We start from the raw sequence: 70,898 nt of genomic DNA, 5'->3' as shown, positions 1-70,898 counted from the left end.
CTAGGATTCATCAGACTCTGGCGACGAGGAGGAGGATGTTGCTGCTCCTGTTGCTACTACAGAGCCGCCACATATGTCTACAGATGAGAGGATTACTCACCTAGAGGAGATGGTTCGTCAGGAGTTTTAGGGGTTTGGTCAAGAGATTCAGGGCCTTCGTCAAGATTGGGCCAATTCTTAGCAGTGTCAAATCGCCATGTACTAGATGATGCAATGTTGGAGTTTGACATACCAAGCTCCTCCCCCTCCTCCTAGTGATGATGTTTAGGCATGTTGCTTGGCTCTTAGTTGATGTCGAGAGACTTTTGGCTTAGACATGTTCACTCTCTATTCATCTCGAACACCATAGACGCTATTGTAGCACTTTGTATTTCATGTTTATGTCTCTTTATGACTTTGCATAGGCTTTGTAGTGGGATCGATGGCCGACTTGAAGGGGGTTTGGATAGCTAGGTCACCCCCAAATCGATTTCTTCTCTACAAGAAAGTTAGTACGCAGCGGAATACACTAAACAAAACAATGAAAGCAATCAAGGAAAAATACAAACGCTAACAAGCTCGATGTAACGTGGTTCGGAGATTGCTTGCTCCTACTCCACGACATGTCCTTGAGGTGGATGAGCCCTTAATCCTTCGGTGGATCAGTCCCTGGCAATCTCCGGCTAGAGCTTCTCCTTCTCGGTAGAGCAAACCTCTCACAAAGAATCTCTCCCTCTTTACAAGATGAAGTTTAGGTTTAGGAGGAAGGGAGTAAACTTTGGAAGCTTTGGGCAGAGACTAAAAGTTATTCAATGTGCATGAGTAACCTTCTTCATGCCCCAAAGCTCCCCTTAAATAAGAGGAGAGAGTTGATCACTAATCAACTCAAACCTGATACCAGTCGACTGGTCCACACACCAGTCGACTGATGTGCTGTTGGGCACACCCAACGGCTCTCTGCAAAAAGTCAATTTCTGCCAACAACCATATACCAGTCGACTGGTCCCATGACCAGTCGACCGGTCCTCGTAGTCGACAAGCACAGAATCATTCTGTGCATTCTGTGAAATAGGATCAGTTGACTGGTCTAATGACCAGTCGACTGGTCCCAGTACATTCTCACACACTCATCCTCGGAGTCGCCTTTGAAGTCCTCTTCCTCGGCTTTCATCCCTCAGATGCACCCGAGCTCGCGGCTCCTCTCCATGACATCCTTCACGTTGCCTTGAAGTCCACTTCCCTCAGCTCCACTCCATTGCTCCTCGTTCGACGGTCCCTCGGATGTTTTCCACACTATCCTTCACCGACTCAAGGATCCAAACCCTTGGATGAGCTTTCCATACTTGATCGCACTAAGTTCCTCATGTGTTTCTCCAAGTCCTGCACGACTTAAACACATATCAAATACATATGAAAATCTAACTTAAACTCTTTGACACACACATCAAAACCTAGGTTGATTGCACCAACAGGCTTATGCTTATGTATGACTTTTATGTCTATTAGTGTTTGTGTATGACTTTTATGTTTAGGTCAATTTCACAGTGTGTGAAATGTCTAAAAGTCATAAGTTTGTGTATTTGATTAGTGCGCTCATGTGTGCTTGCATCTCTAAAATGCAACTCACATCTGGTACCAGTCAACTAGCACAGGTATCAGTCACTGGTACACTATTTTCAACCCTAAAATTAGACTCCTCTGAATTTTCACCTCGAATCTTTCTAACTTGGATATAGTTTATTGTGGCATATTATTTTATCCCCTCACACTTAGAGAGTATTTTGGATTAAGGGGGAGCCTGGATTTTTAAATTTTCTCAAAATTTTTACATTTGCTTTGAGAGAGAGTTTTGGATTATGCTCCCTCTACCTTTTTGATGCGTATCAAAAGAGGAGATATGGATAGGTTAAGTTAGAACTTTCACTTTACAAAGTTGAGCTATATGATCATGATTTTCATATACATTCATTATGCTTATGCTTTTATAATTATTGCATATTTAAAGACCCAACTTAAACAAATTGTCAAATATCAAAAAGAGAAAAAATGTTAGTGTAATCTTGCTCCAAGCATTATTTACTTTTGATGTTTAGTTAAATAAGTTTAAGTTAGACAATGTTGGTGATCTAACATAAATGTTGAGTAAGTATGTACAAAGGAATGTCCAAGTATGAAGATTTGGCAAGAAAAGACCAAGAAAATAGTCTTAGTGAATGAAGTCCCGAAGCATGGCTCTTAGCGGTGAAGTCCCGAAGGTGCAGCCTCTTGGCAAAAGCAGACTTAGCATGACGAAGTCAAAGGAAGCACTTGAAGGCAAGCACAAGGATGAAGAGTCGTGGACTTGGAAGCATCCTAAGGGCGTGAGGTTGATGAAAGATACTTGAAGGTATAAGCCTAGGCTAAGGGTATGGTTTAAGTATGAAAGGATCATGCTTAAATTGCTATACTCTCTTATTAAGAAGTATCAGTCGACTGTTGTTTATACCAGTCAACTAATGCCCGATCCTAAAATAAACAGAGAGTTGCGGTCGACTATTAATCGACTAGTATCGAGCATCAGTCGACTGGTAAGTAACTGTCACATGCTGACGGTAGCAAATCCCATAAAATATTAAGTGTCGTTGAAGCCCATCAGTCGACTGATATGGACATCAGTCGACTGATGTTGAGAAAAAAATTTAAAAGTTATCCTTGGAGCTTGGAGGCAACACACTTGTCATTCTAACCTTCAAAGCTCTCCAAGTGATATCCAAACTACAAATTCTCAATCTTTTTTCCCCAAATTCATTCTTTTATCTTGTAAGAGAAAGAGATTACTTTGTAAGGATTTCTCCACCTTCGTGTTTGATTTGAAAGGGAGAAGAGCATAGTGAAGCTTGATCATGTGTGAGTGAGCCCTTGGATTAGTTATTTCAAGGAGGTGGAGACCAAATAAATCACAAGGAGTTAGCATTGAATTATTATTTTCATTTTTGTCTTTTCTTTGCTTTAGTTCCGCTAACAAATTATAGGCAAGAAATCGAAGAAACACTATCCTCCTTAACTAGACGCAAAGGTCCCAACAAAAAAATCCTCGCGAAAGTAAACTCAGACCTCTTTTACACTTCCTCGATGGACTCGACTAACTCAGAATTAGTCCGGTTCATCTTTAATTTCTGAATCTGCCTTTGAATATTACTGTAAAAAATCAATTGTAAACCCCTAAGATTATCTGAATAGTCATAAAGAGGAAAAAATAAATTTGATCTAATACAATGAATACAATCAATCCGTTCATTGTAAGATTTCATGAGTTCAAAATAATCATATTTTTTTAGATCGAATATATTTTTATTTTAATATTATTATAGCTATAGTGTAATTGCTACTTGTAGCAGTTAGGTACAGCTACTATAAATAATATGTAGCGGCTTGACGTAATTAATACGATCTACTAATACTGGGTCCAAAAATAGATAAATGTAAATTGGTTAAAAAATTTATATGACATTTCTTTTATATTTATTTATTTTATTAATTTAATCAAAATGATTCAAACATGATAAAAAAAAATCATTTCAATATTATTAAATTCATCGTTAAGTATTGCAATAATAGTTAATTAGTTATTATAATATTATAATAGTCATTAATTGAATGCTATAAATATTTTATGATGGATTTTATTATGTTAAACCATTTTGACTAATTTTTTAATATAAAAATACTTTATACATATTTTTTTTAAAAAAAAAATAGACTAGGATTCAAACTATAATTGCTGAGATAGAAACCTTAAAGTGGATGTATAAATATAAAAGATTGAATAAATAAAAAATAAAAATATTAGAGAAAAAATTAATATTATATGTATTTAAGGAAAATTTTGAAAGATGTATTTAAGATGATACAAATATATATTTAGTTGACATTTAAATTAGACGATAATTCATGTTAATAATAAAATAAAATAAAATTTATTTAAATATAAATTATAATATATAGAAGATAAAAGTTAATGGTATAGGTGACTTTTTTAATTGATTTAATTTAGTGGGATAAAATTCTATCAAATCAAATTAATTTTTTACACATTGTAGTTATGTCAGAATTACTATAATAATATTGAATAAGAAGATATATTTGATATGAAAAATATAATGGGATTTGCAGGAGCACCTGCTAATTTTTGCCCCCTATAAAAATTAAAATGATTTTGATGTGAATTGTTGAAACCAAAATATACCAATTTGTTTTTAGTTCTTTCCCCAAACCATTAACTTCAACTGTAGTAGTAAAAGATAAAACCTAAATCATAGGAAACTTATTCAATTTTAGCTAAGTGGCCATCCTAAAGGGGTAGTCCGGTGCACGAAGCTCCGTCATATGGGGTCTCGGAGAAGGATCCATTATACACAACCTTATCTTATTTTTTGCAAAAGACTGTTTACCGTTGCACTAACTAAAGAAAATGAGATAATTCCAAATAGTATTTATACTTGTCGTAAATCTAACCATGCCTCTTTAATAGCAAATCCTATCTGAATTTCAACTCGACTACACCCAATAGCAACAAGTAACTTCAATATAGCCATGTTTAATATTTTTAATTGCACATTAAATTACATCAAATAATCATAAAAAAATATTTTACATAGTAACTCTTAAAAATAATATAACTTCTAATTAATATATTTTAAAATCTAAATTATTTTATTCTCGCCAATAAACACTTCATTTAATAAATAAATTAGTTTCTGTTAATACTAATCCGGCCATTTACCAAACCACATATTTAATTTTGCATATTATAACCCTATTCTTTTTATTATTTTTTTTCAAAACAAACTTAATCTTCGAACCCTACTCTTTCATCTCTGTTTCCTCCACTTGAAGCACTTGTTTGCTTCTTTATGCGCATTTTATATTTTTTTTTAAAAAAACATGCAACGGCAGTCTAATAATTTCCTAAATTATTAGGATATACATTACACTCACAACCATAAGAATACACATGTATAACGTTTAGCGGAAATATGATCAACTAGCAACCCTCACAAGAATTATCTCTATTCATATCCACACTGATATACCTTCAAGATGACTTCACAAAGTCACATGTTTTGTCTTCGTTTTGGTACTAGCCAAAGAAGAAAGACAATATGATCGAAGAGAGAACTCTAGCTTGATTTGATGCTCGGCGGCAAGGACAACCCAATGACACCAAATCAAGAGAGAGGACAACAGTCTTTTGCGACGAATTTTGCAACAAGAAGTTTTTCGTCTAAAATTTTTGCGACAAAAAAATTATCGTAAAGTTGCAACGAATATATTTTTGTCGTAAAATTTGTTGCAAAATTTGTGACGAAAACAAAAATTTGTAACTAATTTATCAAGGATTTTTCACTCATCGCAAATTTTCGTCGCAAATTTGTTAAATTTTGTAGCGAACAAATTTGTTGCTAAATTTATCGCAAACTCTGCATTTGTTCAGCATATTTCTGCTTCCAAAACTTAACAACCATACAAAACAATATAAATTCCACAAACAACCAAAACTTATCAAAACAATACAGAACATATCAACACCACATTAACAACATTAACCGACATACCAACAAACATACTACATTAACAACAAAACAAATGGACAACAAGAAACAAAACATAACAACAAATGAGGTCAAAATATGATCTCTGTATCATATAGTATTGATTTCATTATTTAGTCCATCTCTTTAGTGTGACAGAAATGAGTTCATTCCAAAAACAAATTGAGACCAATGAACATACAAAGCAAAAGGCATCCAAAGAAGTCTTGTCGTTCAACAATTAAGTTTTAAGAAACCCTCATAAGACTCCAGAATCTAAAAAGAAACAATTAAGTTTAAACAGCTGCAGCCTTGTGAAAGGAGAGTCCTAAAATCAATATCTTCCATGGGGAATCTGCCGACTATTTGTCAACCATCTAATACAAATTTAGGACATTACAAATCAGAAGAAGAAAAATTGAATACCTTCTCCGAAATTGTTCTTGAACCTTCGTGGTACATGACGGAGATATCTCATCCTTTTGGTACCAGTTGTCTTCCTTTTGATTGCCTTCACACTCCAATTATATGTTGCAAGAACAAACTTGCTATAAGAAACAGGAGAAATCAGGAGGAAAAAACTAATCTCATATTGAGATATCACTCAGCAACTTTTATGACTAGCTGAAGGTTGGTTTATGCTACAGTTGCCTATTTATTTTATTTTGGAAAAATCCAGACTATTTGACATGCCAAAAATTAAGAAAATGTAGTGGAGAGGGAAGAAGTAGGACAACATGAGCAAAAATTGATGTGAAGGAAAGGCAACAATGAAATTAAGGACCGCTAATGTTTCATATCAGTAGCAAAGTCAATTAGTAAAATACCAAATCACTCTATCTGTTCATGTTCCACACAAGATTGGTGATTACAAAGTTATTGTAGGGGTAGTATTTACCAAATAGTAGTGATGTGATTTCTGCATATTCCTTTTTGATTCTTTATCTTACATTTTACTGGACTCCCCAGCTAAAAGGAGCACAAAGTTCTTATTAATTGTTGAGCAATAGTTGTTAAACTCCATTGCTACCAGTATTGACGACATCATAGGTCAAACTAATGTTCCCCAACGTATTGATCATCTCACAAAACCTAATGAAGTTCATAAATTTGTAGATTTGAATTACATTCTTACAGAATGAGTTATATTTCACTAGGAAATAATAGATGAAATCGATTGAAATCTAGTACAATTGAAGGTGGAAAATGATGAAGCCAGTTTAAATTTTGTCAAATTAGGTTGAATTTAGAGATCTCCGCCAATCTAGCTCACTTTTTGTCACTTTCTCTTAATCAAACTAGTCCATTTCCATTTCTCGAAATACTTCAAAATCGAGCAAAGCAAAATAAAAATGACAGATTCAGATGTAACTTACACTTGCAGATTCAAGTAGCGGGGTAGCCGCAGGAACTACACCGACTCTTTTGGCGGTGGAAGTTCCTCCACCCTCACCGCACGCACAGCGTGTGGGTCTTGTTCCTCCTCTTCCCGAAGCTCCCCGTGCCCTTCTCCTGCTGGAACAAGTAGCAGTAGAAGAAGAAGCCCGAACGCGAGACTTAGACAAGCGAAACTGGAACAGAACGAAGGCGAGAGTTGCAAAGGGGGGTTAAAGGAACATTACCATCGCCCTAATGCGCCCTACACAGCCTCCCTTCTCTTTGCAAATTCAGAGAAATTTTGAGTTTGTCGCCAAATTGGCGATGAATTAAAATTTGTCGCAAAAAAAACCACGTTCCCCCTACTAGCGATGACCGCCTGATTGGCGATGAACTCAATTTGGCGATCCCGAACTATAAATAATTTGGCGACTAATTTCAGATTCGTCATCAATTGTATTTAATGATAAAATTATTTTTAGCGGTGAGTTTTATGATAAATATTTTTATTGTCAATTTGATAATAAATTTTTTATCACTATTTTGTTACTAATTAGCAATGATTTTTTTATTACAAATTTTATTACAAATTAACGATAAATTTTTTTCGTCGCTAAACTTCATGGTTAAATTTGTATTTTTTTTATTTAGTGTTATTTCAGTGACACAGGAGGTGGAAAGTTATTTCAGCGAGGTGGTGGAAAGTTATTTCAGCGAGGTGGAGAGGGAGAAAAAGAAAACCCTAATGTTAGATGATTAAAGGTAAAGTAAGGTTCTAAAATTCGCTAGGCGCTAGTCGGGCGGCAGACCAGCGCCTAGCACCTAAGCCGCCTAGGCGGGACTAGGCGCCGCTAGGCGGATTCCTCGGTATCCCTTGTTTCATGTGGACTGTGGACAATGTCATATACAAATCTAAATGTTGTCTTAAACAATTTCATAGTAATGAAGATCTAACTATATATGCTGAAATAAATACATACTTTCCAATACCAAAAAATGAAAAACTATAAAAGAAAACTAATAGTTTTGTGCAAAGGAAATATACTAGGCTCAGTAAATATGAGTAAAAGAAACAGTTAAACAATAGAACATGCAGTAAATTATCATAATCATATAGTAAACAGTAGAACATTGGAAAATAGTAGCAATAGTTCAATTCAAGATTACAATGCATTGTAACCACTAAGCAAAATATAATTGTTAAATAACATAAATCATGTCTTAACAAAATGAGTTCAAAATTACACAACTAATAATATCTCATAGACTCGTATTTATTCTGCTTCTTCTTCTCCATAATTTTCAATAACTTGTTTTTCATCGGACACAAACTCAATATCATTATTGTGATCCTCGTCTTCTTCTTCAAATTCAAAATCATCTTCAAGAAGTTCTCTCACTCTAGAGCTTCTTCGGGGTTGTAGATTTTCATCTGCTCCACTTGCTTCATCAACCATTTGCCAAGTGAGCCCGGAACCTAGTTCAACTTCATCATCTTCCCCACCATCCACAATCCAACCTTGTGCATTTGAAGCATCTTTTGCAAGAAGGACATCAACATTTCTTTCTTTTTCTCTTTTTTGTTTGTTCAACAATCTAGCATTAAATTGGACAAATACTAGATTGTTCAACCTGTTGGCATCCAACCTATTTCTTTTCTTTGTGTGAATCTAAAAAAAATAGAGAAAGTAAATACTATAGTTAGTACCTGAATATAGAGTATAGACGTTAAAAATTATAACTAGTTTAATTAAAGAGTAGATTGAAAGTTTAAAACTTACTCCTTCAAATGTACTCCAATTTCTTTCACACCCAGATGAACTTGTAGTTAATGAAAGTATCCTCAATGCCACCCTTAGCAAGTTAGGTATGTGAGCACCGTATGTACTCCACCATGCACATGGATCAAATGTATCATCATTTTTTTCACATGCTTTTGCTGCCAATATTTTTCCAAATAACCCAGTCTTATTTCTATATTTTGGAAATTCCTTGTTAATAATTGTATCTTGTAGATCTAACTCATTAGCATGCAAAGTTTCCATGCATTAAAAAATCCCCATCGCGACCTCCTCATAAAGAGCAATCGAACTATCTTTGTAGTAAAAATAAGGATTCAACAAAAATGCAGTGGTATGCAATGATGTATCAAGTCTATCCTTCATTTTTGACTCAATAATGACTATGATAGGTGTTGATACAGTCTGACCTGGCTGTTGTTTTGATGTTGACACTGATTTAAGTTTGTATCAGATATTGATTAAACTAAGAATGACTACTGATCGAGGTTGATCAGTTGGGAGGGAAAGTCCTGGTGAGTAAAGTCAGGCAAGGGAAATCCAGATGGGTCAAGACATCTGGTGAAGAGTCCAAGCAGGGAGCTTGGCACGGGAAAAAGTCCAAGTATGGTGACTTGGCACGGAATGGTCAGAGAGGGCTCGGTAGCTCGTTCTCTGGACCGGACGAAGTCGGAGAGGGCTCGGTAGCTCGTTCTCCGGACTATGTCAGAGAGGGCTCGGTAGCTCGTTCTCTAGACCGGACGAAGTCGGAGAGGGCTCGGTAGCTCGTTCTCCGGACTAGGTCAGAGAGGGCTCGGTAGCTCGTTCTCTGGACCGGATGAAGTCGGAGAGGGCTCGGTAGCTCGTTCTCCGGATTAAGTCAGAGAGAGACTTAAGTGGACATTCAATGGCACATTGGATCGGTCGGTAGACCGATCCAGTGACACATGAATCAGTGGATCGGTCGGCAGACCGATCCAGTGAAACTGAGTTCCATGGATCGGTCTGATGACCGATCAGATGACACTCAGTAGCACACTGAGTGCAGACTGATCCACACTCAATCTGATCGGTCTGCAAACCGATCAGAGAACACTCAGTAGCACACTGAGTGCAATCTAATCGGTCAGGGAGACCGATCAGGAGAAGAGACTACAGAAGAAAGAAAGAGGTGGATCGGTCTGTAGATCGATCCACACTCAATCTGATCGGTCACTACGACCGATCAGAATGGCCTCAGACCGATCAGACCTTTGCCTGATCGGTCCAAGGCACTGTGATCGGTCTGGTGACCGATCCACACACTCTGATTTGTTCGCTGTATCAGCGATTCCTTCACTGCTTTTGATATATCTCATTCATTTATGTGATGTAATCCTCTGTGTTGTTAGCTTTTGAGTTTGCAGGTTAACAGGTATCATTCCAAGCCTAATTTCAAATTAAGTTCATAAGAGGAATGCGACAAATGGTCTTTCTGGTTTCAGCATGGTGCATTTCTGCATCAACGGATCGCTATGATATGGTGCGATCCGCTTGACTCGGGATTGGTTCGAGCTCGAAGACGTCGGTGTTGATGTGATATCATTGGTATGAGTTCAGGGAACCGGTAAGGAGGAAGAGGATTGGGCTACCGATTTTGATTTGGACCAGATCTGTGACAGAGATCGGTTTTGAGAAGCGATAAAACAGCGAGAGGAGAACAAGAACAACAACAAGAAAGCTTGAAAGAAAAGTCTGTGCTGTTGTGCGAAGTTCTTGAGCTCTCGGGTGAACTGCGATCTCTATTTCTGCTACTGATCCTCGCGTGGTTGTAAGCATTTCTATTCTCCTTTGCCACCGAGCTTCTGTAAGTCTCGTGCTTTAACTTAGATCTTTCTTGAGACGTTGTGGGGAGGTTACTCCACCGAGAAGGAGGATTTGTAGCCGGAAGTTATCCGGGGTGCGATCTACCGAAGATCAAGGAGTCGTCCACCTTACGGACACGCCGAGGAGTAGGGGCAAGTTATCCCCGAACCTCGTAAATCCTAGTGTTAGTGTGCTTGTGTTTTTCCTTTCTTTAGTTGTCTAATTCCGCTGTGCTAACAATTATCTGTGTAGAAGTTTTGATTTAAGTTTTTCAAGGGGCTATTCACCCCCCTCTAGCCATCTAAGATCCCAACAAGTGGTATCAGAGCTAGGGGCTCTTTGATTCGGATTAACACCCAAAAGAGCAAACAAGGATGGCTATGAAGGAAGGCTTTAGCACAAATCGACCACCCTACTTCGAAGGAGCAGATTTTCAATATTGGAAGGGCCGCATGGAGTATTACCTCAAGACCGACATTGCCATGTGGTTCTCAGTCAAGGAAGGTTTCACACCACCAAAGGATGAAGAAGGTAAGGAACTCGATTCGTCAAGATGGTCTACCGAACAACTCCGCAAAGCACAAGCCGATGCCAAGGCTATGGTCACCTTGCAATGTGGAATCGCCAAGGACCAACTCGTCAAGGTAGGTCCGTTCTCGAGCGCAAGAGACCTATGGAACAAACTCATCGAGCTCCAAGAGGGAACTCGAGATTCTCGGATTGCCAAGAGGGACCTATTCTTGAATCAACTCCAAAATCTAACCATGAAGGACAATGAAACGGTAAGTGAGCTTCATGGGAGATTCAAGGAGATCATCAACGGTCTACACTCTGTGGACGAACGAGTGGAGAATCGCGATCTAGTAAGGTACGCTCTTAAATCTTTTCCTAGGAATGCCTTGTGGTCATCTATGGTAGATGCCTACAAGGTATCCAAGGATCTTTCCATTGTTAAACTAGATGAATTTTTCTGTGAGATGGAACTTCATGAGCTTGCTAACAAAGGTCAAAAAGAGAAGGGTATTGCTTTATTTGCAGGACCAAAGAGCAAGGAGGGAAGAAGGAAGAAGGAAAAGAAGAAGGAAAAGGAGATTTCCTCATCCACCTCTTCCTCCGAATCCGATGATGAAAGTGGATCATCATCAAGTGAGATGGCGAACTTCGTAAGAAGGATTATGAGAAGAAGCCGAAGATACAAAGGAAAAGGTAAAACTAATGATCAAAATTTTGATAAATCTAATGTTGTATGTTATGAGTGTAGCAAGAAAGGACACATTCGGAGCGAGTGTCCGAAATTAAAAAGGAAGGAGGAACGAGCCAAAAAGAAGGAGGAAAGAGCCAAGAAGAAGAAGGCTCTCAAGGCCACTTGGGATGAGTCCTCATCAAGCTCATCGGAGGAAGAAGAGAAGATGGAAAAGAGCACACGACAATTAGCACTCATGGCAAGGGAGGTTTCCGACTCCGAAAGTGAGGGAGATTCGAGCGACGCTTCAACCGCGGCTTCATCATCGTCGGATGATGAAGAGGTAACCTCTTCTCATATAGAAAAGTGTTATAAGACTATCACTCACCTATCTACATTGCTTAAAAAGTCAAAAACAGAAAATAAAGTGTTAAAAGAAGAAGTAAAAACCTTAAGGACCCTTAGGGAAGATGAGGTCGATAACCTACATCTAGAAGTCCTTGAGGATGAGAACAATGCGTTAAAGGGTGAGGTTGAGAAACTCAAGAAAATGCTTGAGAAATTCTCAACTAGCTCTAAGACTCTAGACATGATTCTAAATGCCCAAAGGGCAGTCTACAACAAGGCCGGGCTAGGGTACCAACTCAAGGAGTCGAGTTTCATTTCTCTAATGTCTAGAACTCAACATAGTAGATCACATGTTTCTAGGGCTCATGGAACTAGGAAAGGTATGACCAAGGCATGGGTTCCTAGGTCTTTCGTTGTAGAAGCATTAGGTCCCAAGATTTGGGTACCTAAAACCTCTATCTTCCGTGTCTTGTAGGCATTGGTCGAGGGGGAGCATCTATCAACTTGGTTTGTTGATAGTGGATGCTCCAAGCACATGACCGGGGACAGATCACTGTTTACAACCATTCAAAACAAAAGTAGAGGTAATATGTCTTTTGGTAATAATGGTAGCCTTAAGGTTGTAGGAGTTGGAGACATTCATATATCCGAATGTCTCCATATCAAGAATGTCCTTCTAGTCAAGGGGATGACTTTTAATCTCCTAAGTGTCAGTCAATTGTGTGATACGGGTTACACAATTGAATTTCATTCAAGTCAATGTTTGGTTAAACATATTGACACACTTGACACGGTACTAGTAGGCGCAAGGGTTGATAATATTTATCAAGTATCGTTTAAAAGTGCTACTAATGCTTTGATTAAGTGTTTCATGTCGAAAGAAGAAGAGTCTTGGCTATGGCATAGAAGGTTGGCACATGTAAACATGAAGAACATCCGGAAGTTGGCCAACCAAGGATTAGTGCGGGACTTACCCAGCATCAAGTACCACAAGACCAAACTATGTGATGCATGTCAAAAGGGTAAGCAAACAAAAGGTGTTCATAAAGGTAAAAGCACTGTAAGTACATCTACTGCTTTAGATTTATTGCACATGGACCTATTTAATTGCAGTAGTGTAATATCATTGAATGGAAGTAGATATTGCTTGGTAATCGTTGATGACTTTACTAGATACACATGGACTTTCTTCTTGAAACATAAGGACCAAACTATAGATATTTTTATTTCTTTTTGTAGAAGAACCGAGAATGAAAAATCGACAACAATTAAAACCATTAGAAGTGATCATGGTGGGGAATTTCAAAATCATAGGTTTTCAGAGTTTTGTCAAGAAAAGGGATATAGGCATGAGTTCTCTACTCCAAGGACCCCACAGCAAAATGGAGTTGTGGAGAGAAAGAACCGAGTCCTACAAGAGGCTGCACGAAGCATGCTCAATGAGTACTCTACTTATGGGCTGAAGCTGTGAATACAGCTTGCTATGTGCAAAATCGAGTTTTAATACATAGGTTTTTAGGAAAGATTCCCCATGAACTTTGGTTTGGGAAACCACCTACAATTAAACATCTTAGGGTGTTTGGTTGTAAGGTGTTTATTTTGAACACCAAGGACCATCTTGGGAAGTTCTCGGCGAAGGCTGATCAAGGGATACTGGTCGGGTACTCTCTTACCAGCAAAGCCTATCGAGTCTACAACAATAGGACTAAATTGATTGAAGAGTCCTCTGATGTAGCCTTTGAAGAAATCCCTAACTTAAATGATCAACCAAGGGATGTAGGAGAAATTCAATTTGAACTTAGAAATCTAAGTTTGAATGATCAAAATGAAGAACGAGTCGAAGTTGACTCTGATGTTGATGAGCAAAGGCAACAAAGAACTCAATCTGATCCTTTGCCTGATATTGAGTCCTTGCCTGTGCCGAGTGAGACCATTCATGAGGCACCACCAACACCAAGGCAGTCTAGGTTAGCCACTAGTCATCCCCAAGACCAAATTGTGGGAGACATCCAACAAGGGGTTAGGACTAGGTCATTCTTTAGAAATGAGTCTAATGAAGTCACATTGATTTCAGAGATTGAACCAAAAATAGTTGATGAGGCATTGCACGATCCTGATTGGATCTTAGCTATGCAAGATGAGTTAGGTCAATTTGAAAGGAGCCAAGTGTGGGACTTAGTTCCTAGACCTAAGAAGACCACCATTATTGGAACTAACTGGGTCTTCAAAAATAAGTTAAATCAAAAGGGAGAAGTTGTAAGAAACAAGGCAAGACTTATAGCCAAGGGCTATAGTCAAGTCGAAGGTCTCGATTATGATGAGACTTATGCTCCCGTGACCCGATTAGAGTCCATTCGTTTGATGCTAGCTTTTGCTGCACATAGAGGTTTCAAGCTCTATCAAATGGACGTTAAATCGGCTTTCTTAAACGGTCTCATCAAAGAAGAGGTCTATGTTGAGCAACCACCGGGGTTCGTGAGTACCGAAGCTCCAAACCACGTATACAAGCTCAAGAAAGCTCTTTATGGGCTTAAACAAGCACCTCGAGCATGGTACGAAAGGTTGTCAACTTACCTATTAGAAAAGGATTTTGTAAGAGGCCAAATAGACCCAACACTATTTCTACGAAGAGATGGTGAAAATATTTTTGTAGCCCAAGTATATGTCGATGACATAATTTGTGGCTCAAATAACAAGGGTTATTTGAATGAATTCATTTCTCACATGGAAAGTGAGTTTGAGATGAGTCTAGTAGGAGAATTGACATTCTTCCTTGGACTTGAAATCAAACAAACTCGAGATGGAATTTATGTCCATCAGACAAAATACACTCAAGAGATGCTTAGAAAATTCAATATGAGTGACTCCAAGGAAGTGTCCACTCCAATGGCGACAAACACTCGCCTTGACAATGATGAGAGTGGAAAACCAATTGATCTAACGCAATATAGAAGCATGATTGGTAGTCTTCTATATCTCACAGCTAGTCGACCGGACATACTCTTTGCTGTGGGCATGTGCGCTAGGTATCAAGTCTGTGCCAAGGAATCTCACTTAATTGCAGTTAAGAGAATTCTGAGATACCTTAAAGGCACAATTAGAGTAGGTCTTGGTACCCACGCATCGAGTCTTTTGACTTGATAGGTTATACCGACTCCGATTATGCTGGGTGCAAATTGGATCGGAAAAGTACTAGTGGGGGCTGCCAATTTTTAGGTTCATCTTTAGTTAGTTGGTCAAGTCGGAAGCAACATTGTGTTGCTCTCTCCACGACCAAGGCCGAATATATTGCCATGGGAGAGAGTGTATCACAGTTGTTGTGGATGATACACACCCTAGAGGATTATGGACTTTCTTATAAGGGTGTACAAGTGCTATGTGACAACATTAGCACGATCAACCTAACTAAAAATCCAGTCCATCATTTGAGGACCAAACACATTGAAGTGCGTCATCACTTCATAAGAGATCACGTAGCTAGGGGAGACATTGCACTCACATATGTTGAGTCAAAGTCAAACCTAGCTGATATTTTCACCAAACCCCTTCCGGAGAATGAATTTAGTCATTTAAGGAGGGAGTTGGGAATGTGTTTGGCTCCTTAGGTCCTTAGGACTTCATCATGATCAATAAGGACAAATTAAAATGACAAGAGAAATTGGGAATGATTTTGGGCAACTTGGGAACATCTCACACAAACTATAAGGTTTAACAAAATATTTTTGTTTGCTAGAAATGGGGTGAGATGCTAGGTACAACCAAATTATTCAAAATGTATCATGCATCCCTTGAATAATTAGGTTGAAGAGACATTAATTGAGTATGGGAACACCATTACATAATTCATGTGTAATTGGTTCCTTGATCTTACTCATATATTCCAATCAAGGAATCTTGATTGGGCCTTTGTCTAAAAAGTGTCTAACTATGGGTGATTTGTTGATTGATATTTTTGATTGATACTTAACATGCCTTGATTGAAAATTAGGACAAGTTGTTTATATTTTGACAAACTTGAAACTGATCATAGCAATCCTAAGTCTTAATTAATACCTTGTTTCACTATATGGTTTTATAAGGTTTTCTGAGATTGGAATTCTAAGATTCCAAATGTCTGAGTTTTTGGATTTAAAGGCTGAAACTTTCGGGCTCTACACAAGCTAAGACCATAAGAGCTCATTTTTTTTATATACTTGTGGGTGTTGATTCTAGGTTATGAATTTGGGAGATTCTGAATTCTTGAATTCTGAACTTTTCAAAATTCCCGATAGATAACGGCTCATATTTTCAGTTATTGAATAATATATCAGACACTGATCGGTCCAGGGACCGATCAGGATGATGCCTGATCGGTCTCCACGACCGATCAGGACATTCCTGATTCACTGATCGATCCAGGGATCGATCAGGAGTCACCGGCACAGATCGCACACCACTGATGCACATCTGATCGGTCCAGGGACCGGTCAGGAAGATCCCTGATCGGTCCCCACGACCGATCAGGACGATCGCTGACCGATCAGGACGTTCCCTGATCTGTCAGGATTTCTCTGTTCGGACAGCCGTCCGATCAGATCACACTGTGCACTATCCCTCATTAAATCCTCCCGACCTCCTCTCTTCCCGATCTTCTTCCTTCTCAAAACCCTAGCCGACCGACTCATAACCTAGCCGACGCCCCTCTTTTCCTCCCGTCTTCTCGACCCATCATCTTCTAAAAGCCGAAGCTCACAATGGCGCCCAGGTAACTCTTCTTCCTCCCGAGATTTGTTCATTCTTAGCATTTTTAGCTTCTTTTCACAGGTTCTCTATGTGTGTTGTCTCGGTTCTCTCTGTGTGGCTCCCGTGGACTCCCATTTGCCCCGACCGTGTCCAAATCTTTATCTATTTAGGAAGAAAGCAGCCGGTGAGGGTTCTTCTAAGTCCCCAGCTGAGAAATCCAAATCCAAAGCTCCTGCTCCCTCTCGACCCCAACCAGCTAGTTCCAGTAGATTCCCAATCCGCCAGTTTGAGCTAGCATTTCAACAGAGGACATTCAAGCTGCTTCCATGTCGATCTGTGGATCGAAAGTGGATGGATGAATTTTGTCCCTCTGTCTCCGAAACCCTAGCCTATTATAAACTTGATTCGGTAGTCTACCTAGAAAGGGACATCAATCTTGACCTCATATCTGAATTCTATAACAACCTTCATCAAAACCATGATGGTGTTTATAACACTCGAGTCGCTAAAAGAAGTATCGATTTCTCCATCAGAGAATTCTTTGGGTATCTAAGTTGCCGTATGTGTTCAGGAAATCCTTTTTCCTTGTATCCTGATTTACCAGAGTCACTACCTGCTCCACTTGATGTATCACCTGACGATATTTATGAGTACTTCTTCAGGCAACCTAGACCGGATGGACTAGATGAGCTAGATGTTGACTTCCCTACTTTTGCAGCCTTGAGATTATCTCCTCAAGACTACATTCTTTTTAAGATTGTCACGAACTGCCTTCTACCTATCACATCTAAACCATTATCTGAGATCCGATCATTTCATTGTCTTATGCTTTATGGTTTGCGTCGACATCTCGATTTTGAAATCATGTCGAGCATCTACTCCTCGATCATATCATATTCTAGGCCTAGCGACTCCACTATTTATATGCCTTATGGGCATATAATTACTGATTGGCTCGAGACCCTTCAGGTTGATGTCTCTAAGGGTAGAATAGTCAAAATGGTCAGGCAGGATTGCCGACTTGGGAAACGGGCATTTTCCAAGTCTGGCATCATAGGGCAAAATGGGGATGTTCGGTGGAAGGATGGGCGAGCACTGGGTGAGTTACCACGGGGACCTCCACGACAGGCTGCTCCTGTTGCTGCTCCTCCTGCTGCTGACGATGGAGAGGCCGATCCTGATCTGCGCTGGCAGATCGCCGAGCTGGAGAGCCGCTTTGATCAGCACGATGAGATGATATCTGCTGAGCTGGATGGCCTGCGTATTCGGATAGACCAGCGCTACGATGACCTGCGCGGGCATATTGACCAGCGCTTCGATGATATGCGCAGTCATCAGGTGGTGACACAGCAGTTGCTACTCGGATGGATGGCACGCTACCCGCCTCCGCAGTCCTACCCAGGCTATCCTTCCTCCAGCATGCCGCCTCAGGATTTCACCCCTCCTGCCGATGATGGTGATGTTCCTCAGTGTGAGGATGTTGATTGATACAGTTTGTTTGTTGACTGTCTGTATTTTGGATGTTATTTGTTAGTCTTTATGACTGACCTGGATGTTTGCACTTCTGATGCTACTCATGTATTTATGGTACTCAGTTTTATATTTGCTTGCTCTTTATTATATTTCATTTTCTATCCGTTATTAATATGCTGTTCACTTGCATGTCTTGTTTGTCCTTTATTTCCTTATTACTGTCTTATAATACACTTAGAGGGAATTCTCAGTGCTTTAAGAACCAGACAGTAAGGGTTAAGGGGGAGTTCTTTAAGTTATCTTACCTTATTCGCACCTTTTCGGTGTTTGACAAAGGGGGAGAAGATAACTAAGTTTAGATGAATGCAAATTTGATTTTAGAAATTTGATTTTAGAAGATCCTCACATAGTGTTGTATCCGTCTTAGGGGGAGGATCTTGATTCCCCTAAAATTATGAAAATTTGAACAATTCTGATCTAAACTTAAATCGTGTTGTCAAACAACAAAAAGGGGGAGATTGTTGATACAGTCTGACCTGGCTGTTGTTTTGATGTTGACACTGATTTAAGTTTGTATCAGATATTGATTAAACTAAGAATGACTACTGATCGAGGTTGATCAGTTGGGAGGGAAAGTCCTGGTAAGTAAAGCCAGGCAAGGGAAATCCAGATGGGTCAAGACATCTGGTGAAGAGTCCAAGCAGGGAGCTTGGCACGGGAAAAAATCCAAGTATGGTGACTTGGCACGGAATGGTCAGAGAGGGCTCGGTAGCTCGTTCTCTGGACCGGACGAAGTCGGAGAGGGCTCGGTAGCTCGTTCTCCGGACTAGGTCAGAGAGGGCTTGGTAGCTCGTTCTCTGGACCGGACGAAGTCGGAGAGGGCTCGGTAGCTCGTTCTCCGGATTAAGTCAGAGAGAGACTTAAGTGGACATTCAATGGCACATTGGATCGGTCGGTAGACCGATCCAGTGACACATGAATCAGTGGATCGGTCGGCAGACCGATCTAGTGAAACTGAGTTCCATAGATCGGTCTGATGACCGATCAGATGACACTCAGTAGCACACTGAGTGCAATCTGATCGGTCAGGGAGACCGATCAGGAGAAGAGCCTGCAGAAGAAAGAAAGAGGTGGATCGGTCTGTTGACCGATCCACACTCAATCTGATCGGTCTGCAAACCGATCAGAGAACACTCAGTAGCATACTGAGTGCAATCTGATCGGTCAGGGAGACCGATCAGGAGAAGAGACTGTAGAAGAAAGAAAGAGGTGGATCGGTCTGTAGACCGATCCACACTCAATCTGATCGGTCACTACGACCGATCAGAATGGCCTCAGACCGATCAGACTGTTGCCTGATCGGTCCAAGGCACTGTGATCGGTCTGGTGACCGATCCACACACTCTGATTTGTTCGTTGTATCAGCGATTCCTTCACTGCTTTTGATATATCTCATTCATTTATGTGATGTAATCCTCTGTGCTGTTAGCTTTTGAGTTTGCAGGTTAACAGGTATCATTCCAAGCCTAATTTCAAATTAAGTTCATAAGAGGAATGCGACAAATGGTCTTTCTGCTGGTTTCAGCGGCGCATGGTGCATTTCAGGCATCAACGGATACTGCTGTGATCTGGCTACGATCTGCTTGACTCCTGGGGATTGGTTCGAGCTCAGAAGACGCCAGTGTTGACTGTGATATCATTGGTGTGAGTTCAGAGAATCAGAGAAGGAGGAAGAGGGCGCTGATTTGCGCAGTTTGGACCAGATCTGTGACAGCAGAGATCAGGTTTTGAGAAGCAGTAAAAACAGCGAGAGGTGAACAAGAACAACAACAAGAAAGCTTGAAAGAAAAGTCTGTGCTGTTGTGCGAAGTTCTTGAGCTCTCGGGTGAACTGCGATCTCTGTTTTCTGCTACTGATCCTCGCGTGGTTGTAAGCATTTCTATTCTCCTTTGCCACCGAGCTTCTGTAAGTCTCGTGCTTTAACTTAGATCTTTCTTGAGGCGTTGTGGGGAGGTTGCTCCACCGAGAAGGAGGATTTGTAGCCGGAAGTTATCCGGGGTGCGATCTACCGAAGATCAAGGAGTCGTCCACCTTACGGACACGCCGAGTAGTAGGGGCAAGTTATCCCCGAACCTCGTAAATCCTAGTGTTAGTGTGCTTGAGTTTTTCCTTTCTTTAGTTGTCTAATTCCGCTGTGCTAACAATTATCTGTGTAGAAGTTTTGGTTTAAGTTTTTCAAGGGGCTATTCACCCCCCCTCTAGCCATCTAAGATCCCAACAATAGGCTGATAATTTGATTCCACGTTATTCAGAGCCACCTTGATATCTTCTTTAGCTTGAAGAAGCTCCCCATATAGAAACCCCATCGATGGATTTCTATCTCCATCTACCAATCGAAGAACTCTTACCCAATGAGCAAATATTTTCAAACAAAGTGTCACACCATTCCAAAAACTCATGCTCATCACTGTAGAGTAAGCCAATTTTCCTTTGTTTGTTTTTGACGATTTACATTTCTCCCACATATCACTTGTAAACATGGCCCTTAAACTAGCTTTTTTTTCAATCAAACTTTGCAATGTGAGGAAATTTGATGCAAACCTGGTAACTCCTGGTCGGACTATGTCTCTCTTCTTCGTGAAACTTCTCATCAATGATAAAGTCTTATGGTGAGCATAGATGAAAATGGTAAAAGCCTTGGACTGCTCAATCACCTTTTTATATCGTGGAAGTTTGCCAATACTTTCAAGCATGAGATTAATAGTGTGAGTTGCACATGAACTCCAAAAGATCCCGGATCATTTTTCTCTCATCAATTTAGCTGCAGCCATATTGTTGGTGGCATTGTCTGTAACAATCTGAACAATATTCTGAGCTCCTACTTATTCAACACACTTGTCAACATACTCAAAAATAAGTTCAACTGTATGCGCCTCCTCTGAAGACTCCTTAGACTCTAAAAATGTAGTACACTCCTTGCAATTAACACACAAATTTAAGATGCTTCTTCTTTTTCTATCACTCCATGCATCTATCATGATCGAGCATCCATTCTTTGCCCATTCTTCTTTATGTTTCTTCAGCAATTGTTTTGTTCTTTCAACTTCGGCTTTCAATAGTGGCTTCCTAAGTTGATATTGAGTTGGAGGCTTGAATCCTGGTCCAAATTGACCCACTGCCTCCATTAGTTGCTTGAAGCTATCATTATCAACAGCATTGAATGAGATTCCATTTTCATAAACCCATCTCCCAACATATTGTCGAACTTGTTGAGTTCTCTCTTTGAAAAGAGCCTCATTTATATTTTTTTGGCGTAGCACTTTACTTCCACTGGAGCCTGCATTTTCTAGAGCAATTGCCGATGCATATCTATCCATGGGGCCAAGTGGAAGAGGTTTTTTAACTCCATCCATCCCTTCAATTTCAAGACCTTCTTCTTCATCTACGGAAATAGCCACCTCTGCTCTACAACTTTGTTCTTCCATTATTTTGTTCTTCTTTCTGTTCATCCCTTCTAAAATAGCCTGTTTGCACTTATTTTTGTCTTCTTGAGATGCTTTTCGACAACCAGATACATTTCCAGGCATATTTCCAATGTGCTCCTTTATCCTATACACTCCTCCTGACATTGCTTTTCCACATAACTTGCATTTAATTTTATCGAGGTTCTTAGGATCAATCAATATATATCCCAAACTCCCATCCGATGTCATTTGACTTTCTTCTAAGAATCCCGGATTCGAGTTGAGCGACAGATGCTGTCGAAGATGGATTGCTTGCCATTGATAACAGTCTAACAGATAATCTGAAAAAATTATATATAACAAGACATAATATATTAACATGATAATAAAATTTAATTATACCATACAAATACAATACAAAATATTTCAATAACATTAAGTCATCAACAAGTCTGAGAATATTTTTTTATATATTTTAATCTAATTAATAAAATTTATTCGATATTTGTTTAAATAAATTAAATTTTAAATATATTTTTTATATTTTTAAATCTGTTTTATACTTTTATAAATTAATAATATTTATTGGAATTTTTTAAATTTTAATTTATTTTTCATATTTTTAAAACTGATTTATATAAATTAATAATATTTATTAGATTTTTTAAAATTTTAATTTATTTTTCATATTTTTAAAACTGATTTATATAAATTAATAATATTTATTAGAATTTTTAAAATTTTAATTTATTTTTCATATTTTTAAAACTGATTTATATAAATTAATAATATTTATTACAATTTTTAAACTGTTAATATAATTTTAATATTTATAAATCCGGTTAATATAAATTAATAATATATAAAATTTATAAATATGATTTATATAAATTAATAATATGTATTATATTTTTTAAATTTTAAATATTTTTTATATTTTTTATTTTTTAAATCTGATAAATGATAATATTTATTATAATTTTTAAATCTGTTAATATATTATAAATTAATATTTAATATTATTTATTTAAAAAAATTAAGTATATTATTTATATATTTAAATCTGATTATATAAGTTATAAAATTAATAATGGAATTTTATTTTTATATATAATTTTATATATTCAAATTTCTTTTATAAAAAATAATAAAATTTATTATAAAAAAATAAATTTAAAATATATTTAATTGAGATGGTAATTTTATTAGGTTTTACGAACTAACAATTTGAAATTATCCATGTTAGGAATTGTTTTAATTTAATAAATCTAAAAAAAAGGAAAAAAAACAAAACAAAAAACGCCGTCCCCGTCTCTCAGTCGCGACTCGCACGACTGCGCGGCCGCCACCGGCGCCTCGCGGGAGACCTCCGGCGTTGCTGGAAGCTCCGCCGAACGTGTCCGGCGCGTCCGACGAAGTCCGACGTTGCTTCCAGCGGCGCCGGAAGCGTCGCGGAAAGCTTCCAGTGCCGCTGGAAGCTTCACGAGATGCTGCCGGACGCGCCCTACGACGCTTCCGGGGGCTGCGGACGCGTCCGGCGTCGTCGGAGACTGCGCGACGATGACTCAACAGGAATAAAAAAAGTTAACAACTTAACGAAACAAGACGTAAAAACATACCGGAGCCCCGGAGCGACGAAGCCTTCGACGCAGCGACGATGAGAAGTCAGCCGTAAACAGCAAATTTGGAAGACGAAGCGGCGCACGAAGAAGACGTAAACAGCAAATTTGGAACAAAATATTAAAAGTTTAAAACCTAAATAACTCGCCCGAGGCCCGCGGAGGCCCGCCGAGTTCCGCCGAGGGCCGCCGAGAGCCGCCTAGGGCACCCGCCTGGGAGGTTTCCGGCGCGGCTTGCTGCCGCGCCGTGCCTAGGCGGCCGCCTAGCCCGAGTTTTCGAACACTGAGGTAAAGTAAAGAAAAATCTCTAATCATAATTTGAATTTTACATGTAATCTCCACTCATAAAAAATTTTGTTTTCACTCCCTCTATGTAAAATTTTATTTGCTTCAACTCCCTCATGCAAATATTATTACCTAATTGTCCCTCAGATTTTTTTAGGTAAAAAAAGTCCAAAAATTAGTATAATTCCTCTTAGAGTCAGCACTTTACACTAGAATCGAGTATATTTTCTATTAAATTGAGTATGCTTTTTTTTTTCCTATTTTAATATAATTCCTCCTAAATTCAATACTATTTAAAGAAAATCTAGTATATTTTTTTATCAAATTAAGTATCATTTAAAGAAAAATATAGTATATTTTCTATCCAATATCATTTAAAGAAAATCTAGTATATTCAAGTATATTTTCTATTACAATTATCTTTTATATTTTTTAGGTATAAATAATTTAAAAATGAGTATAATTCCTATTAAATTCAGCGCTTTAAACTAAAATCAAGTATATTTTCTATTAGATTGAGTACGATTTTTTTCCTACTTAATATAATTTCTCCTAAATTCAGCATCATTTAAAGAAAATCTAATATATTTTTCATCCAATTAAGTATCATTTAAAGAAAAAATCTATTATATATTTCATCCAATTGAGGTGGAAAAGGAATCGTGCTCAATTTGATAGAAAATATACTAGATTCTAGTTTAATGTACTGAATTTAAGAGGAATTATACTCATTTTTAGACTTTTTATATTTAAAATATCAGGGGTAATTAAGTAAGTATATTTGACTAGAGAGTGGAAATAAAAATTTATTCCAATAGGGACTGTATGTAAAATTGTGTTTATCAATAGGGACTGCATGTAAATTTTCCCTTAATAAAATTCTTCCGTTTTTTCCTTTTAAGCATCTGCAACGCTGTTAAAGCTTCATCGTTAATATCTACGTGACTGAACTGTTCACATACTATAGTATTGTGTGGTTGTACTGTTCACGCACTCTAGCATTAATGCGTTCAATGAATTGAACGCGTTAAAATGACTACCGCACTAAAAATTTATATATATATATAAAATAATATATTACCATTAACGCGTTAATGGCGTTGTAGATGCTCTTAGTGGAGAGCTAAACCCTTATTTTCTGGTCACGCCTCTAACGCTGCTGGCGTCGGGTCGGGGGTCGGGAACAAGGCGCTCGCCGGTGGCGACATGGAGGCGACTTCCTGACGGCGGCGTTCATTATCGTTCAACATGGCCGATGGCGTATATCACTCCCCGCAGTTCTCTGAGGTTAGGCTAGACTTGCAATCGCTTTTCTTTTCTCGAAGTAGAAAGCGAGACAATGGCGATAAATTCTCTCAAGAGGGTTTCCTGTCATGGCCTTGCGAGATTGTGATGCTTCATGGTTTCTTATGGCTTCATTCCATTTCTGATTTGGATTCTTTTTATCATTTTGAAAGCGGTATATAGGAAATCCAGTAATGATTTGAAGCTTCTTGCGGCCTTTCTTGAGAAGATTTTAACAACCCTATTCTGTTTCAGAATGCCGCTTGGCTCCCCGCATGGCTTCAGCCAGATTCAAACGACAGTCATGATAATGAAAAGAGCAATTCGTTGCTGCGCAGTGAGGTATGAAAGCCTTACTTTTGCTTGCCTAGTAGTGTTTTTTGGATGATTTTTCACTTAAAGGAATTGTCCAGCTGTCTCCTCCCAGCTTTTGCATAAATTATTTCCTCGAGGTTCCTACTTCATTATCTATCTGTTGCTAACATATGACAAGGAAGTGTTCATAAATCTATTGTTGCACAACTTATAAGCTTTTATAATTTGAGGATAACACTGGAAAAATACATGTCCTGTGTTGTCAGTCAAAAATTTGATTATCTGTATAGCCCACCTAAGCTCTGTAACTACTATTAGGGCAAGTAGATGGCAATAACTCACAAGTGATCTTATCCTGCCATTGGATTCTAAGCATAAGATTTTGTGATCTGTATAATGGGTGGCTACTTTACCTATTCCTACTTCCTATTTAACAAATTTGTATTTTGACATATTGTAAAGATTGATGATCAATCACACCCACTACATATTGATGAATTTATTTTATATGTAGCCACAACTTATGTTTTTTTTTTTTTAATTTGTGTTTGAAATGAACAGGATTTGGTATATCCTCAAGATGTTACAATCATTAGAAAGAACACCCAACCATTTGGGGAACATGCAAGATATGCAGATTGCCTTTTACATTTGTCTGGGGATGATGAGGCTCCTGGAGGATGTACTTCTGAAACAGTATGATTTTGTTGCTTTGCTTTAACAAAAGAAAAAAGTTTGCAACCATCGTATAATTCATATGTAATGGTGATATGCCCTCCTCCTACAATACCATGGGGCAGGCGTAGGGGGCCGCTGGGCGGCGGAACCCGCCTTTGCAGCATATGTAATGGTGATATGCGAAGGCCATTCTTCTGTATAAAAATGGTAGATACACATAATTATATGTTAATCATGTATGCACTATATAATTGTGCCTGCAATATCTGATTACACAATATTGAGCGTACTTTAGAACACTTTCTTTACCTGAAGATTTCAATTGATTCATATTGGAATATTTGGATGTTGATGTAACATACGCTACATCTTTTTCTGCCTATCATACTAAAACCCCTGGTTTTACCTACCAGGACCTTTTGGTACTGAACTTCCCCATAAGGCATAAGTTCATTTAAAATTCCCTCCTACAGTCTTCCCCTCTTCGTGGATCTTTTTGATTGAATCTTCAAGGTGGAATCATGTATATGTGATAAAACTTAATAAGAATTAAAAATTAAGGTTCAAAGTGAACTCCATGATGCTGTTTGTGTTAGATATTTGAATTTGACAATGTAGTTTCCAGTCCATGATGCTGTGATGTAAAACAAATATTTAGCATATATTTGTGATAGATCCATGAAGATACTCTGATATAGATTTGTTTTGAATGACCCAAGTGTCCAGTCCTTCCATATATTAGAGATATTCTTTACACTTAAATCTTTGTTCTTTCAAATTTTTGGAACTAATCTGTATTACTTGTTACTACATTACGAATTCTTGATGATTTACAATAATTCAAGCTTCTTACATACAAATATAATTCTGGGACATCTTGCAAGGAGATTTACCAACTGGTTATTCAAGCTGATACTAATTTTCCTTGGAATTACCTCTTTTTCCTCACAAATGTCAGTCAATTTTAATGTATTTAGTGCATTCATAAAATATTAGACTGGAAATAATATGCTGATGTTACAATCTCATGGGTGCAATTTGATTGCAGATACAAGTAAAAACTTTCAGACCAAATTGATTCATAATGAGTCAAATCCATTAATTTGTATGGTGTTCTGATTTTTCGTAGCCAACACATTTTGTATCTTATTCTTTCATGAGAGTATTACTACAAAGAATATAACAGGTATGTATGGATTGTCTAACAAGGTAGTCGAGCCAATCGACGTTTGATAGCTTATAATCTACTCATTACCTCTTTGTTGCTTCAACATCTATCTTTGTGGAGCTCCATTTATATCAAAATTTGTTCCGAGTTAGGGTATCTTTTAGCCAGCATTCAAGAAGAAGAACAAAGAAAGAAAGGAAAAGGTAAAGAGATAAATAGGAGAAAGAAAGGGGAAGAACTTATGTTCAGCCTCATCAACCTTCTTCTCCATCAACATGTCGCTTTTTGATTTTGCTCCGTTTCACCTTGACCTAGAAGAAGATTGTTCTTCCTCTACCTCCCTGCTTTGCCTCATTGTGTAGTATTGCTCAGTACCTTGGTTCTCAGTTAGCAAAGTCACCTTGCTGCTTTTGTGTGTTGCTTCGATGCAAGAGACCATTTCACTTGTTGCATTTTGCTTCAACATGAGATATCGGAGATGCAACCTGGGATGCATCTCCTTAACTAGGAGGATGACAACACAGCATTAAGAGGAAGGACTGTAGTGGTTTCATATCTTGACAGTGTTCTGCATGCCCATCAACTGACAGGGCAATATATTTTGTTTGAGCTGATTGACACGATACAATACATGTTTTTATTTTATTTTTATCTTTTGAACTCCACAATTTTATTTTTTATGCTTGATCTTTGTTACGCTTCCGCAAGTGTACGGATACGTTGTTAGTAATAAAAGATTATCGACCCCACGAGGACTGGTTATAAGCACTAGCGATTGTTCACGTAGAATTAGCTAAACTACCGATGGTTATAAGTGAACTCTTTTCTTGAGAAGAAAAGAACTTGGGAAGTAGATGTGAGAACTGGCGAGAGAGAGAGAGAGTTTTACTTGGTTTGGGAAGAGCTCTAGGAGTTCGGTTTCGTTGTGGTGGTAACTAATGTATCATGTTCTATCCTTTCCTCATTGTCAATCAACATGTACTCATCGGAAGTTATAGTTACTACCCTTAAACACTAAACAGAGAAGATCCCTGTGAAATCCTATTACGGTTAACCCCTGTCACTAGGACGCCTCGGTAGATCACAAGAATGCAAACCTAATCGGTATCATTAAGGATAGAGATAGGGGTTTGGTTTGGTTTCTTACTTCCTTGTGGAGGAATTACCTCTCCTTTCGAGGGAGTATCCTAGATGTCCGTGAACAGGTTACCCCTGTCACTAAGGCCCCTCGGGTATACGATCTAAGATCCTCTCTTTACGAAATTAGCAATCCCAACACAATCAATTAATACGACATGGCAAACAAGTCTCATGCATATCAAATTGAAACAAGACAAGCGAAATCATTCAATGAGTGAAAGCATAAGCATGAATCTTACATAATAACCTATCCACAACTACTCCCAGATCCTAGAACAAAGAATCTACTCCATAAACACATGGGAAAAAACCAAAGACATAGTATAATTAAACATTCAATCCCCAGACAAGAAGAGAGAGGGAATAGAGATGCTTATTCAATGACGTCGAGTGATCTTCGGATCCAATCCTTTGCTTCTGGAGTTGATGCGTTGATGGAGGTGATCTCGGATCGTCGAACAGAGGTCCAGGACGGCGGGAACGACACCAAGGTGTATCTCTCTTTTTCGGCTCACGGCCGTGCGAGATCCGCACGGCCAGCTCCTCTCCTTGTTCGGGTAGAGTGGCACGGCCGTGCGAGATCCGCAAGGCCATGTCTTCCTTCGACTCTGGTTGTGAGGCACGACCATGCAAGGTCGCATGGCCGTGTGATGCTCTCTCTCGGGAATGGCCACACGGCTGTGCAGGGTTGCACGGCTGGTGTCAAGTGGTTTTCTTCTTTTGCTCCGATGTGTCGACAATCGCCGTTTTCGCTCCAAAAGTTATCCCTGTCAACACAAAACCAAACAAAGAGCAGATCTCCGATAAAAGAATAATTAATACTGAATAAACAATAGGTGAGATGATCGTGCAAAGAATATATACAAATAAAGCAAGTGAATGTGCGTTAAAACATGCATAAACGATCATAATATCTACGCACATCACACCCCGAGACTTGAACTTTTGCTTGTCCTCAAGCAAAACGCTGCAATCTATGTTCATGAGTTCCTATAGTGTATCATAATCCCTAGTGCATTCGCCTAACTCTATCAACTAGTTTCATTGATAAGCATGTTTGTGGAGTAACCTAAGTATGACCTAAGCATAAGTTCTTTGTGCTCGGTGTAATAAGTGACTCAAGCTCTTCAAGTTTCAATTTTCTATCCTAGTCAAGTCGTCATACAATTGAGTTCCTAATGTTCCCGGTGATAGGCACTTACATGCCACACACTTGGTTCGTTTCCCTTAAATTACACAAGGTCTCAAAGGATATTACTCGAAATCAAGAGAAACCTAACATTTATTTCCCCAGTAACCTAACTCGGTCTCAAAGGGATAAATTGTTAGTTTCCACTCACGACAACTATTTTTTATCCCTTATTCAACTTTTTTATATATATATATATTTTGGTGCTATAGAAGTGTAGCACTAATCACAAATGTTGGGATTTAGATTTTTCCGAATGAGCTTCCATGATCCGAGGTCATCCAGTAACCAAAATGTAACTAAAGAATCCCCATGGGAACACAAATACTAAACAAATTAGATGAATCATAACTATTTCAAAACATTTCTACTATTCAAACTTAAATGAAGTGAAAGTAAGATCCTTAAAGGTTAGACCAAAACTTATATTAAATTTCGTACAATACTTAGCTTATTTCATGCTACTAAAGATAGAGAAAGGAGGTACACCAAACATACTAACACTATCTCTACGACACATGAACTAAGAAAATACACGTGCTAGTCATTTTGCTATTGGACAAGTCAGTAGAAGAAGTAGAAGGTTCGATGCTCTCAAATATACCTCAAAACTATTCAAAATAAACACGATGAAAAACTACAAGTGGGAAAAGAAAGTGCAATATGAAACTGAAAATAGAGAAAAGAAAGTGCAATATAAAATGAAATGCAAGTAGATAAAGCAAAATAAATAAATATACAGAAGGACAAGGAAAAAGACTCGACTTGACTCAGGTTGTGCAAACATAACACCCCCCAGACTTAAACTTTTCAACGTCCCGATGAAATCAAAACGGTGGCGGGGGAGGGGGATAAGGGGGTCCCCGTCGTGTGTCGGAGGGAAATCTAGGCATATCAGGGAGATGGCCAATGTGCTGGTGATATTGGTAAAGAGCGTCTACTTGTTGTCTAGTAATATCCATATCATCCATGAAATTCCTCATTCTTTCCTAGTCAACCTCATAATCTTGAACAAATCCTGTCATTTGGCTATGAAAGTCTCTAGTAAACTGAAAATGGTCCTGTACCTCCCTATACTGGTCGTCAGACAACTTGAAGCGACCCTCCAACAATTGTTGTTGGGTAGCGTGCTTCTCATGAAGCGAGTTTAAGGAGGCACGGAAATCAGAAAAATCAAATCTTGAAGGTCCCGTACCATAGACAAAAGAGTACCTAACAGGTTCCAGATATCCAGAGGGTTGCGGGAGTCTTGATGACGAGGGCTCTTGGTGGTGCTTGGTATCTCCTACAAGGGAGGGAACAAACTCGGGTTTTGAATCAATGATCACCTAGTTCGCTGGGTTGCGAACTGAAGTGCGCTCGGGACAAGGAAGGGGTAATGGAAAATCATCGTTCCTAGGAAAAGCAAACCCATTTTCATCGCGACAGATCATCTTCATTGCAAGACAAGAGTCGATATCGATTTTATCATTACCATGAACGATCTCCAGCCCATCAAGCTCACAACCCAGATTTATTGCTATTTGGGTGATTAAACCACCAAACATTATCATCCCCGAAGATACTTTACCTGCTCTCAACAAGTTTTGTAAGAAATGAAACCCAGAATCAAAGTCGACTTTATTTAGCATCGCTCAAAGAGAATAAAGCTCCACCTTCCTAACCACCTCATCACTCTCACCTCGACCAAAGATTGTTTTGCTTATCACACGGTGAAGGTATCTAAAAGTAGGGTTTTGCATGCGTGATGCCTTTGCTCTAGAGGGTTCATAAGGGTTCTTTGATCCCGTGATTGAAGCCCAAAATCCATTCCAGTCTATAGTACCATCAAATCCACGGGCACCTCCAGTAGGTAAACCAAAACAAATATTAAAATCACTAAACTTCCACCGAATTTCTTTGTTCATCAACCTAAAAGTTATGACCCCAATGTAGTCATCCTCAGAGAAAAATTTAACATCAATTGATCTTAAAAATTCCAGGACTAGGCAGGGGTAAGTCGGTAGACGTGTGTACATCATGTCATGCCAATCAAAGGAGCTAATCATCCAATCTACATCATTCCTAATTCCTAACATATCCATGGTGGTTGGATCCATATATCTAGTGCACACAATTTTCCTAGCAACAAGAATATCATATCTAGCTTTATGTTCTTGATTTCTAAAAACAATATTAAATTCGTTGTCGTTACCTTCGTCGCGTGCTACCCTTTTGTCTTTGCCTTTGGATGAAGAAGTCTTTCCCTTGCCTTTGTCTCCTCCCGGTGCATCTCCTTCGCCAGCTCCACCGCTTCCTTTTCGGAGTCTCTTCAGAATTTGAGACATGATATGCAAGGCGAATTTGAGGACTTTCTTATGGGTGGATGTGGATCTTGAAGATAGAGGAGGGGAAAGAAGAAGAATAGGGGAATTGTTCCTCTCTTTTCGGATTTGGGGCTTGAAGAAAACTTAGATCTAGATCTAGATCTTAGTAAAGATGAGTCTTAGATGTAGGTAATGAAGGTTGATGAGGTGTAGTGGGGAAGAAAAGGTAAAGACACGGCCTGGTTGATGGGGTCGCCGCACAACCGTGCCTGTTGGCACGACCCCTTCTTTCCTCCTCTCGACCGAGATCGCACGGCCGTGTCAACCGACACGACCTGTGCACTCTTCTCCTCGGGTAGCTTTGCACGGCCGTGCCAGATCCCCACGGCCGTGTATTGTTCCTTCTCTGCAAAGGCCACACGGCCGTGTGGGTTCACACGGCTTGTGTCATTTCCTCCTCTGTCAGCTTCGCATGGCCGTGTAGATTCACACGGCCAACTCCCTTACGCGCGTAGTGTCTCGCTCTCATCCTTTTTGACCCCTCCGATGCTGCCACGCCCATGAAACGATCACGACCAACTCGTGGAGGCTAATGCACATCCTGAAAACAAAGATCCAAGAATAAAAATACTTGATTGAACTAAAATAGAACGACAGGTGGATAACGAATTAAAACGAAACCCTTGGGTTGCCTCCCAAGAAGCGCTTGTTTTAGCTCGACCTCGTATCAGTTAATGTGGACTAAACCCATCGAAGCACGACTCTCCTCCTAGGGTTAATGCTCCAGTTTGCGCCTTCAGTTTCACTTGTGCAGGACAAATATACTTTTTATTGCTTGTTGGGGGCGACCTCTCAAGTTTTGCCGAATCATGCATCATGTCCGACGACCTTCCATGGAAACTGCATTTCTCAGCTTTGTGTATATTCAACTTGCTGGCATTTCCCTGAAAAGAAGAGATGCAATTAGGTAAATCAGATAAATCGAATTCTAACCTTTCTTTACCGATCTCCAGGGATATCTTGTGACGTTTCACATTGATGAGGGCTCTAGCGGTGGCAAGGAATGGTCTTCCTAGGATGATTGAGATCTTGGGATCCTTCTCTATATCCAGGATAACAAAATCTACAGGAACGATGCATCCACCTATCTCTACTGGCACGCCCTCCACTATACCCATTGGGTATCTACATGAATGGTCAGCCAATTGTAGTGTTATAGTAGTAAGTTTGATGTTCTAGAGTCCTAGTTTCTTGCATAACGAGTATGGAAGTAGGCTGACACTCGCTCCCAAGTCGCAGAAAGCCTTGTGTATAAGCTCAGAGCCAATCTTACACGGTATAAAAAAACTTCCTGGATCCTAGAGCTTCGGGGGAGTGTTTGCCGTGAGAAGAGCGCTGCACTTTTCTGTCAATGTTATAGTCTCGAAGTCGCTATGCTGTCTTCTGTTAGAAAGAATACTTTTTAATAATTTGGCGAACTTCGGCATTTGGTGCAGTGCGTCTATTAGAGGTACTTCAATGCAGATTTCTTTAATCTTCTTAAGGAATTGGTGGAACTCTTCATCTTTTTGGGATGTTATTAGCTTTTGAGGGAAAAAAATCGCCTGACTTTGTGGGGGAAGTGGAAGAGTCCCTTCAACCTTCTTGGTAATCTCCTCCCTATCCTTGTTCTGGATTAAATTAGGTATGAGAGGAGAGAGCTCATCTTCTGAATCAATTCCTTTCCGAGCACTCATTTGGGGATCTCCCAAAATCCGTCCGCTCCTCAGCTCAATGCGGTCACAATGTTCCACCGGGTTTATGTTGGGCTTTCCCGGAAATGCTCCCGGTGCTCTTGAAAAGGACTGGACTATCTGAGCGATTTGGCTATCTTGCATCTTTTGATGCTTTTTAGAATTCTCTATTCTTTGATTCAATTGCTTGATTTCATTCTTCATCTCCTTTTGCTCCAAGAGAGCTTCTTCAAGCATCTTTTCAATTCTGGACAGTTGTGAAAGTTGATGTTGTTGATAAGTCTGGTCCAGATTGGTGGTTTTGTTGCCTAGGTTGGTAGCTTGGCTTTGCTGGTTCTTGATCTTGATTTCCCCGGTAAGAAAAATTTAGGTGGTTTCTCCACCCAAGGTTGTATGTGTTGGAGTAGGGATTGTTTTGCCTTTGGTTATAACCGACTATTGCATCGCATTGTTCAAGTTGATGTATTTGCCCTTGTATTAGCCCTAGGGGGCAAGTATCTTGAGCATGATCCAAACTTCCACAAGTTTCGCGCACATACACTATTGCATTAGCTGTGTTGTTCCCCATGGTCTCAAGCTTCTTAGTCAGAGCATCTAACCTTGCGGACATGAGCGTGACTGCATCTATGTCAAATTTTCCTGATGCCTTTATTGGATTCCCAGAAAAGAAACCTCCAGATCTTTCGGTTGCCCACTAATGATGCTTTTGGGCCACATTCTCTATTATGTCTTCAGCTTCACCAAGACTCTTGTTCATCAACGCCCCTCCTGTTGCAGAATCGAGGGACACCTTCGTGTGATAATTGATTCCATTGTAGAACGTGTGTAGCACCAACCACTTCTCGAGGTCATGATGGGGGCACTGTCTCAACATACTCTTGAATCTGTCCCATGCTTCGAATAATGATTCTGAGTTTGTCTGTTTGAAGCTTGCAATTAAATTCCTCATGTGTGCAGTTTTTACTTGGCGGGTAAAATTTGTCCAGAAATTTCTGCTCACACTTCTCCTAAGATGTAATGCTGTTTGCTGGTAAAGAATTAAGTCACTGCTTGGCTCTATCTTTCAGGGAAAATCCAAAAAGAAGTAACCTTACTGTTTCTAGAGGGACCCCGTTCACTTTCATAGTACTACAGATCTCATTGAAAAGCTCCAAGTGATGATTGGGATCATCGTGCGGTCTTCCTCCAAATTGATTTTGCTGAACCATGTGGATCACTGCAGACTTGACTTCAAAATTGTTAGCTTCAATTGGTGGTCGGGTGATGCTAGACCGAAGCCCTCGTGCATAAGGTGCTGCGTAGTCCTTCAAAAACTTGTTAGCCATTTCTGAAGTTTCTTGTTATACTTGGAGTTTTTGCAAGTTTCTTCTCCTCAGGAAAGTTTTATCAATTTCTGGATCGAACGGCAGAAGTTTTCCTGAAAGATTAGCTTTTCGCATGTAAAAAAAAAACAAGATATTGAATCATCCAAGTCTAGAATAAAAGAGAGTTAATTTTAATAAAGATGCAGAAAGTAAAGTGAAATAAAGAAAAACAAGGTCTAATCTAAGCCAATATGATTATCACTAATGTTATAGGCGCAGTCCCCGGCAACGACGCCAAAAACTTGTTACGCTTCCGCAAGTGTACGGATACGTTGTTAGTAATAAAAGATTATCGACCCCACGAGGACTGGTTATAAGCACTAGCGATTGTTCACGTAGAATTAGCTAAACTACCGATGGTTATAAGTGAACTCTTTTCTTGAGAAGAAAAGAACTTGGGAAGTAGATGTGAGAACTGGCGAGAGAGAGAGAGAGTTTTACTTGGTTTGGGAAGAGCTCTAGGAGTTCGGTTTCGTTGTGGTGGTAACTAATGTATCATGTTCTATCCTTTCCTCATTGTCAATCAACATGTACTCATCGGAAGTTATAGTTACTACCCTTAAACACTAAACAGAGAAGATCCCTGTGAAATCTTATTACGGTTAACTCCTATCACTAGGGCGCCTCGGTAGATCACAAGAATGCAAACCTAATCGGTATCATTAAGGATAGAGATAGGGGTTTGGTTTGGTTTCTTACTTCCTTGTGGAGGAATTACCTCTCCTTTCGAGGGAGTATCCTAGATGTCCGTGAACAGGTTACCCCTGTCACTAAGGCCCCTCGGGTATACGATCTAAGATCCTCTCTTTACGAAATTAGCAATCCCAACACAATCAATTAATACGACATGGCAAACAAGTCTCATGCATATCAAATTGAAACAAGACAAGCGAAATCATTCAATGAGTGAAAGCATAAGCATGAATCTTACATAATAACCTATCCACAACTACTCCCAGATCCTAGAACAAAGAATCTACTCCATAGACACATGGGAAAAAACCAAAGACATAGTATAATTAAACATTCAATCCCCAGACAAGAAGAGAGAGGGAATAGAGATGCTTATTTAATGACGTCGAGTGATTTTCGGATCCAATCCTTTGCTTCTGAAGTTGATGCAGTGATGGAGGTGATCTCGGATCGTCGAACAGAGGTCCGGGACGACGTGGAATTACACCAAGGTGTATCTCTCTTTTTCGGCTCCCCTCCCCTTCAAGGGGAAGGGTTAAGAGCTCTTTTATAGGCTAGGGCACGGGCGTCGCACGACCCGTGCCACGGCTGTGCGAGATCCGCACGGCCAGCTCCTCTCCTTGTTCGGGTAGAGTGGCACAGCCATGTGAGATCCGCACGGCCATGTCTTCCTTCGACTCTGGTCGTGAGGCACGCTGCTCTCTCTCGGGAATAGCCACACGGCTGTGCAGGGTTGCACGGCCGGTGTCAAGTGGTTTTCTGCTTTTGCTCCGATGCGTCGATAATCACCGTTTTCGCTCCAAAAGTTATCACTGTCAACACAAAATCAAACAAAGAGCAGATCTTCGACAAAAGAGTAATTAATACTGAATAAACAATAGGAGAGATGATCGTGCGAAAAATATATACAAATAAAGCAAGTGAATGTGCGTTAAAACATGCATAAACGATCATAATATCTACGCACTTCAATCTTATTATGGGAAACTCCTACTTAGGATATTGTTAACATGGTGCTATTATCAGTATCTTTTAAAAAGGAATTGTTAAGATAAGATCTATTTTCAGGTGCTAGTATCATGATCAGTGAGGGGCCAAGTCAAATTTCTATATGATTGTAGCCAGTAGTTCATTTGATGTAAAAGAGAAACACATGTACTTTTTGATGGATATTGTAAGCTTATTGTTAGTCTGTATTGGGGCATAGCAAGGCATGTAGTTGCTGCAGCCTATGCAGCTTGCAGGTCAAGCTGCTCATGCCTAGTTAGAGTTCTGTTTTGACAATAAGAACTTGGGTATTTTACTTGTATATCTCTAGAGATGACTGCTTTCATGTTCCATAGCTAAAATCATTTTATTTATAGCATTTTTTGATAGGTGGAGAGTAAGGGTATGCTTTTGAGAGGTTTTTGTGTTTGATCAATTTAATTGCACATTTGTTTTAATCAATATATGCAGAACATGCCTTGAGCAAAAAAAAAATGTCACTATAATAATGGTGATATGGCATTCTACTTAAAGAATAGAGATTGAAAAGGGCTTCAAAAGTTTCAAGCCTCGAATATGTGTTTCTTTTGTTCCCTTAAAAGAAGTTTATTGAATAAATTTACATTTCTTTTTTATTATTAAGCCAAGCTAACTCCATGTTTTTCTCCCATATTTCTCTTTCCTGTAGCGGCTTCATTTTCCTATGTATCTTTCCTCATCTGGCATTCCAGATACCACTTCAATTCAATTAAATGAAGCAAATCAAGATGGAAAGGAAAAAATTTTAGTGCCAGTGTGGGAAGCTAACCCAGAAATTGCAGTTATACAAGGTGGATCCAGTGGCCAGCCTCAAGCTGAGACTGGAGAAGCAGGGCAAAATGTGTCACGGGTTGGCTGCACACTTGGTATGCCTGAGAATATAATTGGAATACCATTCAGCAAAAGTGACCAGGAATATTTGCCGGGATGGAAGGGGATTCGGGAGGTTCACAAGCTCGGGAAGGATGATGCACATGATACAGTCGAACTTTGTGTAGCTGCCTCAGAAGCAATGGCAATCTCAGATGCCATTAGCAGTGGTCCATTTGAAAATTTAACTGCTACAACTGTACTAGAAATAGTTCTTCGTATGAAAGAAATGCGAAAAGCTTGTGACTTAGTTGTCGAGACTTGTCCAGCATCAGTTGATGAAGTTGATGAGCTTGATAACTTATTTGATATTGATGAACAAATTATGGAATATGCATATAATGATGTAGGCATTTCTATTGCTCACATAGCTGAATCTCCTAGGAATATGTGTAGTGTAAGAGATTCTTCTCTGAATATAAGTGATTCAATTATTGAAAGACACCATCTGCAACCCAATTCCTTGAGTGACACAAATACATACGTCTCAGAAACACTTTTTCAGTGTATTAGAAAAGCAGAAAAACAGGAATTTGAGGATCAAGAGCCTGATAAAAATGATATAACAGTAAAAAAATATGATTATTCTGCTGCTGATCCAAACACATCTTCAGTAGTTTCAACGACAAAAAAAACAAGGTGCCTCCAATCATCTGGCCTGGCAGATCAGCATGGCCAGTCTATAACTCAAAAACAAGTAGACAAGAATCTAGATGATACGGCTAAAAATAGGAAAGGTTCAGAGCATGGGGAGATTCTTCTGGTAAAATACTTTTCCTATATTTGCAAGCTAAATTGTTTATTCTTAGCTTAGTATTTGTATGTCTTCCTGTGTAGTCAACTAATATAATTGAATGTGTAACATTGTATATGTGAATGGCTTCCATTTTTTAGTTCATGGACAAGACTACTGCTAAGATTAACCGTATTTTTTTTTCTCAAGGATGGTAACTTCTCCAGGAAAGTCAAAGCATTTTCAAGAAAACACATGAAAAAATCACTTAATTGGGAGACCAGCTACATTTCTGAATCAGAAGATGGTATGGATGAGAACCAACAGGAACAGATGGAGCAACTGAGAAATGAGATAATTTCATCTTCAAGCACGCCACTTCAAGTATCTACTTCTGTTTGCAAAGGAAAAGTGCATGATTGGGAAGGAATTATCTCTTCACATGATCTAGTGCAGTCATCCCACTTATCATTAGTGGATCCATTTAGTTCCTTTGTTCCGTGCAGTATTGTATCAAATGATGTTTCAAAACTTGATGATTGCAATAAAGAAATTGTTGGAGGGGATAGTACATCATCTAAAGAAAGGTTCACTGGTGAAATATCTTCTAGTGGAAGGGTCACACTATCACACTGTAAAGAGACTTTTCTGTCTTATCATTTATCAGAGGATGAAGAATGTGATCTTCCCAAGTTTAGTTTTTCCAACAAAAGAGTTTGCAAGCCACACAACATTCTTATGCCGTGCTTGACCTCTCCAAAGAATAACATATTACCTAATAAACAAATTCAATTGCATACAGTTTCTGGAAAAAAATCAGAGTTACCTTTTGCTGAACGAGGTAAAACAGCATCTATTTACATTGACAATCAATCTGTTAGTTTGAACTGCCTGAACAAACATGCTGAATTGAATGCAGATGGACCAAGGCATAGTTATATTATTGGAAGTAAGGATCAGCAAGATCTTAGACTCTCTCCTGTACTAGAGACTGAATTTGATAAGTTGGCAGCCAATGATAAGAATGAGAAAGTATTTGTTGATATTAAGAAACGTCGCTATCAAGCTTGTCCAAATGATGATGATAAAAGTGACAAGAGATGTTCATTATTGGAAATGACCAAACATCAAAGTTCTGCTAAGCGAGTTCATTTTCTGGATGCAATATGTATGGACCAGAGTCATGGTATGTTAAGAAAAAACCAATCTAAATTCTTGTTTTAGCTTCTTGTTTTTGAAATGTTGTTCTTAATTTATCTCAAAACACACAAGTACAATTTGTTCAGACTTAGATCACAAAATCAATACCAGATCCAAATTGACTAACAAGTTTGAAGCTAGCAAGAAGAATCACAAAAGTGGCACAAGTTGCATAAGAGTTCCGAAAGAAAGAATATTGCATGGGCTAGAATTTTTATTGACTGGATTTCCTACTGAAAAGGAAAAAGAACTTGAGGCTTTGATCTTTCTACATGGAGGTTATACTCTGGGAAATGTACCAAGGGAAACACTAAGTTTAAGAAGAAAGTTGAAAGAGGACTTTATAATCAGGATGCCTCCCATTATTCTCTCTCCAAAGAAGGTATGTCCAAAGGTTTATGAATATTTTATTTTATTTTATTTTGTATTTTACTATGTAACCTAGAATGAGAACTATGTAGTAATAAAAAACATGTAGTAAAAAAATAGAGATGTCATTTCATATTTGTTAGGAACTTACTGTAATTAGTTTCGTACTTTGAAATATAAGTACACTAGGTTGTATGTGGCCAGTTATAATAAGGTAGTCTACTGTGTACATAGTAGAGGTAGAGGTGACTATCTAGGTTATCAAGTGTAATGTAATCAATTTATTGAACCTAACCTACATTGAATTCAATTGATTGTCATGATGAGCTTGACTTGGTCAGAATAGTTGATAACTGATTCTTTTGCCTAGCCTGGTATTATGGCATTCATAAAGGAGAAAACCATAATGCAGAATCATGTTTTTTTTTTTTAAAAAAAAAAGGGCAGCCTGGTGCACGAAGCTCCCGCCATGAGGGGTCCCGGGGAAGGATCCATTGTACGCAGCCTTACCCTGCTTTTTGCAAGAGGCTGTTTCCAGGATTCGAACCCGTGACCTTTTGGTCAACAACTTTACCGTTGCGCTAAGGCTCCCCTTCGCAGAATCATGTTTTTTATGATACCAAATTTGTTTCTTTAGTTTATGATGAGCTAAATTTGATAGGTTTATAAAATTCCAATATACAACTATTTCTAGCTAGTTTGGTGATAGCTCTGATAAGTCATCTTGTCCACATAAATGGGTTGTAATTATGTATTCAGTTCATTTGGTTTGACATAAAATTTTTGATGTTCTATACTTGGCTAAAGTAATTAATTTTGTTATTGTTGTTGTTGTTATTTCACAGGTGAAAACAACAAAATTTTTGTATGGATGCGCTATCAATACTTGGACCCTAGAATCTAAATGGCTTTTTGATTCAGTTCATTCTGGCTTCATATTGCCACCTTGGAAGTAAGTCCTTTTGGCAGTTCTTGACGTTGTACTGAAAAATATATCATTCCGTTTGTTCTTCTACCATGGTTCTTATTTTTTAGTCAGGTCACAATCCATTTACTTCCCAACGAAACAAAGCATTTATTTTAAACTACATGATGTGATCCTGGTACTTAAATTGTCATGCGGTGTCTCTTAAATAGTTCAACTTTTGATTGACGTTTCAATCTTTTGTATTATTGTCAATTTTGTTTAATAAAAGTTTGAACAAGTGGTTGATATCCAACTAATGCCGCATTATTGTACTAAGGTGGAAGCGGATTTTTAAACTAGTTTCTCTTCTGCTTAGCTTTTTGTGCATCTCTCCTTAATATTTGCTTGCATGATTATCTGGTTGTTTATTACGTGCAAGATCAGTGAGGATGCTTGCACTAAGCCCCCATGTGCAGGATCAGCAAGGATCCTTGCACTAAGCCCATGCATCTTTTGTTGCACTATTAAACTTATATATTTTCCTTTTTTGCTTAGCCCGGTATACATTAATGTCTTTGCTTAGACAGTGTGGTTTTGGTCTCGATTTCTATTTATTTTTATTTTTCTCATTAGCTATTACAGTAAGGCTAGCTATTTATGGTAATTCATCATACAACTAATTGGAATTTCTGTTTTCTTTTTCCATGAATCTTTGTTTAATTTTCTGCATTTCTTCCCGCTTTACTACTTCAAATCTTAAAAGATCTTAATTCTTAAATTGAAGAATCAGACATACAGTGTTTAGGCTGTTGAGTGTGTTTTACCATATTCATCAGTTAATAAATGTGAATACCTATAGATTTAGGAATCAATGACTGTATGCATTGTTTAAATTTACATGTTTGGATTATTTTCGCTTATTGTGCTTTTTATTCTAGGTATATGACTCGACCCATTCAAATCACTCCAAGACAACTGAGGGTCAAAGATCTCTGCATCAAAAACAACTTCTTCATCTTTAAGCAGCTGCATGTAATGCTTGATGGAAAACTCAATTTCTGCAGTAAATTTTCCAGAATCATAAAGGTAGAGTTCTGTGGACATCAGTTTACTATAGTTTGTCCAGTTATTAGTTGTAGAAGTGAAAATTTTCTTAAAACCCATGTTAAATAATGCTCCTGTGAAATCTTGTTTCTCCATGTGTATAAATATATCTTGACTATGATTGGTAGAACTTGGATTGACACCTACAATTGGAACAGACACTAATACATGATTGATGATACATTTCAGTTTCTTTTACTTGGGCATCACTCTTTCTGCTACCACTATTACTGCATTTGATACTTCCCCTCTTCTCTCTCTCTCTCTCTTTACAGCCAGAAAACATGATCAAAGGATGAGTCACAAGAATACAATTTTCATGACTTGGCCAGTTTTAGCCTTGCCATTCAAGACAAGCTCTCCTTAGTTGGTACTATGAAAATTGTGTTGGCATAAGGACATTTTCAACATGTAGACACAACATCACTTTCAGTTGTCGGGCCGAGCGATGCATTTTGGCTATATTGATAGATGCCAATTGACATTTAAAACCTTGCACGGATCTGGCAGTGGTTGTTTGTCTAATCTATTAAATTTCTGTACCTTAATCTTCCACCTATGTTCTGCTTCTAGACACTGTCATATTGGATAATCCATTAGTATTCAACTATAATTTTTGAAGGTATCCCATGTAGGCGGACCAAGCCTCTAACTACACTAGCTTTGCTTGGAGTGTAGGTTGCAATCTCTATGCTTTGGCATTTTTCAACAAGATAGTCGGTTGTGATGATGTGTGTAGGAAATTGACAACGATAGCCAAATTACAAATTATTGACCTATATTTATGAAGAAAATATTACAAACCCTCTTATATTATTTAGTAGTGATTCATATGTACACAGCTCTCTGTTTTACACTTTTAACTCATATACTTTGACGTATAATATGATAGTAATTCTAATGAAATCTTTTATTTCTAGGGGAGTTTTTCATCTAATTTGATGCTTGCTATTCTAATATCATTTAATAAATTTATTTCACTTTGGGTTTTGAACTTTGTTGTTAATCTTATGGACATTTTGGTGAGACCTATGAGTTCATAATTTTGCCAACATGTGATTTGAGCTAGTGAAAAATTAAACATTATGGAAATATGCCATTATCAATTTGCGGTTTTATAATAGCCATTTTATTCATTTTCTTTACTACATGTAGTTGATACCCTTATCATATAGGTCTTTGTGCAACTTGCTTAAACATTTTCTGTTTTGGTACTTTATCCACTTTGCAGCATGGTGGTGGTCGAGTATTCAGCACTTTATGCCAACTTACTGAAAGTTTAAAGGATAAAGAAAATACAATAGGAGTTGTACTTGTCGAGAATGGAGCTGGTGTTTCCCGTCATCTAAAGCACTGTCTGTCTGAGTATGAAATAAATGTAGTGGTTAGTATTCTTTTCCTTCAAAGGTGAATATGTTTGAAAAGTTAAAACCTATTTCTATGCTTTAGTTACAATTCCACTTATATACATGTAGGATATTTATCTAATGAGCTTCACTACAAAGATTTACTTCCCTCACGTGTAACAAATACTCTGAACTCCTGCTCTTCTATATACATAATTTATTTCTCCTTAAATTTTTTGCTCATATTCAGAGCTAGCTGTGTGTGTCTCATTTTTTTTCAGGGGTGTGTGATTATTCTGATGTATGTTCACAGAATTTCTACCTTTGATCATAGGCATGCCATGAACCTTGCATCTGCCAAGCATGACCTAGGCTCATTTTGGTGTCTCCTGCAGTGTTCTCACCTGACGACTCAACTCTAAATAGCTTGTGCTGGGCATGTCCGAGGACACCTCCTTTAGACACTATGATCTTTGCACATCTCCATGTGAGACTAGACGTGCAACCTTGCAATGGTTAAATTCATTCAGACAGACCCCTCACTCAATATATCCAAGTAGAACCTAACTGACAATCTTTCAAATCAACTACAAAATGCAGATGACATCCAGTAATTTCTGCAATTCAACTTCCCTTAGCTAAGTCATGAATGAACTTTAACACTTAGATACATACATGGTTTGAAATCTTGTACCGTGTTGGGCAATACGGTCAAAATATATCGTGATAAATTATAGAAACTCGATACTAATCGACACAAGAATTGTCTCTTGTGCCATTGTTGATCTTGTCACTCTGTCAATTGTGTCAATGGGTATTGCCTCGTGCCAAAACTCGACACCTCTTTGCAAGCAACAGCACGAATGAAAATGAATTGAGATGATATTGTTAATTTTTATCTTGTATTCATACAGATGATGTCAAAACTGTATCATTCTAAATGAAACATACAGTTTCAATTTTTTATCTTGTGTTCATACGGATCATGTTATCTTAGCTGTCGTTCCAATTCTTCTGTTTGGCTACCTGTTTTTTTGCCTAATGCATGTAAAGATTGCTCATCATCTCATGACTCGAGATTAGCTCTGTATGTTGCATCCACCTAAATGTTGTATGCCTCTGATTCATGATTTTTTTTTCCCTTTTTATTTGCATTTATGTAAGTGCATCGAAATACTTTATCATGCACAGTCTAATGCGCGGTTATGTTTCTCATCTACAGCCAGTAAGCTGGATCATAAACTGCTTGTTTTCTGGTAAGCTGCTTCCTCTCAAGAAGCATCACCATGCTCCATTCCAAAGAATTAAAGTGCCAAAGTGCCCCGTGGACATGAGCCAAGAGATATAGTAAGTCAGTTCGCAATTGAACTATCTTGATTTCTCTCCAACGATTGGTTCTTAATTTGAATGACTTTCAAATTTGCATTTGAAACCTCGGCTGGGTTGAAGAACTTTGAACGGCGAAGAAAGTTTGAGTATTCCATTTTTTTTTTCAGTTGAGCTTCAAGACATCTCATTGGATCTAGTTCTTCAATTGTAATTTGTATCGGTCAGAATAAAATATCTTGCATGTTATGGCCTTTGATTGAACAAATATTCATGTAGAATTAACGGGCAATTGAGATTAGTTGTTCACTCTAGTCCATCTAATAAGGCTAACAATAACTGAAGAGTTTTTTACTATCATATTTCTTTAAACAAATGCACCAAGTATTTATTTTTATTTTTAATTTAAATATATTAATATATTCAAAGAAATATTTTAGAATATTATAGGTTTAAACACATATTTTTGAATCTTAATGAACATCTTTGTTCTTAAATTATAGTGATTAGGGATAACAATTTCTTTCAAATTTGATAGAGGATATGGAGGAGGATCATTTTTTTTTTAATCTGATTAAATAGAAGAAGATAATTGAGTACGAGGACAGGTTTATTTGAATCCTATTCATATATTTATATATTAAAAAAATTTTCTCAAAGCTCACTATGTTACTTAATGAAACAATTTATTAGGTGTGAGGATGCAAGTTAAAAATCTAATGGGATTGAGGATTGAAATGAATATATTAAATGAGAGTAGGGTTAAAAAATCAATGGGAATGAGGATGAAAATAAATATAATAAATGAGAATAGGAACGCAAGATAATGAATCTGACCTAAACTTGACCTATTGTCATCCTTAATATTGGGGTAAAAGATGAAACTGTCATCTTAGCGGTCTCTCAAGGATAGCTCCATATCTTTAAAAGGGTATAATCACTAGGGTATTTACATTATCTTAACAACCCTGTGCATGGGGAGAGCATACATCCAACGAGATCTTGCCACACCAATTGGAAATTGATTTCAAGAGCTATTGAGATAAATAATGTAGGTATCAAGTAATAATATAAATATCAATTATGTTTATCCGTGGAGAGTATTATCATCTCTAATATTAGAGAAAAAAAAAAGTAATATCTATCACCGAAACAGTTAATATCATCGGTATAAAATATAAATAGATAAATTATCAAGGATATTTTGTCTTGGTATAGATATCCTTTTGTTATTCCTAATTTTTTTTGTGACAAAAGGTGAATGAGTGAATTACAGAGTTTAGTCCAGTAACACTAACGTATGCAATATCAAATAATATCATCGATTAATGCTGTTCGTCCATCTCACATCTCGACTACACGTCAGCCGTACAAATTGGAGCATTCGAGTTTAACTCGAGGAAATCAAAGAACAGCAGCGGTATAGTTTGAGCGATCGCCCAAGCCCTCCTCGCTGCGCCGCCGCAATCGCTGTTATCCGATCAGACGAGGGAGGAACCGACGAGGAGAGCAAGAGAGAAGACGAAGCGAGCGATTGAGCGATGGCTTCCGCGCTGCGATTCGCTGTCCTGCGTCACCTCCGTGTCCCGATCCAAACCCTTGACCGCTCGAGGACCCTCTCCTGCCTCAACACCTCCATTCGGCCCATGTCGTCCCACGGCGACGACCATCTCACCCGGGAGGAGGTCGTCGACCGAGTCGTCGACGTTCTCAAGAGCTACCCTAAGGTCGATCCGGGCAAGGTAAACCGTGCTCGCTGCCCTGCGTCGTCGAGATCCGTCTCTCAAAATCCTTTCTTTTTTTCCCCATCTCTTACAGGTGACGCCGGGCGCTCATTTCCAAAATGATCTGGGGCTTGATAGTTTGGACACCGTGGAGATTGTCATGGCGCTGGAGGAGGAGTTCAAGCTGGAGATACCGGACCTGGAGGCCGACAAGATTGTTTCGTGCCCCCTTGCGATCGAGTACATTGCTGCACATCCCATGGCACAGTGATTGCTTCGTTTTCCAACTCTAGGTGTTATCCTTTTCTGTTGCGCTCTTTTACTTGTTTATTTTGAGTTCCCTTCAAAAGATGGGATTTTTAAGCTGATCATGAATAATTCCACTCTTTCCAAAAACTTGCTTGGAATTCATACTTTGAAGCTTTTCCTGTTTGACTTGTATTTGAGAATCTTCCTGGTTATCACCTTGTTCTGCATAATATTCTGAAGATGGATAACAAGGATTTGCTCCTATATATTGTCCTTACAGATTGAGGTCAGCTAGTATCCATTACTATATTAATTGGTCCATAGGTGTTTGTATTCACTAAAAAGCATTCTAATCCATGAGAGTAATGCACCATTTATTGGATCCCCTAGAACCGTAGGTTCGATTGCTGATTCGAATACAAAGGACTCTGAGTAGGTTAGAGTGCTTCTAGGACACGAGTGTCACATGGGCTTAAAGATGAATGCTACCTTTTTTCCTCAAAAATTCAGGTGATGTTTGGTTTATGGGTTTTCAATTCCTATGAGATTGGAATTGGCAAGGATGTTCATATTGATGCTTGTTACTTGTATAATTGGACTTCGTGCGATTGTATTATAAGTGATTCGCTGAAGATGTCATAGAGTAAACTCATTGAAAAACTTATGTGGCTTATCAGAAACCAATGCATCAAAACTGGTTTGTTGTGTTGCCCACCTATGGTTGATCATCATGCAAGACAACAATATCGGTTGACAGTCGGGCATGACCAAGATGGGCATATAGATGGCTTCTGTAACTCTTGCAAATGTAGATCACTTCCTTCGTCAAGAATGGAGGGTTTTATCTTCAGGTGTTCACTTGTGCTCATAAAACTGAGTAAAAAGTATATGCAGTTATCGACTGTCTCGTTCTCTCCGTAGCATTGGTATGATGAATTCTAGCACAATATCTTGTTGTCTTCTCCAACTCACCTTTCTTAATATGTGCAATGCTCAGTTTGAGATGATAAATTTTCTAGGTTTATTTTGAGGATTCATAGAATCCAGTAGTGCAGTAGTAGCTCACATTTTCAGACAAAAACCAAGTTTCAATGAGCAGTTTGTTTGGGTGAAAACTTACTTCTGAAAACAGAAATAGTTTCACTCCAGACATTTTAGTATTCCTTTCTCGTTTAAGCTGGTTGTAGTTAATGTTAATATCGACTTACAACGATTGCATTGCTGCATATTGTTCAATACAAAACAACAATGTGGATAAAAAAAAAAAAAAAAAAACCTACTGCCTTTTGTTTCTGTCAATATAGTTTTAAAGGAGGATCAACCATCTTAACCTTGTTCTAGGACTATCTTTTTTATTTACATTTGCATGTGAATAACTAACCTTAGTTTGGTGCTAAATAGGGATATAAATGAACCAAACGGTTCGCGAGTTATTCAGAACTCGATTCAGTAAAAAACTCGTTCGAGTTCGTTTGTTTATCTTATTGAGATGAGCTTGAGCTCAATTTCGAGCTTGACAGTTTTATCGAGCCGAGCTCGAGCTTAAGGACATTTGATTCGTGAGCTCGCGAACATGTTTGTTTAACGGCTCGTGAGAAAGGCTCGAGCTCAGCTCGTTTAAAGGGATTGAGCTCGGCTCATTTAAAGGGCTTGAGAACATGTTCGTTTATAGGTTCGTGAACTCGGCCTCAAGTTCTGCTTGATTAAAGGGCTCACGAACATGTTCAATGATGTGTTGAGTTTAGAAGTTTAATGTAGTAGTTTAGGATATTCAATGATGTGTTGAGTTTATATTATTTTACTTGTTAGATTTATTAAATATTTATTCAAATGAATTTTCGAGCTCACTTAACAAGACTGCAAAACGATCTCTAAAACTAGTCTTAAAAGGAGCTAAAAAACTAGCTCTAAAACGAGTCCGGGCTCACTTAACGAGTTAGGCTTGTTAACTATGATAATAAAATTAATAACGAGCCGAGCTCGAATTATTCGCGAGTTTGTAATTCCAAAACAAGCCGAGCTCGAGCCTTGTGATAAAAGTTCGATTCGAGCTTGAGCCTGAATATAACTTAAACTAGCCGAACTCGAGCCTAATACTATTTGGCTCGGTTCGACTCGCTTACATCCTAGTGCTAAAGGGCATCACCTTATGCTATGTTTACCTGTCAATAGGGAGAGGAGACAAAATTGGAACTCTCCTTCCTCCGATAGCATTCCCTCTGTGCAAACAGGCCTTTAGTGACCGCCATATTGATCTCTAGTCGACATTCTCAAATGAGTAAAATGATGATTACATCAAAAAAAGATCTCATTGGCTTTCTAGTTTCTATCTTTTGCTGACAATCTGCATTATGATCATACACATTCTTTTGAAATAAACAAATTGGAAACTTGGAGCAGAAATTGGTTTTGAAATAAATACTCAAATAAATTTCGATATGATTTTTTGTTCAAGTGCCCAGAAGTATACAGGAACAAACTAATTCTTGAATTCTCCCTAAGCTTCATGTGCCAATTCACATCCATGCAACAGAAAAGCCATTAGTTTCTAAGCCAGAGCACGCGGCCGAGTTCTTATGCAGACTTGCGGGCACACCTTTGTCGATGTCTACTTGACGAATGCTAACCTTCAAAGCCTTTGTCAATCATATCGACTATTTCTTGCTCACGATTTTGAAGGCTCATTATGAAGATGCGACAATGCAATCATAAAACACCGGTATGTCTGTATTCACACAGCCTTTGGCTGGATTTGCTCAAAATCAAACACTTGAAACATCAAGCGCCTCACGTCCGGTTTGCCGTAGACAGTGTATGCAAGCCCATGTATGGCTTGCTGGACTGCAGTCGTGGCAGGGTTTCTCAGCCTCCGGTTGTACTCAAACCTGTCTTGAACCGACTCCCCGTAAATGATGAAATGATGAAGGTTCTTATCCCTTAAGTATCGGCCACAGAACTTGTTCATCAGGGTGCGCCGGTGCTTTTCTTGTAGCCATCTTCCGGGGGCATCAAGATGCTTCATTAGCAACCTTTCAGCCATCACGAGATCCTGAAGGCGAAATAATTGGTAAAATGATGATTGATCGAAAGTACTTTCCAAAATAACTCAATCCTTTTTTGCTAAGACACACAAATCTGCGACTCATGTGAGTGCAGCTAAAGCAACATTATTAAGGTGACAATAACCTTACAAGCAATTTCACAACAAAGTTGTACCTGAATCTTTTGCCCAACATATTCCAACCGTTCGAAACAAAATCTAGGATGCTCGAACTTGTATTTCGATGGGTGTAAAAATGCCAACTGCCGCATAATAAATTGTGTTAAAACTAGCAGACAAACGATCAATTCAGGTTCATACAAGAATAAATATATTTCTAGCAGATCGAGAATGGCCACATACCAAAATAGCAGTATGTGGATCTATCAATAACAAGCAGAGAAAGAAAAATTCTCATAAATTTTGTACAAGGAAAATGAGGAAGAAGAAGAGGCTGATAGCGGCTTGAGATAACATTAAATCCTAAAACGGTACGAATACGACTCATTGAAGAAGTTATGAGGGAGCTAAGTCCAGTCGCATTGGATTCTCGAGCATGAAGCTTTTCACATCAAAATATCTCTGCATGGCTTCTAATGACACAGACTTAGATGATACTGCAATCTGTTCTTGCAGTAGCTATATCAATCCCATGTAATGGTACAAAGAGGGTCAAAAGAAAATTATACAGCTGATGCAACTCATTAGGACAATCAATAGCTGAAGTTTCATAGTCGATTGAGAGTATAATTGTTTGAAGATATGTTGGTAGGAAGCTGAAGATAAACTTTATGAACATATGCATTGTGCCTAAAGAAACCTAGGCATCACACCGTAGGCATATTATATCACACAATCTAGAAGCTTACATTTCATACTCGACTTAGGATTTCTTGCAAATAATGAAGATTTTGACACTCTTGACTTCTCAAACATGGATTTTTAAACAGTGAACTATTGGACTTTACTTTCCTTCTCAAATAGGTCTATCATTATTCAAAGTAGTCCAAATAAAGAATTGGGCTTTTGGATCCTTGTTTCAATGCTTATAGATGTTTGGAGCACTTCACATTCTTTCTCAAATAGGCGCATAGTTAGCCAAAGTATGCCAAATTAAAAATTGGTCTTTGATTTGTCTCCATCACAATCAAACATGTACTAACTGCTTAGGCGCAAATAACTCTAACAAAATCAAAGCAGAATATTCAGAGGTTACCTGAAGACCAAGGCCAAGTTCAATATTCCTTGCCTCAGTGATTTCTGGAATTCGATCATTCATTGGCAAAGGGTACCTCAACGCTTCCATGACTTTACGACTACTATCGAAGTCCCAGATATTCCCTCGAAATCGATGCATACCTGGTGGTACACATGCTCTAAAAAGCCTTGGATGAGCAAAAAGAGCATCTTGTGGAGGCTGCACGGAAATGACAAAATGTGAAATCAAAGATTTTCGACAATCTTTAAGTAAAGACATAATGAGAAATTAGGAACGTGGAACAAGCGATGGTCAGTGAAATAATGCATCTGAAGAAACAAATACAGTTGAATGCCTTGTATGCAGCCATATCTTGCCAGGTAATTTGTCTGTTCTCAAACTCCACCGAGACATAATCAACATCTTCCAATTGCCGTCTCAACTTTGGTTGACAGTTTTCATCTTCTGGGTCCATTCCGAATGCCTCAAATAGTACACGATATACTTCAGGCATACCAAAGCACAAATATATGGCTCCAAACAATGCCCAAAATACAGACCTGAAAAAATGGGTGGAGACAGACACATTGTAAGTAGTGGGTCAATTAACCCTACAAAAATTGAAAAATTAATAATTTAGCTTTAGAAAAAAAAAAAAAAGCATAATGGAAATATTGCACATGTTACAAAATTTTCCTAGCTCAGCCACTACCTGAAAAGTCATTGAAAGAGAGTGGGATTTGAAACCTTGAGTGCTTGTACTCTAAGAAAGCAAAGTACTATCAATAGGCCTAAGAATGTTTCTGTGTTCCTCATGAAAAGAAAGCAGGAAGGAAGAATGGTTTATGTATTATTTTTTGTTTAGCTTTAGCAAGGAAGGCATTCTAAATGCAGTTTCACCAATTGTTTCACAAAGCAATTTCAAAGATAATTTACCAAAGTATTAAACTACTTTTAGAAAATGTATTTTGGCTTCAAGTCTTTCGAGAAAAATCAATTCTTGGAATGCAAATGCAATGTCAAACCCACCCTTATTATTGTCTTATTTTCCGTATTCTCATTTGTTAAAGAGGTGTTTTCCTGATATAAAACAGAGAAGGTAATTGTTGCAATGATATATCAAAGTTAAATTGATTGTGATTTAGCTATAAGCCATCTATAAAATTGTTCTCTGAATTAAAATTCAAATTAGAGTAATCTCTGTTTAATCTCCTCTAGTTAGTATATTAGCTCAAATTAACTTAGATAGAACAATTTTATTCTAGCTTGGATAAGTCTGAGAGGAGGAACTAGAATGTCTAAGGACTGAAACTTCTTAGCAATGGTCAATAATCATTGCCCTAAGCAGGCTTGACTAGAATGAGTCATTAAAGAGTGTATAAGATGACTCTTCTCTGAGTGAGAAAGGTCTTAAGACTTAGCTATTTGAGATGCTAGTGGATTTGATACTTGACAGTGCACAAAGGTAATAATGAGTCATGAAATTTGAAGAGTAGCACCTCCTTTTCAATTCTTCTCTTTGAAATCTTAGATAAACATCATATGAAAAAGAATGTCATTGTTATAAGCAAAGTCAACTGGCTAATCCTTAACATCCTATTCCAAGACTTCTATGGAGAAGAAATTGAATCATAAACTAAGTTCAAGTCTAATCTATCAAAACTTACTTCGCTGGAGGCTCCCTGTCCTTGCGAATCATCTTATCCATCTCATCATAAGGAAACACCAGGTTGTGCAAGCTGGCTGCTTTGATCCATTTGGGCAGATTCCTCTTTCCTATCAGCTCGAAAACCCTCTCCCTCATTGGCGCAGGCGACTCTCGTGGATAACGCTGCAGGAAATACTCAGCGAACGCAAGTTCAAGCACGTACTGCCCTAGGAAGCTGAGTCTGGAGTGTCCGTTCCTGACGTGCTTGGCATTGGCGCGCTGGCAGTCTGGCGCCGGGTGCTGAAACGCTAGGTACAAGAGCGTGTCGAACTGCTTGGCTGGATTCCCATCGTCGAGTTGGTCGAACGGCTCGAGGGGGTACCCCAGGGCCTGCTTGGCCTCAAGGAGGTACTCGTCTATCCAGGTCTGGTCGGCGTTGTTGAGGCGGGCGGAAGGAAGGCAGGAGCTCAGAAGTGGCAGGGACTTGAGGGACAACTGAGGGCTATTGAGAAAGCGCTGGGTGAGCTTAGCATCATCGAGAGGCGGTTTGAGGATGAAGCGGCGCGGAGGGACCTTCTTCTTGGGGAAAGCGACCTTCTTGCGCTCGGCGAGCTCACGGAGGAGGCGCTGGGGGCTGTTTGGTGGAGCTTCCGGCGGGGGCGTGCTGGCGACGGCGAGAGCCCGACGACGGGGATTCGGGCGGCGGGATTGGGAGGATTTGACGTAGGAATGGAGGGGGAGATGAGAAATGGCGGCAGAGAAGGAGAGGTCGACGGAGAAGAGGCTATGGAGGGGAGAACAGAGCTCCATCTCTCGATCTTCGATTGAGATTGGTGGGAGAGAAAAAAGAGATTTTTGTTGAGGGTTTTGGGCGAGAGAAAGCGTCGGCGATGATAAGGGAGACGCTGGATTTGCTGCTTGGGCTATTGGAAATTGGCATGTGCACTTCCATTAGTTTTATGACATTGTTACAAATGTTGCAGGGAATATAAAATGGAGCGATTGTACATTTCTTATTATCGCCCTGCTGTGGATGAAATCGTCGGGACCCACAACCGCCGCAGCCATCCCTTCTTCCGCCTCCTAGAGAACTACCCCCAAACCCGCCGCCTTCAACTATGTCCACGCCCAGTTCATCGCCACCGGCCTCGCCGCCTCGTCGTTCCTTCCCAACACCCTCGTCTCTTCCCTCGCCGACCTCGCCCACCGATCCTCCTCAACAGCTGTCCCCTCCCTCTACTTCGCTGGCCGCGTCCTTCAATCCAATGTCGACTCCCGCAGCGGAAATGTGGCATCTTGCCGACGGATATTTGCCCGCGTCCCGAAGCCCGATTTGCACTCATGGAACTGCATCCTCTCGGCGTACGCTCGCTCCCGCGGCGACGGCGGGGATGCTGACTCCGCCTCTCCGCCATGCAGATTTTCTTTCTCTTCCCAAGATTGCAGCTTTCCTTTTTCTTTTCGCCCTAACGAGATTACGTTCGTGCCGGTGATCTGAGCGCTCTAGGGCAGGCAACTTGGGCAAATGCATACATTGAACTCAATCATCTGTCTATGAACCAGTTTGTAGATCCTCCGAGCAGGTGCTTGCTGCAAGTCCGCGTAAAGACATTTGATCCGGTGGTAAGGTGGGCTTGTTCGGCAGGAGGTCAAAGTGATCAACATTCGGGGTATGCGTTCGATTGGACGAGCTACCTTTCCAATCAACAGGAAGAGTAGTCGGCCCGACACTTCGACAGTTCCGTCTGACGCCGAACTTCCGACGCTCATAAGGCAAAGTAGGAAGAGACGAAGGTCGAGCGGTCATCCCGCTCGACTAAGCAAGGGGCACGGCTTCGACTCGGCATTCAGGGCTCCCTCGCTCGACAAGGTGGAGCCGGGCAACAGCTCATTGGTCGAGCAGACGCTCGTCCCTGCCGTCGCATCACTTGAACAGCGGGCTGACCGAGCGGCTCTCTCGTTCGGCCCAATAGCAGACAAAAGAAGTAGTTGATAATATCTTCCTAGGGATTATTGTCATCGACAGTTGGCATGATCAATGGCATGACCAGACAGAGGATCGTACGGTGGAAGTTTTCACTATCACGTTAGAGATATGCTCGGTATGTTCAGATATAGCGTCAGACACGCTTTTTTGGCATGATCTTTTCATGTATACTTTGAAAAACATGCACGTCTCAAGAAACGTGCGCGCGCCTCCTGGGAACTCTACATAAAAAGCTTGGGAGCTCTATATAAGAAGCCAAGCTTCATCGGAGGTATGCTCAGATCACTGTAGCTAGAGTTACGTTGCTCCTTTTTATTTCATTCTTCATTCGTTTGGCGGTGATTGATTTGAGTGTCGGAGAGTCATCACCGGGGAACCCCTCCCTGGTTCGGCACTAACGACTTGTGGTTGCAGATTCAGCTCGTCGGAGGTTCACGTCATCTTCGGTCGATAGTCATTCAACGTAAGCATTGTCTACCCAACGCCCGTCTACTCGCTCTCGGACAGGATGAACATCCTTTGCTACGACGCGATGATCAGAAGAAGTCTCTCAATTCAGCAACGCCTCTGTTAGTCAACCCGTCTTAGGACCAACACGGAAAAAATCATGGTGATTAAGAAGCCTCTAGATTCATGGTCGAATTACTAGTAGATCACAAGGATACACAACAAAAAAAAGATATCAGATTGTAGATTTTGATCGAGTTTGTGTTTCGCCTCCAAAAGGAAGTGCTGCAGATAAAGCAAGTCATCCTCCAAGTTTGTGTATCTCCAAGTTTTAGTGTTCATCAAACCGAAGTTCACCTTCTCCGCCCTCCTATGAGCCCTTCCACCGCCAGCGACGCCGTCACCGCCACCAAGCACCTCGTCGGGAAGCTCAATGGAGACTTGAGCCTCGATGCCAGAGGCCTCCGCCTCCGAGCAGCAGCACGCCGATGGACACGGCAACTTCGCCGAGAATTAACCACATCTCTCTGTTCCCAACCGACTTCCCTTGCCCTTCGAACTCCATCAACGCGAAAGCCTCTCGCCACTCCGTCGTCGCTACCGTCCATGCGACCTTCGGCTCCTCGCTGGCGTCGAGCACCACCGCTTCATCTCTGCCGATCGGCACCGAGAATCGGAAGATGCCGGGGTGCGCGACGAGCTCGGTCGCTGCTCGGGCCAGCGAGAGCACCGGCGCGCCGCGCTGGAAGATGTCGAGGAAGAAAAGCAGGTGGGAAAGGGAGAGGCGGAGCGGGGAGGGGACTCGGCGGCGGGCGGTGGTCGTGTGCAGGAGCCAGAACAGATGGCGAGGGGAGATTGCGGATTCGACGGCGGAATGGGCGGAGGAAGGGAAGAGGGAGCGGCAGAGGAGCGTCCACAGGCGGTCGGAGGTGAAGATGTCGTGCGACGGTTTGGAGACGCAGCAGGCGACGGCGACGGACTTGGGGTCGTCGTCCATGGACCGGGAAACGAGTTGGAGGACTTCCCACGGAGGAGGGGTAGCAGCAGTCGCTTGTGATCCTCTCAGTCGCGTCGTCGCCGCCATTGCCGAATTCGTTTCTCCCAATCGATCCAATGATCCCTTGCTGCGGAGTGCTGAATATCAGAGGGCGGCAGAGTGACGGCGCATGCAGAGACCTCACGAAAAGAGGCAGACGCCTGCGCTTACGCTTCATGGCGGCGGCGCCACCCGAACGCACACGAACAACACGCAGGCAGTGCAAGAAGAACATTGTCGATTTAATTTTCTTAAACATTTTTAAATCATTAAAATTAATGTTTTAAGGCATTTAATATGCAGTGTCCTCTACTGAATAGATACAAGTGAGATCGTTTTTTAATTTACGAGAGCTGTGGTGCATCACTTGTTGGTCTAATTGATTCAATTGAGATAAATTTGAAAAAAAAAATCAATCAGTTACTTCCATTTCAAAATGCTTCCTTCGGGACGATATAATAGTTGAGACATAGGATATTATCATATTAGATTATGAGATCGAGATTTAGCGCGTCTAAGCATGTCTTTCTTCATGTATTGACCAATGCACTAATGGCTAGTTGTCACTTGATTTATCTTTTTCGTATTGACCTTAGAATGGATTGACGGGAGCACTGGAATGAGTAAATTACCTTTTACCACGTTAACTCTCTTGTTTTTAATAAAAGCTATTATAATATAAAAAAATAATTATTTTAACCAAAGTATTATACATAAAATATTATTATACTTGATCATGTTCCAAGACTCGCCAAGAGATATATCGATAACACGACGAATATATTGACTGTTGCTGCTTAGAACCATCAGAGGAGGAAGAATGAAGAGAGGAACCATCGCTTTCGGAAAACTTAGAGAATGACAAACTGAAGACAAGAGTTAAAATGTCACTGAGATACCTCAACGTTGTCACTCCGTCATCCAAGTAAGAACCAGTTCAGAAATGAGGAGCTAATGAATAGTTTAGAGTGACTTTTTTTTTTTAAAAAAAAGAACTTGGTTGTTTCCAGCTTGCTCCCCTTTTATATTGTCTTTCATGACTTGTCCCCAGGGCGTAGCACAGCTAGGGGTGCATGATTTCATGATCGAAAGGTCCATAATTCGATCCTTGGGGTATCATTAACTAGGGTTAGCATTCCGATCATGGGCTTTCAACTATGTATCTGCATTTACCTCCCTCTATATATGTGACACCGACCCTAGGGGGACCGTTGATGTGGAAATTCCATATTTTTTTCATGGCTTCTCGCTTTCCCTACATTTGTGAACATTTATTTCGTTTATCGATTTTAATGATGAACATTTATTTCTTTTATCGATTTTAACGATGAATTAAGGGTAATGATTAATCGACATGTTAAGGGTGATCATTAATGGGCATGTTATAAATGATCATTAATCATTATCATTTAGCGAGCATATTAAGGAATCTTTAATACCTCTGACCCTTCATCTTCAACCTATTGAATGCTATCGCATACTAATAGATTTTCAGCCTAATGGAATTGTTCACATCAAAGCCATAACGGCTAGAGAGAACCTGGATATCACCGGTCGAGGGGTCTTGGGTAGTCACTCGGGAGTAATCGTGAATGAACATCTAAGATAGTAAGGCAACTAAGTGATCCTTGTCCAGGTCGGTATGGTGAACCTATCCGATTACTTTCTCAGTCGGTTAAGTAATCTTCGTCCCGGTTAGCTGGTTGAGCATGTCGAATCATCTACTCGGTTGGCTAAGTAATCTTGATCTCGATTGGCTGGCGAACCTCATCCGAGTCAACAGATTTAGCCGGTCTGTCTTTAACTTTTCTATCCACATAGATAGATATATATCTTGACTTACGAAAAAAAATCACTTGGAGACTACCATTTCCCCACGTCAATACCAAAATATTCTTTATCAATTTAATAAAATTACTTGGGGGGTGTTTGGTTCTTTCCTAGGAATAAGAATCGGAATGCGAATCATTGTATTGTGGAATGGGAATGGGTATGAGCATGAATATCACTCTTAAAAGCAATGTTTGGTTAGTTGCATATTTTCTATCGGAATAAATCAAAATTTCCCTTTTTACCCTTAAAGGAAAATAAGAGAAAAAATTAAATGTGAGAGAAAAATATGATGAAAGAGAATGATGAGGGAGAAAGTATGATGAGAGAGAAAGTGTGATGAGAAAGAATGAAGAGAGAGAAAGTATGATGAGAGAAAATGAGAAATGAGAGTGTGATAGAGAGATTATGATGAGAGAAGATAAGAGAGAAAATATGATGTGAAAGAAAGTATGATGAGAGAGGATGAAGAGAGAGAAAATGTAATGAGAAAAATGAGGGGAGAGAGTGTGATGAGAGAGATTGAGGAGAGAGAAAGTGTGATGAGAGAGAAAGTGTGATGAGAAAAAAGAGAGCAGTGAGTGTGATGGGAGAGATTGAGAAGAGAGAAAGTATGATGAGAGAGAAAATATGTTGAGGAAAAAAAAGAAGGAGTGTGACAAGAGAGATTGAGGAGAGAGAAAGTGTGATGAGAGCGAAAGTGTGATAAGAAAAAACGATAAAACATAGTGTGATGGGAAAGATTGAGGAGAGAGAAAGTATGATGAGAGAAAAAGAAGGAAGAGAGTGTGATGGAAGAGATTGAGGAGAGAGAAAGTGTAATGAAAAAAAAAGAGGAAAGAGAGTGGGATAGGAGAGATTAAGGAGAGAGAAAGTGTGTGATAAAATGATGAGAGAGAAAATATGATGAGAGAGAACAAGGAGAGAGAAGTGATATGAAAGAAAAAATAAATAAATATATTTTGATATTTGGTATTAAGGTAGAAAATTTTAGTTTTAGGTCAAGGGTATTTTTGGAATAAGGAAATATTTTGATTGATGAAAATAGGATAATGACTTATTGAAGGGGAGGTACATGGGAATGAGTTATTACCCAATTTCAAGGATTCATTCCCTTATTTGCATTCCTATTCCTATAATCCAAACATTAACAATGACAATCAATGATTCTCATTCTCATTCCCCACTCTTATTCCCCTAAACCAAACGCCTCCTTAAATAAAATTATTTTTCAAAATTTATAACAGTAACTACTATAACAATGAATTAAGGAAAAATTTACATACAATCCCCAATCACAAATAAAACTTTATATAGAGTCTCCATTGTCAAAAAAACTTTGTTTCTACTCCCTAACCGAATATAATAGATACTAATTTAGCTAATTGTCCCTCATATTTTTAGCATAAAAAGTCCAAAAATAAATATAATTCCTTTTAAATTTAGCACATTAAATTAGAATATAGTATATTTTTTATTAAATTGAGCACTACTCTTTTTCCACCTCAATTGAATGAAAAATATATTAGATTTTCTTTACATAGTACTTAATAAGATGAAAAATATACTAGAGCCTTTTTAAATAGTACTTAATTTAGGAGGAATTATATTAAGTGAGAAAAAAAGCACTCAATTTTCTACTCCCTAATCAAATATAATGAATATCAATTTACTTAATTGTCTCTTATATCTTTTAGGTATAAAATGTCCAAAAATGAGTATATTTCTCTTAAATTCAACAGAATCTAATATATTTTCTATCAAATTGAGCATGACTCTTTTTTCACCTCGATGAAAAATATACTAGATTCTCTTTAAATGATATTTAATTAGATGAAAATATACTAGATTCTTTTTAAATGGTGCTGAATTTAAGAGAAACTATATTAAGCGGGAAAAAAAATCGTGCTCAATTTGATAGAAAATATACTCGATTCTAATTTAAAGTGCTGAATTTAAGAGGAAGTATACTTATTTTTGAACTTTTTCACTTTAAAAAAATGAAAGACAATTAAATAACGATATTTGAACGAACGAGTTGAAGCAAATAAAACTCTACATGCAAGAAGTGGAAATAATTTTTTTTTTTAAAGATGGAGACTGTATACAAAGTTAAAATTATATTTAAGAATTTTTTTCTCCAATTCATTTAAAATTATTTAAATTTCATCATTTTTTAAATTGATTAATTATAACACCAACCTACTGGTTGTTATATAATTGTAGTATCTACTTATTTAATTGTTATGTAATTCTGAGAGCTACTATAATATATTGTATTAATTGTTATCGAGTATTATAGTAATTATTATTTAAAATAATTGAAAATAAAGATAAATTTTTAAAAGAAACGATATAATTGGACGCTCTTTAGGGTGTTCTGTAACAACAGACTTATCTAGGACCGAGCGAAAAGTCAGAATATAGCCACAGGGAAACGAGCAGCAATGTCTGAATATGTTCGATGATTTTCTTTATGTAAAGATTAATGCATTTAATTGCTGGTGTAAAACATGGGAAATCGAAGCCTGATTGATATGATTCTCCTTTCCAGTCACTTTAAAATTAATCGATATTAAAAAAAAACATGGGAAATGGAAGGTTGATTGATTCTCCGTTCCGGTCACAAACACGTTGGAACAAGACTGGATCGGTCTTTTTCTCTGTACAGTCATTACGGCCCAGAATCGATTCTGTTCGAATCATTATCCTTCTAATTTTCTTTTTTTCATCCAAAAGGAGATTTGGAGTGGGATTTCGATTCCCTACTCCACCACACATGCTATTCTCCCTCTTTGACACTTTCCATCCGCATGAGAGACGGGAAATTAGGAGTGAGTTGTACTTTGAATACGAAAGAGATCATTTTAATGAGTTCAATAAAAAAATTTATATGGAAATAGTATAAAGAAGTATAATTGAACCTCTTAAATTGGATTGAGTTAGGGTTCAAGACGGCTATTATATCGATCTCTCTTTTTTTATCTCCAATATTAATTATGAAATCCAAAGAGAGGCAAATGAATCAAACATTCATTGGTAATGATCCTGTCTGAATCGCTGAATCAGCGGACGCTGGGTACGGGGCGCTCTCCTTGTTGCTGACGTAGATCCCCGACCGGTCGTACGACGCTCCGGCGAACCTGCAAAGAAGTCGGGCTGGGAAGGGATTCCCGGCGACGACCCTCCGACGCTCAAGTCAGGCAAGTGGCCAACAAAGAAGTGACTCTCAATCTCCTAGAATCTCCTTCCAATGAAGTGTGAGACCCTTTATATAGAGCTACGAAGAGTCTCACGTACACATACCTAGGTGAGTACGTGTCCTCAGTCCATACCTTAGCATGAGCTTGTCAGATAAGCTTACCTGACACCATACTGCTACAGTCCGAGCAAGTTTCTGATGGGACACCGGAACCCTCTGTCATAAGATCTTGCGTACGACCTACTCATCGAACATACCCGCTGTCAGTAGATGTTCCCTTGTCCTTTTCTCTTTCTATTCCCTGTCGAGTGCCCGGCCGGTCGACAGTCCCCACACGTCCGGCCGGACGGGCGTGCTGGTACACTCGGGAGATTCCCGGTAGTGTGCTCGGTGGACTTCGCAGTATTGATACTTTATACCTTCGGTTGAGCGGGCCACCCGCTCGGCCATACAACCCTGTTAAACATGAGCGTCGGAACCCCAACCCCTCGCCGGGTGCCTTTGACTTCGATGAGACGCCGTTCGGCCTCCCAGTCTCACCTTCTCCGGTCGATCGTTCGACCCTTTGATTTCCACGTGGCGTTGACTTTCCTCATAGGAGGGGTCCTGTTCTTATCGCCGGATCAGGTAAATTTAGTTTAAGTGTTCTTACTCAGTAAGAATTTCAACGTGCATTAAATTGAATGAATAAATTAATATATTTATGGACAAATATTATGAATTGTAAGAGCTTAACAATATCTAAGTCAAGCTTAAGCAAGGCTAAGTTAAAAAATTTGACTCAATTATCTTACCAAATAATTTTGAACAATCCAAATTTTGGATCGAATTGACGAGGGAATAGATATATTTTTCAATTGACGATCATTAATCTTTCAAATCATATTTATCCTACAAATATAAGCAAATTTGCTAACCCTCAATGGATGGCATGCAAAATTGTGTTATCTACTTATAAAAGCATCTTGTGCTCAGTCATGTGAAACATAAGTGTCATTTTGGCATAAATCCTTTTCTTTGGACTTGTTTGAGGAATCGGTATCGTGATCAAGCACTACCATCGCACAATAAGAAGATAATACATATCAAGCTACACCTACATCGATCATATGACAAATTTGAATTAACTTTTTCCCGCCTTCGATAAGGACTTCAAACTAATGTATGGTTGCACATCATCTTTCATTAACTTGGATAGATAAGCAAAAACAGTCACATTGATAGGTTTCACAGCATCAAAACATTGTCACACATACATATAGGCGGTCTTTCATATTTCTTCGGGCGGTCGCTTGGTTTATTGCTCAGATAGTAGAACACTCGAAAGTATTGCTACATGTCAATGACTCTGAAAGAGTCACGATTCTTGACAACGATGTCGTACATATGGATGGACTTGAAACGGGCAAAGTCAATCGGGAGGGAGATGAGGTCGAGTGAGGAGCGCTTGTGGAACTGGAGGAGGTCCGGGTCCTCGTAATAGCGCTCCCAACCCAAAGCCATCAGCCTATGTTCAAGGGAGGCATAAGAGCCTATCACCTCATTGGTGGGGGTGAAGACGAGGACCTTGCGCCTCGCCGTTGATGGCTGCTCGGTGCTGGATGTGTTCTCAACCAGCCGCACCACACCATTCTTGAACACCCAAACGCCGGCCATGAGATTAGGGAGCTAGCTAGAGAGGTTGATTGTTGATGTGGTTGCGATGGAGGAAGTTGTAGCTCATTGGAAGCATATTTATAGCCAGAGCTTTGATATGTTGGATGAAGATATGATATGAGGAATTGCATGGCATTTGCAGTCAAATTTGAAGGCAGAATCTAAACTTTAAAAACAAAGACTTTCTTTTTGGATTAACGAAGGTCGTTTTCCTCATCCAAACTACCACATTTTCCATTCATAGCTTTTAAACTAAAATTTATATTCTTCGACATACAATAAAGTGATAGGCTTCATTCACAAGTAAAGATCTTAGTCTGTTTATTCACCTTCTCATCGACATTTATCTGACCAAACTCCGCACGAAGACCTCCGATCAGTGTTTCGATCAAGTTTCACACCGTAAGTTCTCGATCAAATTACTTTGGTAGAAAAATTATGATTTGGAACTCGAGATTCAATTCGAATGAAATTAGTGTATAATCAATTTGTAAAGGTATTGTTCAAGTTTTTTTTTTTGCTTTGGACCATTCTAACTAGCAGTGTCCTTTTCTTGAGGAAGAACTCATCTCATTAGCTGGGCATATGTATATATTCTCGTATTCACGTTCTTTACTCTCTTTATCTGTTAAACCTTGATGGTGATCATAGTTATCGATGTACACATATATTCATAGTTAAACTAATTAATCAAAGTATTAGCTTGGTTAATTAACCTGTTTAAGACATAATGTTCAACCAAAACAAAATCTTGTTTGATAAACAAGTCAAAAACATAATCAGGAGAGAATATATAAAGTGCGTGGAGATTGGTGCGTGTGAATTCCTTCAAAACTGTGGATCGCGATTGTTTTAGTAGAGTATTTATTCCATCCCATTAAATTAAGAATCTACAGGTTGCAATCCGTAGCATGTGAATTTCACGTGGGAGTTTCCTTTGCACGGAAAGGAGCATCCACTGAAAATGCACGCGAACTTTGCGTGGGAGTGTTTTGAGTTGCATAGAACTGAGAACGAGAAGAATTCGGAGGCTGCTGTTAGCCGACAGGTACTCTGCCTGAGCGCGGTGTCGGCAAGCAGGCTGAAGAAGGTGGAGGGGTGATAGATGGCCCCTTTTTTTAACCTACGGGCCAGTTTTTAGAGTCTGTCATATGGAACATTGAACTAAGAACAGTAGGAAAGTAAGGTGTAATAACAGGTCAGTTGAAGTAAACAATGACAGCATTAACAAATGTTGCATTTGCATAACTGGTTTGGAATGCTTTGGGCATTCCCTCCCAAATCGAAGGTGGATTAACGTTCCAACGGCCTCTTCAGCAGCAGCTGCAGCTGCTTCTAGGAAAGAACAGGCGAGTTCATTCGAACCGTTCCATCTGTAAATAAAAGCAATTCAAGCATGAGGATTCTTAATCAAATTAACTGTGATACAGAATTAACTTCTCGCGCCGAGCACATAGAATTCGCCAACTACTAAAAATCATTAGTCCATATTAGCGCCATTTCTTGGTGGACTCGTTTGTTTAGCTTCTTAGTACATGAAGTGTGTACCATTAAGCAATAAATAGGGAACAATTTCCATGAAAGTGAATGATATCGTGTAAAGCAGAACAAACATCGACCTATTAAGTTGAAACATTTTTAAAAAAACTACCTTCCAAAGGCCATCATTCAGATAGTGCATGTTGTCAACTGCAATTCCTTTGTTGATAGATTTTCTGCACCGAATAAAAAACAAATGTTCATTGCGTGATAATTCAACATTCAGCATAATATAGATCGAGATAGATGTGCGATAAAATGTGCATATGCTGCAACTATCAATATGATAAAACCCATAGAGAATATCCTGCATCTATTTAGTAAATTGATGAATGACTGTATGGATAAAGATCTTAATAATAAACAGAAATTGGTTGAAATAGAATTAAGATATTGAAATTTTGTGATCATGGTGTCAGTGTGCTCTTTAGGCAAATAAAAGGAATATTATAATACTACAATCCACCATACTTTCTGAATCAGAGTTTGAGTAATTAGAGGCCTATACAGAAAGAAAACAAAAAAAATTAATGTAGCTCAGGCAATAAAGCTTAACATGGATGGAGACAGTTACTAGAAACGATAAAATAAGAAAATACATATAACCAAGGGTGATCGAGTGTCATTCGACTATATGATAAATTAAGAAGATTGAGATGATACAAAATGTTTAAGAGGCAACCATTAGATTTGATAGTTGTGCTAAATTTATTAGAGATACCATAGAGAACTATAGTAGATTTAATAAAAATTGGTTTAATAAATCTAAATATTGCTAGCCATACAGCCTAGCCTAAAGTTTATGATGTGCTTAGATTCATCTAGCTGACCCAAATAGCTGGAATAAACATGCATCATACTTTCAAAATTGGCGGGTTTTAACCTTTGTACTCTGAAAGTTGTGTTGATACAATCTAATGAATTTCACTCAATATGGTGCTTAATTATAATCATTACTGGAAATTGAACTCCAGATACAATCTTATACACAAGTTCTTGGATGTAGATTTGAATATCATAATCACTCGTACTGACTACTCTAGCTGTATATCATAATGAACTTACCAAATATTGTTTGAATGCTAGGTGACTAAAATGCATCAATATTTTCTATCCCAACCATATGTAAGCACATTGAAATGTAGACATTAACATTAATTGGACTTTATATTAATAAAAGGCTAACTCACATATCTTTTGCTGAAATTTTTGTAAATCCAATAGCCAAAGCGTGTTGTTTTCCCTCTGCCATTATGGCCTACAAGAATATTTTGAAACAGTTCAACTTAACGACATCAAAGATTTGAAATCCAACATACTTTCATAGGCTCAAGCAAACATTTATCCACAAATAACAGGTGCATTATGAAAAAATTGGAAACCTTGCGTGTTTAATAGACTAAACAAACCAACTGTTAAAAAAGTAACCATCTCATAATCAAGGACCAACTGTTAAAAAAAGTAACCATCACATAATCAAGGACCAAGGATGGGTTTGATATGTTAACTGGAATACAAGAATTTTATGACATATAAGGCGAAGGGTACTTTCTTTTCTATCCAGACTTAGAAAAAGTTATTATCGTGTATGAGATCAAAAAATTCTTCAAGCTTCAAACTAAATCAAAGTTTTCACTTCGTTGGGTATCTTAAACATGGGATTTATAGCTGAAATAGATTCAAGGATTTCACATTCCCCCAGTGTCCATGAAGCTTCAATCCTGGGAGGGGTTGCATGGTAGAACTAAAACTTGAAAGCTTGAGGATGTCTGACTCAAATCCTCCTGTCGAAGGGCTATAACAAATGATGTTTGTAACTTCAATGAGAATACAATTTGGGGAATGTTATCTTTAGAATATAAAAATGTGTGAAAACCATAGTCCAGATTTGAAGAAAAATGGGATAAAATGCTAGTATTTCCTAAGAAATCTCATACTAATTGAGTTAAACATCTCCTATCCAGAGTAATAAAAGTGACAGGTTATGAAGGAATGACTGGGTCATTAAGTTCAATTACTATCTATATGCTGGCAGATCATACGGAAAAATCAATGTATGCAAATAGATAGATGTTGTATCTTTTGCACTAGCATGGACTGGTGCAATCACCACAAAATATAGTATTTAGGCAAATGCCCAATGTCAAAGTTAAGTTAGATGCATTCACAAATGATGGTAACTCATCCATTCAAACCTCATAAAATTTTTAAATTTATAAATATGAAATTCATGATTGTACAATTTATTCATTCGTCTCACATATGTCTGTTGGAACCCCAAGGTTGTTTTGATGTGATCAACAAGTTAAGTTAGGTCCTGCGTTGTTTCTAACCTTGTGTCTAAGTGTGCAGGAGCTTAGGAACACAGGTAGTCGAGCGGAAGACGCTAGCGAGAAGGACGGCAGTCCGAGGGACGAGGTGCTGCGGAAGAGTACACCGGCGGACGAGAAGGAAGCGCGCGGTGGTTCCGAGGGACGAAAGCCGGAGCGGAAGATTGCTCGGGGAGCAAGAGACGCAGCTAGCGAGAAGGTAGACGACCGAGGGACGAAGACTGCGGATGAGTACGCTGGCGGACGAGAAGGAAACACGCGGCAATTCCGAGGGACGAGAAGCCGGAGGGAAGCCCGCTTGAGAAGACCGGAAGTTGGGTTCGGGTGAGCCCTTTTCCGGATGGCAGAGATCACCCAAGTAAGCGGATCCGGAGCGGAAGACCCGAACCGAGGCGGGACTAAAACGGAGCATAGGTCCCGGACGCAAAAGTCAACCAGAGTTGACTTTTTACTCCAGGGCGCCCGGAGCAGCCCGGGGCGGCCGGAGCAGTCCGGGGCGCCCGGAACGTGAAGTTTGACCAGAACGCGTCTTTCGCGTTCTGGACGTTGGGGGATAAAGTTTTATCCCCCCAGGGCGCCCGGAACCCTTCCAGGCGCCTCGACCAAGACTATAAATATAGCCTTGGTCCAGAAGCTGTCAATCAACTAAGAACTCAAGCATTCTTTCTACACTTGTACGCTTTTCTGTTTTAAGCTTCTATTGTGCGTTTCATCGCTGTAAAAGGCTTCTCCGCCTGAAGGAGATACTAGTGCTACGCTTTCTTGGATTAACAACCTTCCCGGTTGTAACCAAGTAAATCTCGGTGTGCCTTTTACTTTTCTGCTTTTATTTATTTCTCTTATTTTACAAGTGTTAGTTTAAGAGTTCGAGAAAGGTGTTTGCGTTTTGATTTTTGCAGGGCTATTCAACCCCCCCTTCTAGCCGGCCCAACGGTCCTACAAGTGGTATCAGAGCCAAGACGCTTCAGGAGGACTAACCGCCAATCGAAGCAAAGATAATGGCCGGACCAAGCATCCACCCGCCGAAATATGGAGGAGATTTCGCTACGTGGAAGAATCTGATGCAGGTATTTTTTACCACAGACTTTGAATTAACTTTAACAATGGAATCCGGTTTTGTAGCTCCAGAAGGAAAAATGTCAATGGAAAAAAAGGAGCAGGCTGAATTCGTGGCGAACGGCAAAGCAGAATACCATCTGCTAAGCGTTCTTCCACCTCAAGAAGTCAACAGAATCGGACAATACCACTCTGCAAAGGAACTTTGGGAAAAGTTCCTCGAGCTGCACGAAGGGACTTCCGAAGCCAAGCTCGCCAGAAGAGATCTGCTTCGGAATCAGCTCACCAGCCTGCAACTTGGGGAAGATGAGACAGTCGCGCACTTGCACTCGAGAATCAAAGAGATCATCACCGGACTATCGAATCTCGGAGAAACGGTAAGTAACCGAGATTCGCTAAGGTACGCACTAAATTCATTTCCTAGAAATTCAAAATGGGCATCACTAGTAGATGCCTTTTATATTTCTAAAGATTTAGAAAAGATCTCGTTAGAAGAATTTTTTTCTACCTTTGAAGTGCATGAGTCAAGATGTGCAGGAATGAAGGAGCCCAAGAACAACGTCGCCCTCAAAGCTTCGAGAGACGAACCAGAGTCGGAATCTTCTCTCGATGACGAGGAAATGATAATGATGGTAAGAAGATTCAAGAAGCTTTGTAAATCCAGATCTACTAACCATCCGCAGGGAAAGAAGAAAAGGACGATCCGCTGTTACCACTGCGACGAAGAAGGGCACGTCAAGGACAATTGCCCCAAGATGAAGAACAAGAACAAGGAAAAGGGTAAGAAGCCTATCCAAAAGCGAAAAACCCTAAAAGCGACGTGGGACGATACGTCGTCAGAGTCGGAAGTCGAGGCATTCTCCGGACTTGCTCTAATGGCAAGTCATCAAGACGACGACTGCGAGTCAAGCTCTTCCGAAATGAGCATCGAGAGCATCGATGAAGGGGGAGCTTCGTCAGAGGAAAGCAGTAGTTCAGGGGGAGACACGGAAAACGAACTCGACAAGGTAAGTCAGGTACGTTCACTTCCTCCCGATAAACTTTATAAATTTGTTAAGTTATTAACTAAAGACTGCTGTAAATTAGAAAAAGAAATAAAAAATTTAAAAATAATCTTAGCTAAATCCTGCCCTCTAGAAGAATTAGATAAATCAAAATTGGAAAATGAAAAATTGAAACTTGAAAATAATGATTTGAAAATTCAAGTAGATAATTTGAAAAACCATGCATGTTCATCTAATTCTAGAAAATTAAAAAATTTAAATTGGTATTATAGATATCACCCAGGACAAATTAATAATATCTCTAGAAAATATGTCCCTAAGAAATTTTTAATCAATCCAGTAGGCTGGAACCTTTATTGGGTTCCTAAATCTTGCTTAGTCTAAGGTTTTAAAATTAAAATTAAAATTAGCGCTTTTCAGTGAGAAAATTAAACAATGAATTTCTCTATGAGGTTTTGTGTAAGGAAGTGGTTGTTGCTCCAATAACCAAGAAGGCCTAGTGCCTCGCCACGACCTGGAAGCCAAAATATTGAAATAAATGTTTAATTAACTTTCTGTCAAAGCATTAGAATTAATTAATGCTTTCAAAGTTTAAAAAAAAAAAAACATTTTCAAAATATTTTTATACTTAGAAAAATACTTTTTGCCAAAGTCAAATTTTCACTTAGAAAAATTCTCAAAGTTTTCACTTAGAAAAATTTTCTGCTTAAGTTACTTAGAAAAATTCTCATTTTTTGTTAATTTAGAAAAATTTTCATAAGACAATTTTGTTTAAGTTAAAAGACCATTTTGAAATTGAAAGTCTTTAAGAAATTTTTTTTACTCTAAGTCTTTAACCCTTAGTTCTTTTTAAACCCCATTTTTTTGTGATCAAAGGGGGAGAAGAATTAGTATAAGTCTAGGGGGAGGTAGAAATAGAAAATTGAAAATTGAAAATTTTTAAAATTTAATTTTGTTGCACATTATTGCAATAACTTGTTTTAATTTTATGTCTAGTTTTGACCCTAGCTTAACTTGGGTTGATCACACCAAAAAGGGGGAGATTGTTGGAACCCCAAGGTTGTTTTGGTGTGATCAACAAGTTAAGTTAGGTCCTACGTTGTTTCTAACCTTGTGTCTAAGTGTGCAGGAGCTTAGGAACACAGGTAGTCGAGCGGAACGCTGTGCGTCCGAGGGACGAGGTGCTGCGGAAGAGTACACCAGCGGACGAGAAGGAAGCGCGCGGTGGTTCCGAGGGACGAAAGCCGGAACGGAAGATTGCTCGGGGAGCAAGAGACGCAGCTAGCGAGAAGGTCGACGACCGAGGGACGAAGACTGCGGATGAGTACGCTGGCGGACGAGAAGGAAACACGCGGCAATTCCGAGGGACGAGAAGCCGGAGGGAAGCCCGCTTGAAAAGACCGGAAGTTGGGTTCGGGTGAGCCCTTTTCCGGATGGCAGAGATCACCCAAGTAAGCAGATCCGGAGCGGAAGACCCGGACCGAGGCGGGACTAAAACAGAGCAGAGGTCCCGAACGCAAAAGTCAACCAGAGTTGACTTTTTACTCCGGGGCGCCCGGAACTGTCCGGGGCGCCCGGAGCAGCCCGGGGCGCCCGGAGCAGCCCGGAGCAGCCCGGGGCGCCCGGAACAGTCCGGGGCGCCCGGAACGTGAAGTTTGACCAGAACGTGTCTTTCGCGTTCTGGACGTTGGGGGATAAAGTTTTATCCCCCCAGGGCGCCCGGAACCCTTCCAGGCGCCCCGACCAAGACTATAAATATAGCCTTGGTCCAGAAGCTGTCAATCAACTGAGAACTCAAGCATTCTTTCTACACTTGTATGCTTTTCTGTTTTAAGCTTCTATTGTGCGCTTCATCGCTGTAAAAGGCTTCTCCGCCTGAAGGAGATACTAGTGCTACGCTTTCTTGGATTAACAACCTTCCCGGTTGTAACCAAGTAAATCTCGGTGTGCCTTTTACTTTTCTGCTTTTATTTATTTCTCTTATTTTACAAGTGTTAGTTTAAGAGTTCGAGAAGGGTGTTTGCGTTTTGATTTTTGCAGGGCTATTCAACCCCCCCCCCCCCCTTCTAGCCGGCCCAACGGTCCTACAATGTCTAGTAACTTTTATTCCTTTATAACAGTTAGTTAAGTAAATATACACTATCACATATCACTATGAGTACCACTTGTGTCAACTTTCTGTTGTCAAATTTTTGAGCAGGTGGTGTCAACAAGTTGTCAAAAATAGGTTTAACATGATATTATTCTAGTGCTTTCATATTTAATATGGCCCTAGCTAGCTCGCAAGTCTTGGACAGATTATGGAGTTTCTAATCCCAAAGTTAAGTAAATAATTAGTACCTAAAAAGCTTTCAAACACGAGAATATAGAAGTACATGTTCAATAAATAAATAAGCAAACACAAAGTAGACATTAACTATGTTTCTATAATAATTATTCATAAAATTTTCATTGTTCAACAGAAAAATAAATGTTGGCATGCCTCATTCTCTTCACATGCAAATTTTTTTGAATAATTTCTCATCCAAGATGAATTTTCTTGCATTGTTATCGTCAAA

General features: G+C 39.2%; 6 protein-coding genes, 1 long non-coding RNA gene and 1 other non-coding gene across 17 annotated transcripts in view; 3 read left to right on the top strand and 5 right to left on the bottom strand.

The window, feature by feature from the left end:
* Positions 1-5,764: 5,764 nt before the first annotated feature.
* On the bottom strand, positions 5,765-7,354 carry LOC122014439. Of its 2 annotated transcripts, none has more exons than XR_006120676.1 (3): positions 7,172-7,354; positions 6,926-7,064; positions 5,765-6,097 (listed from the first exon to the last, which is right to left on the bottom strand). It is a non-coding gene; the product is annotated as an uncharacterized LOC122014439 (long non-coding RNA). The 2 variants fall into 2 exon arrangements; XR_006120675.1 differs by having other exon boundaries at positions 6,926-7,061.
* Positions 7,355-24,737: 17,383 nt separating this feature from the next.
* On the top strand, positions 24,738-45,890 carry LOC122016324. Of its 7 annotated transcripts, none has more exons than XM_042573578.1 (12): positions 24,738-24,930; positions 25,183-25,269; positions 25,804-25,938; positions 37,189-38,172; positions 38,353-38,983; positions 39,062-39,328; positions 39,429-39,724; positions 40,557-40,663; positions 41,557-41,704; positions 42,954-43,106; positions 44,291-44,415; positions 45,761-45,890. In XM_042573578.1, exons 1-12 carry the CDS (start codon positions 24,892-24,894, stop codon positions 45,786-45,788), a joined length of 3,000 nt encoding a protein of 999 aa, XP_042429512.1. In that variant the 5' UTR covers positions 24,738-24,891; the 3' UTR covers positions 45,789-45,890. The 7 variants fall into 7 exon arrangements, with proteins under 7 accessions (XP_042429512.1, XP_042429514.1, XP_042429513.1 ...); XM_042573580.1 differs by lacking the exon at positions 45,761-45,890 and adding an exon at positions 44,518-44,708; XM_042573579.1 differs by lacking the exon at positions 45,761-45,890 and having other exon boundaries at positions 44,291-44,708.
* LOC122018255 lies at positions 34,302-34,407 on the top strand. The gene has a single exon (XR_006121682.1). It is a non-coding gene; the product is annotated as a small nucleolar RNA R71 (small nucleolar RNA).
* Positions 45,810-46,579, top strand: LOC122016325 (acyl carrier protein 1, mitochondrial-like). The gene is made up of 2 exons (XM_042573584.1): positions 45,810-46,136; positions 46,213-46,579. Exons 1-2 carry the CDS (start codon positions 45,936-45,938, stop codon positions 46,387-46,389), a joined length of 378 nt encoding a protein of 125 aa, XP_042429518.1. The 5' UTR covers positions 45,810-45,935; the 3' UTR covers positions 46,390-46,579.
* A 2,195-nt stretch (positions 46,580-48,774) lies between these two features.
* Positions 48,775-53,063, bottom strand: LOC122016322 (ribonuclease III domain-containing protein RNC1, chloroplastic-like). 2 transcript variants are annotated; one of them, XM_042573573.1, is made up of 5 exons: positions 52,273-53,063; positions 50,961-51,165; positions 50,624-50,824; positions 49,584-49,670; positions 48,775-49,416 (listed from the first exon to the last, which is right to left on the bottom strand). In XM_042573573.1, the coding sequence occupies exons 1-5, from the start codon at positions 53,061-53,063 to the stop codon at positions 49,099-49,101; spliced, it is 1,602 nt and encodes a 533-aa protein (XP_042429507.1). In that variant the 3' UTR covers positions 48,775-49,098. The 2 variants fall into 2 exon arrangements, with proteins under 2 accessions (XP_042429507.1, XP_042429508.1); XM_042573574.1 differs by lacking the exon at positions 52,273-53,063 and having other exon boundaries at positions 50,951-51,160.
* LOC122016323 (probable F-box protein At5g04010) lies at positions 52,975-55,903 on the bottom strand. Its single transcript, XM_042573575.1, has one exon. It carries the CDS (start codon positions 55,769-55,771, stop codon positions 55,118-55,120), a length of 654 nt encoding a protein of 217 aa, XP_042429509.1. The 5' UTR covers positions 55,772-55,903; the 3' UTR covers positions 52,975-55,117.
* Positions 55,904-61,920: 6,017 nt separating this feature from the next.
* On the bottom strand, positions 61,921-62,454 carry LOC122016696 (flowering-promoting factor 1-like protein 1). Its single transcript, XM_042574078.1, has one exon. The coding sequence runs from the start codon at positions 62,409-62,411 to the stop codon at positions 62,088-62,090; it is 324 nt and encodes a 107-aa protein (XP_042430012.1). The 5' UTR covers positions 62,412-62,454; the 3' UTR covers positions 61,921-62,087.
* A 1,091-nt stretch (positions 62,455-63,545) lies between these two features.
* Positions 63,546-70,898, bottom strand: part of LOC122016554 (malignant T-cell-amplified sequence 1) — a 13,186-nt gene continuing 5,833 nt past the window's right edge. For both annotated transcript variants that reach the window (XM_042573892.1, XM_042573893.1), the window contains exons 6-8: positions 65,141-65,208; positions 64,063-64,126; positions 63,546-63,784 (exon numbers count right to left, since the gene is read on the bottom strand). In XM_042573892.1, coding sequence (XP_042429826.1) covers positions 63,767-63,784; positions 64,063-64,126; positions 65,141-65,208 — 150 coding nt within the window. In that variant the 3' untranslated portion in view covers positions 63,546-63,766. The remainder of the gene's footprint in view (positions 63,785-64,062; positions 64,127-65,140; positions 65,209-70,898) is intronic.

Source organism: Zingiber officinale, chromosome 8B (assembly GCF_018446385.1).
Source record: "Zingiber officinale cultivar Zhangliang chromosome 8B, Zo_v1.1, whole genome shotgun sequence".
NCBI lineage: Eukaryota > Viridiplantae > Streptophyta > Magnoliopsida > Zingiberales > Zingiberaceae > Zingiber > Zingiber officinale.
This window is presented reverse-complemented; position numbering and strand designations above follow the sequence as displayed.

What these genes read in the sequence shown, in the direction of transcription:
- LOC122016324 (XM_042573577.1), top strand. Translation starts at nt 24,892, where the DNA reads ATGGCCGATGGCGTATATCACTCCCCGCAGTTCTCTGAG. An exon ending in GAGGATGTACTTCTGAAACA is followed by an intron (nt 25,939 to 37,188) that starts GTATGATTTTGT and finishes TCTTTCCTGTAG; the next exon opens with CGGCTTCATTTTCCTATGTA. An exon ending in AGCATGGGGAGATTCTTCTG is followed by an intron (nt 38,173 to 38,352) that starts GTAAAATACTTT and finishes TTTTTTCTCAAG; the next exon opens with GATGGTAACTTCTCCAGGAA.
- LOC122016325 (XM_042573584.1), top strand. Translation starts at nt 45,936, where the DNA reads ATGGCTTCCGCGCTGCGATTCGCTGTCCTGCGTCACCTCCGTGTCCCG. An exon ending in CTAAGGTCGATCCGGGCAAG is followed by an intron (nt 46,137 to 46,212) that starts GTAAACCGTGCT and finishes CATCTCTTACAG; the next exon opens with GTGACGCCGGGCGCTCATTT.
- LOC122016322 (XM_042573573.1), bottom strand. Translation starts at nt 53,063, where the DNA reads ATGGAGCTCTGTTCTCCCCTCCATAGCCTCTTCTCCGTCGACCTCTCC. An exon ending in GACAGGGAGCCTCCAGCGAA is followed by an intron (nt 51,166 to 52,272) that starts GTAAGTTTTGAT and finishes CCATTTTTTCAG; the next exon opens with GTCTGTATTTTGGGCATTGT. An exon ending in ATGTTGGGCAAAAGATTCAG is followed by an intron (nt 49,417 to 49,583) that starts GTACAACTTTGT and finishes TTTCGCCTTCAG; the next exon opens with GATCTCGTGATGGCTGAAAG.
- LOC122016323 (XM_042573575.1), bottom strand. Translation starts at nt 55,771, where the DNA reads ATGGCGGCGACGACGCGACTGAGAGGATCACAAGCGACTGCTGCTACC.
- LOC122016696 (XM_042574078.1), bottom strand. Translation starts at nt 62,411, where the DNA reads ATGGCCGGCGTTTGGGTGTTCAAGAATGGTGTGGTGCGGCTGGTTGAG.